General features: G+C 34.9%; 1 protein-coding gene across 1 annotated transcript; it reads left to right on the top strand.

Moving 5' to 3' along the window:
* The first annotated feature begins 28,622 nt into the window (after positions 1 to 28,622).
* On the top strand, positions 28,623 to 51,783 carry LOC129224468 (mitochondrial inner membrane protein OXA1L-like). Its single transcript, XM_054858920.1, has 9 exons — positions 28,623 to 28,828; positions 30,531 to 30,686; positions 31,966 to 32,236; positions 35,086 to 35,229; positions 39,258 to 39,343; positions 40,781 to 40,945; positions 42,697 to 42,801; positions 46,841 to 47,003; positions 51,562 to 51,783. The coding sequence occupies exons 1-9, from the start codon at positions 28,724 to 28,726 to the stop codon at positions 51,744 to 51,746; spliced, it is 1,380 nt and encodes a 459-aa protein (XP_054714895.1). The 5' UTR covers positions 28,623 to 28,723; the 3' UTR covers positions 51,747 to 51,783.
* Positions 51,784 to 72,089: the final 20,306 nt, after the last annotated feature.

The raw sequence follows: 72,089 nt of genomic DNA, 5'->3' as shown, positions 1-72,089 counted from the left end.
TCATACTCCAAGGGTGGCCGCTTCCCCTCCCCCGAAAAAAAATGAGGAAAATACCCTTCAAAAACACCCAAAAAAATTTCAATGGCGCAGTCTGCAGCATGACCCCCCCCCCCCTACGTGGGCTCTAAGGTGGGTCATAAAACACTTTTTTTTCCTAATCAATTTTTAATAGCGCAGAAAACTTGCACACTGCCATCCTAATAATGGAAAAAATAATTTAAAAAATTATAATTTTTGAAATCGCTCATAAGCCCTCAAGTTGAGAAAAAATAGAAAAGTTGGCAGTTTTTAAAGACAAAAATTGTTTTCAAAACATAATTTATTTCATTTCTAATAGTATGAAAAATACACTTTGTAGTTACCGAAATGTGTAGAAAAACTTGGGGTACATTGGCGATCATTTGAACTCGCGCAGAAAGTCTTTAAACACCATTTTTAAAGTAAAAGTCATTATTTCAAAAATTCGTAAGCTGGCACAAAGCAATACAAATATACTATTAAATATTTGTTTTATTCTTTTATATACATTTCTCTTATGCTGTGATGACTCAGGACTCGCTACATGCAAGTCTGTCACTTCAAATTTTCTAGGGGTGGGGGTCAAAGGCTGCAAATGAAAGTTTCGACGGAAAACAGCAAAACTCATGTCATCCCAAATGTAAATACATTTATTTTTCGAAGTCCTGAGGGAGGGAGGGGGGGGGGGGGCACTGAACCACCTCTGACCCCCTAATTGACAAGCCTAATCATGTGACTGTTGCAGCAAGTTAAGTTCCACTCATTACCCTTCTCAATCAACCAACCAATTAGAATGTCATTTATTATGCTGAAGTTTTTTTAAATTCTGAATTTGTATCAAATGTTCATGAAAACTTTCTCGGTTTTTTTTTACGCTTGCAACATTTTCCTTCAGTCTCTGTCACAAATTTTGTTCATGTCTCTACCGATTGAGTGGGTATCAAATATTTAAGTTATGGCAGGGCTTTGGCTTTCAATAAAAATCCCTTTTAATGCTTTATTTTTCACTATGCTAAAATGTCTCTGGACTCACCACGGGGAGGTAGCAGCAAGTCAAGTTTTCTCTCCCCCTCCCCTCATTCCCCAAACACACGCTACCCAACCAATTTGTGTGATTTTTCTGTTTAAGTTCTTTAAATTCTGACTTAGTATCAAATTCTTCAAAGAATTTCACTTGAATGTTGTCTGCTTAATAAAGCTATCTGGGTTTTCACGCCCGCAAACTTTTTCACCAGTCTTTGTCACAAGCTTTATACATCTCTCTACTTATTTAGTATCGCACGGAAATTTCATCTTTTCGTGAAATTTCCATACCCCAAGGACATTTCAACAAGTCATCCAAAATTAGCTGTTAAGAATCCCAGACTCCAGTTATTCCCAACGGTTAACTGTGCTAACTGGGTGTTAGGACAATATTTCCCAAATTAGTTCGACAAGTGTAATGCTGATACTGGTAAAATTATAGCAAAGACCTACGATCCTGTTTGGTTTGATATTAAGATGCATTACAAAGTGACATACGTTCCGAAGCATATACTAAAGGTCATTCAAACAACAAGGCATTTACCGAATAACATTAAAATAAATCCTTGATCCCGTCATTCATTAAAACTCGTTCTTTTGTTGTTCAGAAAACATGATGTGGCGATGATATTGGACTACACGCAGCACATTCAAGAATTAGGCTACAGAAGAATACTGAAAGTCTGAAATGGGCTGCCAGGATTCTTCAAGCTTTCATTAATTTTCAAGCCGCAGATTATCCTGAACTTATTGATCAGCTCAAGTGTAAGCTGATACCACTACCAGTGTTGTCAACAGAAGATTTTGAATTTCCTTGAAAGTCAAAGCCCTGCCACAGCTTGAATATTTGATACCACACTAAATCAGTAGAGAAATGTGCAAAACTTGTGACAGAGGCTGCAAGAAACTGTTGCAAGCATGAAAACTCAGAAGGTTTTCATAGTAAATAACAATCAGATCAAGAACTTTTGATATGAAGTCAGAATTTAAAAAACTTCAGCATAATGAATCACACCCAAATTGGTTGGTTGATTGGGTAGGGTGGTGAGCTGGACTCACTTGACGCCATCGCTATCTGATTAGGCCAGTCATTTAGTGGGTCAGGGGATGGTTTATTGCCCCCCTCCCCTACCACCACGGCTTTGAGAAATAAATGTATTATCATTTGGGTGGGTATGATTTTTGCTGTTTCCCGTTGAATCTCCATTGAAACTGCACCCTTTACCCCCCCCCCCCACCCCCTCCCCTGTAAAAATTCGAAATGATGAGCCTGCACCATGGTGAGTCCAGAGTCATTTCAGCATAATACAAATGTATATAAAACATTAAAACAGATGCTTAATAGTATATTTTTATAGCTTTATGTCAGCTTAAGAATTTTTGTATCATAAAATGACTTCTACTTTAAAAATGGCATTTTAAGGCTTTCTGCACGAATCCAAATGATCGGCAATGTGCCCCCAAGTTTTTTCTATACATTTCGGTAACTACAAAGTGTATTTTTATACTATTAGGAATGATGTAAATTATTTTTTGAAAAAAAAAAAAAATTAACTTCTTTAAAAACTGTCGATTTTTCGATTTTTTCTCAACTTAAGGGCTCTTGCGAGATTTCAAAAATTAATTATAACTTTTTAAATTATTTTTCCCGTTATTAAGATGCCAATGCGCAAGTTTTCCGCGCTATTAGAAATTGATTAGAAAAAAAATGTTTTTCGAGCCACCCTGCAAACTGCAAAAATTCAAATGAACTTATATGCGAAATCGTTGATATTCTGAATGGCAGAGCTTGAGGTGGACATCGTTTTCGGTGGTTGCAAGCTGACAACTTCAGTTTTGAATATTATTCCTCAATTTTAAATTTTCATGATAAAGTAATTTATCAGTTATTGAATTGACTGGAGATAGCAGAAAGTCACTAGAACAAGTTGTAATTTATAATGATATTTTAAGCAATTTGAGTTTGTATCTCCATGCAAGGTGAATGCATGGAATTCTTAATTTATGATGTAACATGTTACCATGATTATTTAACTTTAAAATACTTTTCAGTAAAGAAATTAATTATACATTTATGCAGAATTGCTGATAAAAAAGAACCAAATTAATCATTCATTATATTAGCTATACATAGTGTTATGCATAGAGATGGGAATAGTTGGATAAAACAGGGATGCCCCCCCCCCTAAATATCGCAAAGCCCCCTCCCCAAAAAAAAGGGGGAAATACCCCTTAAAACAACTCTCCTAAAAATTTCAATAGCGCAGCTTGCACCATAGCCTCCTAGTTGGGCACCCCTAGATAAAAAAATGGAAACTGGAGGGGGTGGGGAGGGTTCATTTCCACTCTGGGAAAAATTGAAAATTTTGAAGTTTCTAGCCCAATATGTGTTCAGAAATTTATTATTCTTATATTCCAATGCTTTTTTTTATTTAATGTATATAAATTTGTATTCAGTATCCCATATTAATTTTGACAATGCAAGCTGCGAGTTGTAAGATTAATTTCCAAGCATACCGTAGTATTTGATACTCCTCTTACTAATGCTGTAAATACATGCACAAAACAGAATCAGTATATCAATAACAACTCTAGTGGAAATGTTTAAGTAAAACCTTTTTCAAAATTTCATTTGGTGAGTAGAAATGGGCATGGCCAGAAAAAAAAACTGGAAAATTTAGGGAAAAGGTCATTTTTCTTGCAGAGGGGTGAATTTCTACTCAAAAAAATTAAAAATTGTATTCAGAACTTTATAATATTTAGTACATTTGGATTTTTTTTCCTTGTTTAGTATTCCACATGAAAACACAATAACTTTAATAATGAAAGCTGTAAGATAATTTAAGTTCCTAATGCACCTAAGTATTTTTGCTACTTTTCTCTCTTAAAACTATGTTTTATACACATATCATTAACATTTAATTAGTGAAAATGTTTTGATTTAGCTATTCATAAAAATCACTCTTCTCAAAATCAACTGCTAGTGATGATTAGATTAATTTTGATAGTCAAGCCCGGATCCTAAATTTTGGGCCCCTTGCAACAAAATCAGTAGGGCCCCTCCACAGAGGCCAGCGGTGTGTATTTGCAACATTATAAGTCTTAATACTAGATTTTTCTTTCCCCTCCCCCCTCCCCAACTTCTTGGGCTGTTGGGCCCCTTAAGACAGCACTCCTGCATGGGCCCCTACAACACTGCGGGTACGCTGATCCAGGCCTGTTGATAATTTTGGGTGTTTTGAACTTAGAAATAAATCTAAGACTGGCAGTAAGAAAAAAAAAAGGCTTTTTAAATAATAATGAAAGTTTTTAGCAGATTTCTCAGCAGGAAATAAAATGGACAGCGTGCATTTTTAAATTTTAAGCCATTTGTAAGTTTTGTAAGAGAATTACATCGCATTTTAATTGGTAAAAAAATTCAATTTTTTCCTGAAAAAAACCTTGGTTTTTTCCAGGGCTTCAAAATTTCGGGAAATTTTACACCTTTAGTTACTTAATAAGTAATTCACCATTTTATATTTGTATATAACTTTACCAATCATATCAGTTAAAATATTGCAACAAAATATCTTTCGTACAGTGCAGAACCTTTTATCCGGGAACCAAAAAACCGGGAAACCAGAAAACCGGCAACCTTTTGCCAATTTTCCCTCCATTATTAAAAAATACGCATTTTTGGCAATTTTTGAAAAACTATGCAATTTTTTTGAAATATCTAAAAGAATATGAGCGGCTTCTTAATAAATACCATATTACTCATCTATAACTCGGGAAAATGTTTATAAAAATGAAATTCAAGGGATTATCCTTAACGCGGGGCAAAATTTTCAAAATATTTTTTTGAATTAGAAAGTACAATTGTAACTCTGAAACTTTCTTGGTTTATTCCAACTGAATACTAAAGAAATGAATATTTTCACATTCTAATGCAATATTTTATACTGAATAGTATCTAATTAAAGCCGTTTGGAGCGTAAGTGACGTCAGAAAAGCACGAAAAACACCAAAAACCAGATGTGCAAATTTTTTTGGACAGTTGATGGTGGAATCTAGAAATCGTTAAACGCAACACTGATAAATCAAATTTCTATTGGTATGGACTTATTGCAAAAGCAACAGTTATCAATAACTACCGTAATCGCAAACACTAAACCTCTTACAAAAAAATCTAAAAAGAAAAAGCTTTCCTGAAAACAAATCCTTTCATACATTATAGTGGAAAAATCGCACATTTACGTTCAAAAACTTGTTTCTTGCCCTTCCCTTCATTTTCTTCCGTTTTAAAACATGGAAAAAAGTGGTGTGTTTTTTTCCCCCCTTTTCAAAATGAATGTGCGGGTCTCATGTCTTATGGATAACTTTCAATAATAAGCATTTCTGAACAATTTTCTTCTTATTTTAATATGTATTACTATTTATTATAGTAATTTAAGTTTCAAACACAAACGGCCAATAGCGCTGTTTAGCAATCCAGAAAATCGGGAAATTCAGATATCCGGGACAGCGATGGTCCCGTACTTCCTGGATAATTGGTTCTCTACTGTACACACAAATGCTCTAGTCTTCTACAAATTGTTTTTAAATAGATAATTTCATTTATATATTTGACGGTGATTGAGACTCACTCCTTAATCCAGAGAAAAAATAGGTAGACCCTATGTCCTGGCCCACATTAACTAAAATGAAAGTTTCATGTTTAAATTTTGGAAAGACAGCAAACTGAGGTAGGAGATCCCCAAAAGTTACCCTGGGGCCCCACCAGGCCGTAATTATTCATTCCCCCCCCCCCCACCCCCAGTGTAAAATATTTACCAAAGTAAAACAACAGACAGAACACATTCATTGTAAGTAATGTTTTGAGGTTGAACATAGAAAATCATTGGAAGTGAGTTAAACAAAACTTTTTACTACATAATAGAGTTTATAATTCATAAATAATACAGCTTCAAAAGCTGTTCTAATAAGAGGGTTCTAATTAAGAGCAGCTTTAATAAGGGGATAAAACTTACTAATAACCAAGTTCATCTCACTAAATGCTGATTCAAATCATAACTTAAACATGATTGCTGGTTTAACTTCCTTGGTTCACAACTTAAGTTTTCATTGCATTAAATACGCTAATTGAGTTAAGTTCAACTCTACTTTACCGAAAGATATTCAAACTATTTAACCAACTTCAAAAAGGAGGCGGTTATCAGTTCATACCGTATGTATGTTTTTTTTTGTTTGTTTGTCCACTCATAGCGTCTCACCTAGTGCACCGATTTTGATGATTCTTTTTTTAATGGATAGGGGATGGCTCAACTTAGGTCCCATTACTTTGTTTGACCATATTTGTGTTTTAGAAAAAAAGTTATGGGCAAAAAAACAGTAAATTTTATGCAATTAAAATGATATTGTAGCGAAGTTCGCACTTTTCATTCGTGGATAACGGTGGCTCAGTGGTAGAATTCTCGCCTCCCGCACGAGCGACCTGGGTTCAAATCCCGACTAGGATAAAGTGAATTTTACTAAAATTTTGTTTCTACTGTTTCCCGTATTTTCTCAAATGTTCTATTAATTTCTGTATCTTTCCAAGTCTGGAAAGTTCCAGCACTTTCTCAAGTTGTATATAAGGAGATGTAATGTTCATTCGTGGTTCTGAATAAAGATCTCGAGTTGAGACTAACGAGTATTCGCTTCATTTGGCTTTCACATTGTCTTCGCTATCTTCATCTACGCGACAATATGAAACTCATTGTTATAAAAGTTTGGTGGCATATAACAGTAACATTAATAGTTATTGTAATGATAATTTTGAATAAAGGCTTTTCTAAAGCAATACAGTGATATAGAGCCGAACTTCTTACTAGGTAACTTCTTACTTTTACTGAAATATCTACATTTACACTAAAAAGAATGAAATAAAAAATTTTTGAAAAAAAAAAAATAGAACCGACTTCAAAATTGCTCTAAAAAGTGAAAAATAATTTTATTCTTTAAACACCATCGATAATACTTTTAAACATAATTTTTGAAGTTGGCGCAAAAACAAAAAGTAAAATCCATTGTAACCATGCTTCGTTCATATTTTTATCAAAAAATCATCCAAAGTTAGGAACGAAACAGTTATATCGTTACTCAAATATGCTGTCATCAATGCGTAATGCATGTGGTAGTGAAGAAACTAGACCTGGTAAAATTTATACTTGTAGTTGAGTTATGGCTGTGAATGATTTTATCGATCCTTTTTGCGCCAACTTCAAAAATTATGTTTAAAAGTATTATCGATGGTGTTTAAAGAATAAAATTATTTTTCACTTTTTAGAGCAATTTTGAAGTCGGTTCTATTTTTTTTTTTTTTTTTCAAAAGTTTTTTTTTTCATATCCAATATTTAGAATTTTTTGTCAGTTTCAAGCATTTGATTTATTAAAAATTTAATGACAACGTAGTACGTGAAGGATACAAAAATGTGCAATCAAACATATTTTGTGAATTTAGGGTATCAGTAAAAAAACTAGGAAATTATGAAAAGGAAATAAATTACCATGAGGCCGCACAGATGATTCTTTTGGAGTCGATGCTACCACAACCGGTGTCGTTGTACCCTGAAAACAATCGACAATGACGCAAGTTTAATTAAATTGTTATAAAAATAGATAAATCGTATACATTGTAAAACATTTTTTAAACAGAGAAAAAAAAAATGTTAATCATTACATAATAAGATACGAGCGTTAGAAAATTTCGTGTCCCTAGCGTATCAAGTTGTTCGATCGTCTCGAACTTCCAACTTCGAGCACACAAAGACCAGCTTCAAGCCTTGGTACGTGGGACTTAGAAATTTTTCGACGCCATTTGCCGGATGGCATACGATCAAGGAAAGGTTTCAAAGGCGAAAAGATAATTAAATATTGAAATTTCCTTGCCGGAAAAACTACTAACCTGATTAGGGGTGTGATTTTCGCTGACGAGTTCATTCATTTTTCCCAATACGGTATATGAAGATAGTAACAACCTCAAAAATTTGAGAAGTGTAGCTGTTGGATAAAATGACGACGATATAGACTAAGTCCAAAGAATGATGGCTGCGCATGCGCTGGTGACGTCAAATCCCCGGACGTAGACTGGATTGAGCGAGAAATTCACCCTCAGTAGAAAAAACAGCTGATAGGAAATCACAATGAAAGCAGTTCGGTATATAGTAAATAACGTGCTCCATTGAAAGAAATGCATACGTGTAATAACGAGAATTCGAACAAATTTCGAAAGGCGAACACAATTTGTTCTTTCCTTATTTCATTTCGCTTTTACTTTTTAGTTACAGCTTTGGTCGAGGCAGACTTATTTAAAAGTTACTTTTAAATAGTTTTTGTTGACATGGGAAAACGCAAAAAGGAATGAAAATTACTAAACGAAGAATTACAAGCATAGCATATACTGACACTCTGGCTGCGAAATGCCTTTTTCTACTTTCCCCCCCCCCCCTTTTTTTTTGAGATGTCATAAAAACTCTTGAACCTGCGAAGTATTATGGTGCAAACCGCAAATTCATACGACAATTTGTTAGTTTTCTATGAATTTTTTAAATGTGTCAAGGACTTTTCGGAAACCCTGTATAATTGCTAAAGCAAGAATATGCTCATGGGATGGGGGGGGGGGGGAGCCATGAGGCAGACTATATAACTGAAAGAATCAGCGATGTTATTTTATAAGATTTAGTCTCTTTAATAGAGGATCAATTTTTTGTGTGTGGGGGGGGGGGAGGCTGGGGAAATTGAGAGGGGGAAACGCACTTGGTGAGAATTGGTACAACTAGCTATATGATCTGCAGAAGAGAAAAGTCATCGGAAATCTTGATCTATAAATATTTCAGTAATTTATTCTATTATCATAACTGAAGTAGGGGTGCCCGTGCGTGGTAAGGGGGGGGGGGGGTTGTCATGAGACAGACTTAACCACTGAAATTTTTGAGGAGGTTATTTTAAACGGATTATAGTCTCTTTACTTTAGGCAAATAACTTTTGGAGGGGGCCCGGAAATTGAATAGCGCCCCCCCCCCCCCTGGATAGTTTCATACCAAAGTTTTTATGACTTGATTTTTAAATGTGTCTTTTAGGATCACTTAAGACCAATTAATCTACTTTTACATACATAAATATTATGCACTAATATGCTTTGCATGTAGACGTAAAATATCTGATTTCAAGCGAATTAAATACTAAACCCAATATAATATCACTGAGTGAGATGCTATAAATGATCGGTTTTAATTAGGAACAATGTCATAATTATTATAACATGATGGCAAGGTTATTAAATAAACTCATAATACCTCATTTGAGTTATTATAAAATAATTTATATAGTACTTATAAAATAGTATGCAATTAAGAAAATCATAGCTTCATAACACATAAGTTTCATCGAAGATTTCAGAAACTATGTTTTTGCGAATTTCAAAGCAGTTACTGATTTGTTCTTAAAGCCATGATACAGTTGAGGTGACATTTTGATAGAACGTGCCCCCCCCCCCTAAGATAAAGGGCGCACCACCCCTCCTAAATATCGCGAAGACACCCCCCCCCCCCCAAAGCAAGAGCCCCCCCCCCTAAAAATAAGAAAATTACTTCTCAAAATAACCCCCTTAAATTCAGTAAGTTACCGCCCAGTAGCCAGGGCTAAGGCAGAAATACATGAAATACACGGCCAGCTCAGTCATTTCCAGCCGAGGACTGCAGTTTCGTGCTTATTAGCACTCATCAGCCCGGCATTGGAAAGTGACTGAGCTGCCAATTGGCACTCTTAGCTTCCTTAAGAGATTTTCCATCTCCAGCTCAGTCACTTTCCTATGCCGGACTGATGAGTGCTAATAAGCACGAAACTGCAGTCCTCGGCTGGAAATGACTGAGCTGGCGGTGTATTTCACGAACCCCCCTTAAAATTTCAATGGCGCAGTCTGCGCCATGACCCCACCCCCTTCCCTTAGGTGGGCAATCCTGATTAATATCATGGTTTTGCAAAGAAACTACCATGTGATTTCTTTCATTTTGTATTTTTTATAAGCCTAAAAAGAAATCTATTATTTCGGAAATAGCTTCTTGTATTGAAATGACTCTTTTAGCACGTCTACACAGTTTTTTTTTGAACTGTTAACTATTGATACCATCAAAGAAGAATTAATGAACGAATCGCGATATTATACGTTCCCTTGAATTGAGAAAGGATTTAAAAGTTGAAGAAATGCAACATTAAAATTTTTAATCCTTCGGACAGTGAATATTTCATTCAAGAAGCAACTCGGCTAGTTGAAAATGTAAATGGATGTAGTCATAATTTGTTTTAAATTTCATGTAGACATACATAAAATTGATTTAGATGATGAAAAACATCTTTTAAACAAAAGAGATAACTTTAATTTTCATTATATCAGTTAATTTTATAGGATTTTTGAGCAATCACGATTGCTTATTGCTTTCATTTGACTGTTTTTGAGGTCCTTTGATTTTTCCCACCGCCACCCTCTGCACCATCACCGTGGACAGGCGGGCTCCTCACAATGCTGCTCCTATAGCGAAAGCCGTCTCCAGGTTGCATCCATGTCCTGCACACACGCGCATACGCACACAACTACACACACACACACAAACACATACGTACAGACACTTACACACAAAAACCTACACACACACACACAAAACTACCCACCACTTTCATGCCTGCACACAGACACAAACACACATGCCTACACACACATACCCCATACACACAAACACACATATCCCCCCCCCACACACACACTCGTGATTGCGAAAAACATAATTTGAATTCAAGATGTCAAAATTCAAATTAATTTTTTTTTTTTTTTTTTTTTTTTTTTTTTTTGCATGAACTAATTAATTGATTTTGAGCTTCAAGCTAGAGGTCCGCACCTGAACACCATTTTCTTTCTTAAGCCACTCATAAAATGAAATAAAAGATTTTTCTTTTAATTACACCGAATAACCTTAAAACTTAGAATATTTAATAATCGACTTTTATCATGTTAATATATCAACATTCAATCAGTAAAAAAGGAAAATAAAGAAATGGTAAAATATCCCAAACGGTTCTGGTATTTATAATCAAATATTAATAAATATCTCAAACTAGAGAGTCGCCCGTCAAGGCATGACGGGTGAAAATTGCTTCTACATTTGAACGAAGCAATTGCCTGTTTGGTGATATTTTGATTTTTTTTAATTTAAGCGTAACTCCAGTGGATTAACCCTAAACTCCAGTGGATAGCGTTAATTGTCAACCACTTTTTTTCTTATTCTTCATTCCCCTGAAATAACACAGTCTTACCAGTAAAGCAGTTAAGTTACCGGATCCAGTTCAGCCTTGTCACAATAAAGCCTTTCCCTGCATGTGAAACATCACCAAAATATATCATCAAATTATCATGCCGTGGTCTGCCAGATGGTCAAATCCAGATTTCCCCAATTCCCTTCCAATTTTTCCCCAAAAAGCGATGTTTTGTATCAAAATTCCCCAAATTCAAAAATTATTTTTCTGCTAATCTTCCCTAATAATAAAGCTGAAAGTCTCTCTGTCCGGAGGATGTCTGGATGTCTGTAGGATGTCTGTGACGCGTACAGCGCCTAGACCGTTCGGCCGACTTTCAAGAAATTTGGCACAAAGTTAGTATGTAGCATGGGGTGTGCACCTCGAAGCGATTTTTCGAAAATTCGATTTTGTTCTTTTTCTATTCCAATTTTAAGCCCATTTTTCACAGAAATTTAATAAAATGGGAAAGAATTTGTTCTGAAAATTACCTTTCTTTTCTTTACTTCTTTATCTTTCTTCTTTTCTTTCCTTCTTCTTTACTAATAATAAAGCTGAAAGTCTCTCTGTCAGGAGGATGTCTGAATGTTTGTAGAATGTCTGTAGGATGTCTGTGACGCTCATAGCGCCTAGACCGTTCGGCCGATTTTCATGAAATTTAGCACGAAGTTAGTTTGTAGCATGAAGGTGTGCACCTCGAAGCGATTTTTCGAAAATTCGATTTTGTTCTTTTTCTATTCCAATTTTAAGCCCATTTTTCACAGAAATTTAATAAAATGGGAAAGAATCTTTATCTTTATCTTCTTCTTTACTAATAATAAAGCTGAAAGTTTCTCTGTCCGGAGGATGTCTGGATGTCTGTAGGATATCTCTAGGATGTCTGTAGAATGTCTGTGACGCGCATAGCGCCTAGACCGTTCGGCCGATTTTCATGAAATTTGGCACAGAGTTAGTATGTAGCATGGGAGTGTGCACCTCGAAGCGATTTTTCGAAAATTCGATTTTGTTCGTTTTCTATTCTAATTTTAAGAAAAAAAATATCATAAGATGGATGGGTAAATTACGAAATTATCATAACGTGGAACCGTAACATGGGCACAAGCCAATTGGCGAGAAAATTCACTACACATCATTTGTAAATATACAGGCGAACCAAAAGACCTTTTAATTTGCTATTACGGGCGAAGCCGTGCGGGTACCACTAGTATTTTCATAAAATGAATCGACTTCCTCTGATATTTTTCGTCTCTTGAAAAAAAGAATTTCCCCCAAATAGCCAAATTTTCTTATAAAATTCCCCAACTTTTTTTCCTTCCCATTTTCGCTTTTTTTTTTTTTTATCTTTATCTTTTTCTATCTTTGCTAATAATAAAGCTGAAAGTCTCTCTCTCTCTCTGTCAGGATCTCTGTGACGCGCATGGCGCCTAGACCGTTCGAATGATTTTCATGAAATGTAGCAAAGAAACAGTTTGTAGCATGGGGGTGTGCACCTTTAGAAGATTTTTCGAAAATTCGATTTTGTTATTTTTCTATTCCAATTTTAAGAACATTTTCCCGAGCAAAATTATCATAAGATGGATAACTAAATTACCAAGTTATCATAATGTGGAAACGTAAGGTGGGCAAGCCAATCGGCGAGAAATTGATCATGCATTATTTGTAAATATACAGGGGAACCAAAATACTTTTTAATTTTCTACTACGGGCAAAGCCGTGCGGGTGCCACTAGTCATAAATACAAGCATCTGACCGAGAGATAAGAAATAGCCAAATATTTTTTTTTTACTCGCATTTACTACTCTGCTTCTGTATGTACGTTTAAGCTGTGATTTTTGCATATATTTATCCAAGAACATTCTTCATCACACTTATTTTCGCCTGTTTCACGTATCAACTAGTAACTCACGAAGAACTATTAATGCGAAATCCATAGTATAATATTCCACATAATACGAAATGCGTATTCCATAAAGTTGAGCAAAGCTAAACCAACGCTGTTTGATACAAACAACGTAACTACCAGATGTCAAGACGCAAATTTAATTACAAAAAAAGCCTTATGTTGGAGAATTATCAGCAAAGGTTTTTTTTTCTTTTGTGCGGTATATGAAAAATTTGAATCTGATTGGGACTTAATTGACGAAATTATTTATAAAACGAGTGCGAGGTAATATCTTAAAGTTAAGACAAGGGCACCCCGATGGGAAGCTACTGTGCAGGGCCGATCCTAGCAGGTGTGCAGAGTGTGCGCCGCACAAGGGCGGCCAAAGCAAGGGGCGGCCGAAGGCCGCATCATATAGTTCTTATAATCAAGTAAAATTCCTCAAGATTTTCTCACAAGATAACTTATAATAAGTAGAATAAATATGCTGATTTTTAAATGTTCAATTGTCAAAGGTTATGGTGTCGATTTCCTGACAGCATAGCATAGTTTAAGAAAAATAGAATGTTAGGGAACATTATTTTTGTTCATTGTCCATTAATATCTACTTTTAACACACATGCTTCATTTGGTTGCAAAGTTTGTGACAAAACCGGTAATCAGGCATGGATACAGGGGAGGGGAAAGGCCCCCTTCTGAAGCATGAAATGGTGGCGTCTAAAAGGGAGCACCGAGAGCGGCCACTAATGTTTACCCCCCAAGCTTTTATAGACCTAAACAATGAAGAACATATTTTATTTATTTAAAAAAAAAGCTATACTGATTAGATACTCTCGCAATCATTTCAAACAACAAACTATGTAACAAACTCTGTGTTTAACAATCGTGGATGCGTGGAGAGAAAGTGTAAAACTGCGACTCCCTTAAGATAACATATATGAATGACGAACTAAAATGTTGTACTTTTCCCCCTTTACGACAATTTTTCTGATTAAAATCATGAATGCACTGCCCGGTTTCAGATCAGGTGGGAGGACAGGGCCCTTGCCCCGGATATTAAATTTAAATGTAACTCCAAAACGAAGATCAAAAGAATGCCATGACCTCCTTGACGAAACTAAAGAAGGCTTAAAATTGCGTTTCTAGGACTTTACTTTCGGAAAATTTCGCTGGTTGAACCATCGATCTTAAGGTTAATTAAGTCTCTGATTCACCTCTTCCACCTTAACTTAATCAAACATAGCCTAAAAATGTTGGCTCCAAAATCCAAAACGTGTTTTCAGACGACAGCCCTTCCTATCATCAAACGTCGTATAAAATTGCTTTGGCATTTTTCGAAATTTTTGCAGTGGAGGACCCCGAAATCCATTCGCAAACATTACTACCGAAGACAGTCTCAATTAGCGTCTTTAGAGAAGCCCTTAATTCCATCCCCTCTCACTTAACGTATTGAAAAACAAACTAAAATTGCGGTTTTCAAACATCAGTTTCAAGAACTTTTGGGGAAAGACCCCGGATCCCCTTTTCTCCAACGCAATCACTATACCTGAAAATTTCGTTTTTAGACGGTTTCGTGGAGCCACAGCTTCCTGCCTAAACTAGCCTGAAATTGACTTCAGTTTTAAAAACACAGTTCGTGAGGGTACACTGAACACCCGCCCGCTCTTAGCCCCATCGTTATCAAACAATGCGCCAAAATATGATTTTGGGACTTATATTTCTAAAGAATTCCGGAGGAGAATTGCAAGGCTTATGTAACTTTTCACGGCGTTAGGGCATATCCATCAATCGTCGAGATGAGGTGGACAAAAGTGTATAGTTATATTTTTCAGATATTAATGTTGAAAAATATCCGAAAGATCCGTAGAAGCTTCCCAGTTTTGTTAACGTCACCAAAGATAATATAAAATTGCGATTTTAGAAATATCCGCTTAAGGGCTCCGAAATCCTTCCTTCCCAAAAATAGCCTATAATGGATTTCAGTTCCGAAAAGTATTTTGATTCGGAATATTTTCACGTTTCCCCTATTGTTTTCAAATCTAGCCAAAAACGGGTTTTTGAAAAAATAGTGCCGAGAAATTACCGGAGGATAGCCGCCAGATCCCCTATCGTCACCAAAGACGGCCTAAACTTGCGTTTTCGAAATCTTTCGATGGGAGATGATTGAATCTCTCTCCCTCTCGCAACGTCAACAAAGTTAATCCAAAATTGCGGGTTTAAAATTTCAGTTTCAGAGATTTTTCGGGAAGAACGCCGATCCTTCCTAAGCTACGGTCTTAAAAAATAGCTTCAAATTGATTTCAATTTTGAAAGAATTTTAGGAAAGAACTGCAACATTACTTTCACCTAAAGTCTCGAAAAAAGTTCCTAAAATTGCGATATTTGACGTCAATTTCGAAAATTTCTCCATGCACCTTGAACATACTTGACTCTTTTGTCCTTGCAACCAAACACAACTAAAGATTAACTAAATATATTTTTCATACGCCAATTTCGATAATTTTCTTGGAGCAATCCTCCTCCCCTGAATCCCTGACACCTCCTCTCACGCTTCCCCTTCCTCCGTCCCTTTCTGTGATGACACCGAAGAAAGACTATAAAATGCGTTTTTACGACTAGTAAATTTTGGTATCTATTACTTTCTTCAAAGATATAAATTGTACCTAAGGAGTTTCTTATTATAAAAAATTTCTTCCTTTTTATAAGATCATTCTTCTGTTCCTCCCCCCCCCCATTTTTTTTAAAATTCGAACGTGGCAGAGAAATTTAAAGAAAGATTTAATAGACGTTAAAGATTAGTCAAAATATGCAAATTACTCTTGAGGGGCGGCACATTAGGTCTTTGCACACGGGCGGCCGACACCCTAGGATCGGCCCTGCTACTGTGAGTCATCGATGTATGTTTGCGGAAATCATATTTATATTACTTTGAAAATTTGAGATGCATTTGAATAAAAGTTTTGTTCAACAATGGTCTGATCAGCAATGAATTTCCAATTGAAGGCTCACCTAAATTTTGGCATGAAATTAGTTAAAAACAATTATATTTCATGTTCTAATTACCTTGGAACATTGGAACAAATTTTGTCTGATGCAGAAAAATTAAAGGTTTTTGTAGATATTTTTAAATAATTTTTGCGAGCATTTTTTAATGTATTTTTTAAAATTTTTCCTTTTTCACATTGTTGGATTTATCCCAAAATATTGATTAAAATTGGAGGAAACTAACAATTAAAAGAGTTGATTAATTAATTTGATTATAGAATACTGCATTGTCATCGGGTCTGAGGTCGCGTGCCAAATTTCGAAAGAATTAGATCGCAGGAAGTGAGCGAAATTTGAGCTGCAAGATTCCGTTACAAGATACATACATACATACATACATACATACATACAGGTGAAGCTAATAAAATAATAAAATATATATATATAAAAGCGTGTTAATAAAATAGAAAGTCTCTGACAACTAACGAAATGTAAAGATTTTTGATATGGCTGAACAACACAAAAGTGTGTCGAATACAATTACAAGATCTACTGTACAGTACTATTGTAGTGTTTCATTTTGTATTGCTACGTACTATACGTACCGTACTGTTTCATTTTATACCATTATCTCCCTCTGATTTTCTGCATCCAAACAGTATTTTTATTCAATAACACAGCTTTTTTTTTTAAATACAGCAAAATTGCAGCTCTCTTTGTTTAAATTCGGTAATAGGAAGTTAAGAAACGGGTTAAAACAGTTTGAGGGATGTTTTCAAACGTCTCAAAATGATTGGTATGCTCATAAAACAGGGGTGCCCACCCCCTAAGGACAAGGGCACACCCCCTCAACCATCGCGGAGATCCCCCCCCCCCAAATCAGAAAAATACCCTTCAATTTGTATCTGAGATGTTTACACTAGCATCTTTAAGACTTAAATTTTGAAAAATGCCTGGGGGAGGAATTAACAATAACCCTTAACAATTTCAATGACGCAGTCTGCGCCATGATCCCCCCCCCCAGGTGGGCACCCCTTCATAAAAAATCGTATAGATACCCTTTTCCACAACGCGAAATTTCAACCTACGCGAATAGTTTAGTTTTAGAACGCATCCCTCGCGTAAGTTGTGATTCGATTGCATATGCAGATGACATTGATATCAGGGTTTCCAGATTTAAGAACAGTAAATACGGGACAGGCTTCTAAGAGTGAAAAGGGGGGGGGAATATTTTTGTGGTTGAGGGGAACTACTGGTTATGGTGTATTTTTAAGGGTAGATAAACAATCATGTTTCAATAGTTTTTGAAAGATTCCTCTCAGTATGTTTATTTGTGAGTACACTTTTGGAGAAACTCTCACTCAAAGAATAAATCAAGCAATGGAACGAAGTTCAGTATACAGATCGACGTTGATAGGAACAGGTGCTAATTAGTTCATCTCAAATTTTTCGTTTTACTTTATTTTTTTACCTTAAAATACTGTCTCGTATTATAAAATATTGTTATTAGCGTATAGTATATTGTTTATGGAAGTTCCCCGGGACGCGGGACAATTTTTCAAAATACGGGACTGTCCCTTGAAATCCGGGACGTCTGGCAACCCTGGTTGATATCGAATGCTTTTTGCTCGACGAGCATATTTGTAAGAAGCGGAAAATTTTCCGTGATCATACGTTTCTATAACATTGTAATATTTGTTGTTAGCCGGCCAAAAAAAAAAAAAAAAATTAATTTGAATTTTGACATTTTGAATTCAAATTATGTTTTTCGCAATCACGAGTTTGTGTGTATGTAGGCGTGTGTGTTTGTGTGTGGGGGTATATGTTTGTGTGTGGGGGTTATGTGTATGTTTTTTTTTTTTTTGTGTTTGTGTGCTGGCATAAGTGTGTGGGTAGTTGTGTGTATGAATGTGCATGGGGGGGGGGAGGGTATGTGTGTGCAGGCATGAATGTGTGGGTAGTTGTGTGTATGTTTTTGTGTGTGTATGTGTGGGTGTATGTATGTATGCGTGTGTGGATGTGTATGTATGTGTTTGTGTATGTAGGTGTATGTGTGTGTAGTTGTGTATGTATGCGCGTGTGTGTAGGACATGGATGCAACCTGGAGACGGCTTTCGCTATAGAAGCAGCATCATGAGGAGTCCGTCGACGGTGATGGTGCGGAGGGTGGTGGTGGGAAAATAAAATGATAGGACGCCAAAAACAGTCAAATGAAAACAATAAGCAATCGTGATTGCTCAAAAAAAAAGGCAGTTCAATATCATCCTCTTCCACAACATTTACAGTAGCTTCCATATTAGATGGATATTGCACAATAACATCATAGACATTAAAATGTTCATCCACGGGACATTTTCAGCTGCCAGAAAACACAAACGCGGGATGGGCGCCCATATGCAAAGTTTTAAGGGGAGGGGGGGGGCTCAGATATTTTCCCCATGGTTTAGCAGGAAATTTTCACATGGAAACCGATTTCAGTACAGATTATAATTATTAAATTTGATTTTTAATAACTTATTCATTAAAATGGGTGAAGAAGAAATTTTTAAACATTTTTGTGAAGAAAAAAGTACAAAAGCAAGGAAGTTCTAATTTCTAAAGGGGAGACGGGGGGCTTGAGCTCCCACTTGTCCCCCATATGGCACCTATGAAACGCGGTACTACATTGGCAGTTTTCGCTCATTCTTTTCTTTCTAAGCCATGTTCTATTCAAGGTGAATATTGGGAAAATGAACATTTCGATGCCAAACAAATTAAGGCGTCAAACAGATAGAACGTATGGCTTCGACCTGAGGTCAGCTCGTATTTTTCAGAGTCTTCCGAATTTGATTGGTGCAAGTTTTACTCGCGTAAGACTTGCACCAGTCTGCAGGGCCGACGCCAAGGGGGGGGGGGGGTGCTACACCCTCCCAGTTTTTCAGAAGTGGGGCTGCCAATTTCATTTTAGCGATGCAAAAGACAATGAAAAAGAGAAACCCTTCGTTGCTTAAAGAAATATAATAATAATTATAATTGAACAATTAAAATAATAGTGACAAAAAGCATTTTTTCTGAAAATTTGAATAGAAAATGTCATCTTAAAATGCAATTCAGGAACATCATCCATGAAACTCTTTTATTAAGATTATCTAAGTAAGGGCCGCGGAAATGTACGCTTCGGACATTTTTTAACGCAAAAAAAAGTATTCAGTGCACTATTCACTAGGCCGCGGCCGCAGAGTGGGTATGTTTGGCTTATCGGAAACCAGTGGCGCCGACTCCATGGGGCTTGAGGGGGCCCGAGCCCCCTCAAAAATATTTTTGAGGGGGCAGAGCCGACCCAATAAATCAAAAAAATTATAAGTTACATTATGCTTTCTAAACTCATAAATTTATCTTTTATTTTCCTTGTTTGAAGATAGTTTACCTTGTAAAATATATTCAGTAATGAGATAAAACAAATAATTATTACGGTTGTGTAAGCAGGTTAACTGAAAACGAGTGGTGCGAATGATGATAGTGTTACAGTGCTGCGAGTACTGTAAAAATTTGTCCCAGTGCGCGAACTTACGGGTCAAGTCTGTTGCCGGTGGGCAGCGCTGCGGCGCGCTCACCTAAGTGTTGCTGATCTGGAAAAATATATATGAGAGTTTGATTTGTATATAAAATGGGAGGGGTGATAGTTTTGAATATTTTTGGGAATCGTGTTTAAAAGAAAACCTTCACAAAATGATGATCCTTCCCTTCCTCGGAATCGACGTGTACCAAAGAAGTATAAAAAAAATGAAGGCAGCTCACGGCACACTTTCAAAATCCCAAAGGAAAACATTTGACACGCGCTACTTATGCGAAATAGCTATAAACACGATTTTTTCTCCAGTATTCAGACCTAACGCGAATTCCTCACCGCATCACGAAAATTCTCGGAAGGGAATCGTGGTGTGTTCGTATCAGCTTTGTTATTGGCTACTAAAATTTTTTTTTTCATGAATGTATCTTTATCCTTTTACCATCGCTGAGTAGAAGTTCCCTTTTCATTTTAAATGCGAAAGTTAATGAAATATACTGACACCTAAGAGCGCTGTTTCATCTAAAGTTTGTGAAGATAAAAAGAGAAAGTTTCATGACAATTAAAGAAAAGCTAGACTTTCTTGAAAAGCTGATGGTCAACTAAAAAATGCGTTGAAGGTAGCACGAGAATTAGGTATGAGTGATTCTTCCGTACATATAATTACAAGTCAAGAAAAGGAAATCCGTAAAAATTCACCGAGTAGTGTCTTGCAAAAATTTATGAAAATGGAAACTGCTCATGTATTGTGTACGAATATAATTAATTGATCGACTGTACAGTACAACTAAAGATGCATTTGCTTTTCTTACTATATACTGTGTCTACCGTATACCGGTTTATTTTTTCTTTCTTTCCCATTAATCATTGATTTTGTACATCGTAGCAGCATTTTATGTTGAATAAAACGTTTTTTTTAAATACAAGTAAACATTCAGTTCTTTATGTAAGAGACAGTAATGTACAGTTAGTTAAGAGATGGTTTTTAACAGTTTGAGGGGGTGTTTACAAGTGTCTAAAATAATTGGGTACGTTTATAAAAAATTTTACACATACCCTTTTCCACAACGCGAAAATTCGACCTACGCGAGAGGTCTTGGAATGCATCCCTCGCGTAAGACGGGAGTTGACTGTACTACAAGGCAATATACATTGAGGTTTGTAAAATGGTGCAATTTTGCATTATTGGGCGATTTACATCAACTGGACGCACACAGGTCATTGCAGTTGAACAAGAGTGCTTGCTTTTATTAAACAGAGGTGAAAGAGAAGAGAACATTTTGAAAAATCAACTGAGTTTTTCAAAAATGACCTAGACATTGAGAGACTGCGTTTACACTTGAATATGTTAGCCGATGTCACTAATGTAAAAACAACTGGTCTTAAAAAGCATGCGTAAAATAAATTTCCTTTTTACAAAAATACTGTGTGTGTTTGTATTTATTTCTTCCGTTTTTCGAAGCCAAAAAATATGTGTCGGGCTTGTCGAGTTTTTGAGGTTCTAATGTTGATTATATGATTTTAAAAAAACTTTAAAACTCACTATTTTTCATCTCAAATTTAGAAAATTTCCTGCGGCATGCCCCCTTTCCCCCGATATTTTTTAAGTCGGCGTCTCTGGCAGTGCCCTTCAATGCAAGTCAAACGCCCTACCTTTTCCATGCCTAGCTACGGCACTGCATGACTCCCCATAAAATAGAACAAAAAAATGTCTCTTACTAAGACAAGTGACATGATCTAGTTGAACCAGAAAAATTTGTATACCAATTTTTGGATTGTTTTACTTTGAAAACGCCATGCCACATACTGTTTGTTTTTTAAATTATACACACCAGAAAATATGTAAATTGGCATTTTCAAGGCACAACAATCGACCTTTATTTGGGGGGGAGGGGAACCTCCATGGGATTACATAACCCCCTAAACCCCCGGTGATGACTGGGCCAGCCCCCCCCCCAATGATTTTTGCAAGTCGGCGCCCCTGTCGGAAACTATGGGCCCGACTCAAATTAAAGTATAGTGCATAGAGTAAAATTAGCATAATGAGAGGTTGGACTAACGTGGTTCACGCTTTGTCTCTCGGCGGCCCTGGTTATACGAAACCAAGGTTTTTCAATTTTCATTGAAAAAAAGATGAATAAATAGGATAGCTTCATTGGGACCGCCGAAACATTCCCATATGTAAATTTTTTGATGAAAAATATGTCCTGCAAATCGTTGTTAAGTAGAGAAAAATGCATGGGTCGCCGGAATATATTAAAAAAAAAAAAAAACAGTTAATGCAGAGAGAGATTAAAAGTATTGCAATGAATACTCACACTAGAAGTTCTAAATGCTTGAATGTAAAAATCGTAAGCAAATCAAAGCTTGATCAAGAGATGCAGGAGGCATATGTAAAATAAAATGAAGTGGAATAAAGACCTAAGTTATCGCAGAAAATTACCACATCCGTTCAAAATGTTAGAAGTTCTTTTTCTGGGGCAGCAGACTCATGTATTTTAAGGAAATAAAAATATTAGGTTGAAAGTTGAAAATTTTACTGTGGAAAATTCAAGCAAAAAATCGTTTTCGGCAAAGGAAAATTGAAAGAAAGTCTTGATACAATATTTTTATCAATAATTAAAATTCAAAATGAAGATAGGGAGCCAAACTGAGGGAAGAGCGGGGGAACTCCAAACGATTCTTTTTACGTCCCCAAAGCCAAAAGAAGTCCCAAAGCCCAAAGGATGTGAGTTTTTAAAAATTAGGTTTTTAAAAAATTCCGAGAAAACGTTCTCAAACACCACCCTGGCCTAACGTCATTAAACATGGCCTACTACACATGAGTATTTAGGACTGCATTATCGAAAAACCTTAAGAGTACTCCCAAAGTAACCCCCGATAAAAGTCCTCTCAATTACTCATTCATCACTATTCAAGATGGAATGAATTTCGTCTTTCGGACTTTAATTTAAAAAAGCTTCCTGAGGTCTGCCGAACCTGTGTCCTCCTCCTAATATTCCTCCAAAATTTCATTATTAAGGCTTTAATTCAGAAAATTTTTCGGGGGATATCTCTTAAACCCCCTACTCCTCTAACAGTATTGAAAATTGCCCATGATTGCGTTAACTGAATTTCAATTTTGAAAATTTGCCAGTGGAGGACTCCGAATCTCTCCACCCATTAACATTACCAAAAATCTTCTAAAACTGCGTTTTCTACAAATCGAAAATTTTTCGAGAGAATGCTCCTCTCTCTCTCTCTCTCTAGCCAACACCATCGATAAACGTCTTAAATCCGGCTTTTAGTGCTTCAATTACGAAACATTTTTGTGCGCGAGGCCCTTCAAAACTCCCCCCCCCCCCCCCTTTCAACGAAGGTTGGCTTAAATTACGTTTTCGAAGCTTTAATTTCAAGAAACTGGCGTGCACATTTTAACAAAAAAAAGCCTACAACCGCGTTTTTATGGCTTCAATTTTACAAAATTTCGGGGGATGGCCCCCGCATCTCTCTTTCCCTTAATATCACCATAGTTCGTCTAAAACTGCATTTTTCAAACTGTAATTTTCAATTTTTTTCCGGGGGAGAGCAACTGGACCCCCCCTTTACCTGTCACAATCAGAAGTAATTCACAGTTGCGTGTTTGGAGTTAGAAATTTTTGAAAAATATCGGAGGATAACCCCGAGTCTCTTCCTCCCTCAACATCACCAAAGATCGTCTAAAACTGCGTTTTTCAAATAACAATTTTGAAAAATTTTCGGGGGAGAACCCTCTCTCTCTCCTGAACATAATCAATCATAACGTACAGTTCTGTTTTGGAAACTTAAATTTGAAAAAAATATCAGGAGAGGCTTTCCTGGACCTCCTCTCTCCTTCCTCCACAACTTAAAATACAGTCTAAAACTGCGTTTTTATTTCTTCAATTTTGAAAAAATTCCAGGAGGTAACCCTCCGACACCCACTATTTTCTGATTGAATATTATCCTTTAATATGACTATCCCTGCTAAACCCGAGGATCCCCCCTATCCTCAGATTTTTGACCTAGCGACGGCCCCGCCAGTGAGATTCGTTTGAAACCACCTTTCTTTCTTCTTCTTCTTCTTCTTTTTTTTTTCGAAACTTTATTTAAAAGTAGATTTTGAAACTTTATTTAAAAGTAAATCGATACAAACTACTTTTTTTTTCTATCGAACTACTCGCTACACTACTTTTTTTGAAAAGTAGTGTAGCTGGGCCCTCCCTAAAATTCGTTACTGATCTCTTTCATGAGAGGTCGCGTTTATTTTCGGGAGGGGGAGAGTGTTCGTTAAAATTGAGGAGGTCATCTTTTTTTTTTTGGGGGGGGGGGGGCGCGACACTTGGACATATGTCTATGCGTATCAAGATCTGCAATTGATAAAATCCCTTGGCCCGTAATATTCCAGTATGTTTTTTTAAACAATATTTCCTGCAACGACCCCCGATCATAAGGTGGGGAGGGGTGTCGTAGCACAGACCAAATTGTTGAAATTTTATATGGGGTGCTTGAAAAATTTCAAGTCTTTATGAAACAGGCCTCATTTTTGAGGAATCGTATTTTTAGAGGAAGGGGGGGGGGGGGATTGCCATGTAAACTTTCGAGGGGAAGGTAACACCCATACTTAAATCATCTGCGTATTAAAATTTTCTTCCTTTACGTAATTTGCAAAAACCATGCAAGTCCCGAAATGCAAGTTTATTTTCGGTTTGCTACGAAAATCGATGTTTCCCAAAAAAAACTGGGTACCCTAGTATGTGCTACCCCAATACCACAACCTATGTTTAACAAGTCATATCAAAAATCATAGTTTAAATGTACATACAGAAGCAGAGTAGTAAATGCAAGTAGAAAAAAAAAATTTTTTTGGCTATTTCTTATCTTTCAGGCGCTTGTATTTATGACTAGTGTGGCACCCGCATGACTTTGCCTGTAGTAGAAAATTAAAAGGTCTTTTGGTTCCCCTGTATGTTTACAAATAGTGCATGATGAATTTCTGGCCAATTGGCTTGCCCACGTTACGGTTCCACGTTATGATAGCTTGGTAATTTACTCGTCCATCTTATGATAGCTTTGCTCGGAAAAATGTTCTTAAAATTGGAATAGAAAAAGAACAAAATCGATTTTTCGAAAAATCGCTTCTAGGTGTACACCCCCATGCTACAAACTAGCTTTGTGCCGAATTTCATGAAAATTGGCCGAACGGTCTAGGCGCTATGCGCACGACCGCGCCAAGCCTGATCGGCGCCGTCGTGCAAATGTCTTTTGAGCCCTTTGTGCAGCGGCGATCGGGAAAAATAGTTAACACCTGAAGTGAGATTTTGTAGTCCAATATGATGTGAAAAAAAAAAAAAGATTGGCACATAATTTATTAAAAAATATTCGGAAAATATTTATTTTTGGAATACAGTGTACGTTTGTACTTCATATAGTTTTTTCGAAATCAGTAGCTCCTCTGATTTGCCAATGCGTAGTTGGAAAAGAAAATACATTTCAAATATCAAAGCTAACGTCGCGTCGCTCCAAATATCTTGCCAATCTCTAATTGATGAATAATGAATCAAACTTTCATGCTGGTCAAAACATATTAACAGGTACCTGATTATATTCACGGTTCAATTAAGATATCGGGAGGCCCAAGGCCAAACACTTTTTCGTGGCCCCCCGTTGTCAAATCCTGCAATTTTAATCATTGGATGCAACAATTTCAGCTATTTTTGGGCTCCTAAACAGAACCCTAGGCCATGGCCTAGTTTGACCTATTCAGTAATCAGGCCCTGGTACTATTTCTAAATTGAAGTATAATAATGTAGAGTAGAGGATATTTATTTCAACTTAAAATCTGAAACTGAAATCCCCCCCCCCCCCTTTCGAGAAAAAGCAATAATTCTGAACGACTGAATGGTAAAAGGCATTGAATTTAATATGTAAAACAAATACTTTGTCCAAAGCTTTTTTCTTTAATGACGGGAGGGGAAAGAGAGAGAGAGAGAATTGAGTAATTATGGGTGAATCGTTACGTTTCGGAACTAAAAATTGTCTTTTGAAATACAAAAATATTACGCCAAAGTAAATAATAAGCAAATGTACTTACCGAATTAGTTTACATATGATACGTAAAGCAGTGGAATCACTACAAAAAATAGTCTTAAAATCCCAAAAATGCATTTTGCACAAATTATAGTGCAATTATATTCAACGCCGCAAGAGTCAAAATGGGCAATTGCCAATTCCTTACGCCTCGTATGGTCAACCATGTGTACTAGAGACGTACCAAAATAGTATTCACGGTTCCACATTTGAAAGAAAAATGCTAAAATGCATACATTAATTAGCATCACTTGTTTCATTGTGAAAGATTGTGTTTTTGACAGCATGTTTAAACACAATAAGGCAATGTTTTTTTTTTTGGATAGGCAACGAGACAGATTGCTTGTTTCATTTGAGCAGTATAATTTCGCTGCCATCATTGGATACAATGCGAAGCTCAATTGTTCAATTTTTGATTTTTTTGGTTGAAACATTTTCCCCCCATTTGGAGCATTATTGATTAACAGAGTTCGGCGCATTTTTGCCTCTGGCGCCGTCGTGCGTCGCACGACCCTGCACGGACGGCGCGGCCCTGGCTATGCGCGTCACAGAGTTCCAGACTGAGAGACATCCAGACAGAAAGACTTTTAGCTTTATTATTAGTAAAGATTTTATAATTTTTCATGAATCGTCTCTAGCATTTCTGGGGAGTTCTTGGCTTTTTGAAATTTGTTTTTGGATCTCTTTGAATGGCAATTTAGGTCAACATTTTCCAAAACTGTTCTGAACGTTAGACTTTGTGGTTTAGGTTTGACACTTGACATTGTTCCAAAATGAAGGAATGGACCTTATTCACGGTTTGGCAACGGTCCCATCAGCTGTCCGTCTGCGGGTATTTTGAGCAATTACGTAGTGTCAGTAGTGCTAAAAAAAACTCGTTTTATTTAAGGATTACTGGACTTTATGCTCATAATGAACAAAATGAAATAGGGCTTAATGAATGAATAAGGGCTTAAAAAGACTTACGAATGCATGGAAAATGTCGAGAAACAGGGAAAATAAAAAGAGAATTCGAGTTTTCACCATGTTTCTGATAAGGAACCAAAGAGGCTTAAACCCGTGAAAATACGATAATAAAGAGAGTATTTCGTATCAAATGAATCGTTCATCATTCTTTTACAACGTTTCTTAGTTAAAAACGTAAAAAACCTCCCATTTTTAAATAGAAAGAAGAGTTTATAAGCCACACAAAAGCAAGTGTTATTATACGCTGTAGTGTCGGATTTTCGTCTGCTACAATTCCCACAATGCACTTCAGTGAGGGTTTTTACCCGCAGTGACGTCAGGTGAATACTGTCCATTGGCTTCATTCGTTTTATTGCCAGTATGGGACGCTGAGACAGTTCTGTTTTTTTGACCAAGAACAGATATCGAGCAATCTCTGTTCCAGCACCCCCAGAGGCATCGTTTCACTTGGAGGACTTTGACCACGAACATATTTAACGTCCTCAGTCACCATTAGTGAAGATGGTGGATCTTCGACCGGCAGGGGTCGAACACTGGACCCTCCGGTCATACGTCCGATGCTTTACCGACCAGATCACCAAGGTCTCGAAGACAGAGTCAGAGGAATGACAGGCGTGGGGGATCAGAGGGGACCTACCGTGACCGTCGTCAAAGGTCACGCACCTAGTTTTTCAAAATAGAAAGAGTAAAACACATCCAATCAACTTGGAGGTTTTGTAAGGAAGAGGGGAGGCTATGTTCCTTCCCAGGAGACGATTTAAAAAATAACGTGGGGAAAAAAAAACTCAAATTTCTTCAGTTTGTTGTAGTAATAAGAAACGAGGGAGCAGTGCAAAGAGTTTTATAATAGGGTAGAGGAACGACTCGTATACTACTTCCATTGGCCGCCATGACCAAGCACGGAGATCGATTTGAGAGAGATTAGAGTGGTATTTATAATAAAGATTAGAGTGGTAAATGTTTCATTTGACTCGGAATCAATACAATTTTTTGTATTCTGCCACTGTTATTTTTCCTCATGCTGGAACATGGAAATGTTGCCAGATTCAGACTCTACCCTATTATAGAACTCTTTGGAGCTGTGTGGATTCCTCCTAAACTCGTTTCAAAATTAAAATAAAATTCCAGACTGTCTTTGGTGGCATTACGGGGGTCGGGGCTTCGGAAGGAATTTAAGTGAAATTCAAGTATTAAAATCGCAATTTAAACTATCTTTTAATATGGCATAAGGGAATGAGGAAGTAGGTTCTGTGTGGCTCTCTCCTGGAATTTTTTATCGTTCAATTCTAAAAAACGAAAATGTAGGCTATATTTGGGGATGTTAGGAGAGGGGAAAGAGGAAACTCTTCATTTTTAGGCAAGTTTCAAAATGGAAGTTTGTAAGACTCAAGCAGTTAGGATTATCTTTGGTAACGCTAAGGGATTCGAATTTTCGTGGGAAATTTTCAACATTGAAGACTTAAAAACAAAAAAGAAATGTATGTTATCTTTTATGGTAGGGAGAATTAGGGGGATGCCCTATCGTTACTAGAAGAAAGTTGCAGACGGTTTTTCTTTGAAAATGTTTCGAAATTGAGGTCCAGAAATCGCGACTTCAGGCTTTGTTTAGTAATAAGGGAGGGATGGATTTGGAGGCTCCTTCCAAAATCTTTTTCGAAACTAAAATTGTTTCAGGATTTCTTTGAAAAGATAGGGTTTGAGGGCAGCAGTTTCTAAAAAACGAAATTTTGAACTACAGGGAAGCCATACTTTCACATGATCATTACTTAAAATTTGGCAACAAAATATTTTTATAGCTTTAACTTTTCTTTTGGCAACAACTTGTAATAACAAGAAGTAAACATTAAAATTTTTGACCTTCGCAATGTGTTTTGTGATATAATGTAAACTTAAAATATTTAAAAATAATCATGACGTTGAGTAAGATATTCAATCCAACTAGCCGATGTGTGGCTCTAAAATTGCGACAAAGGAATCATCATGCTACATGCGCAAGTGTTGCGTACTTAACAGATGTAAATTTTACCTCTTCTTTTCGCCGGTTGCTAAGTTATTCCTTTATCATTTGTTATTAGTTATACTATCCTTTGGAAATAGACAAAAAATATAAATAATTATTTCATTACATTTTTTGTGCAGATTTTAAGTATGTTAAAGTAAGAAGTTTCAAATATATTCCGTATTTTAAACATTGCAAACCAAGTAAATAAAGAAACAAGCAACATAACAATGCACAAATCAGCAAGAATGCTGTGTTCACACGTTTCGGAGATACAAAAGAACCCCTTTCGTTGATTTAAATCGATTGGTTTTTAAACAAAATCATTGATTAAAATCATTTCGATTTAAATCAAGCATTTTTTTTAATGATTAGAATAATTTAAAAAGCGATCTTGCAGTTTCAGAAAGTGCTGTTCAAAATGTAAATCATGTCACATTTACAGCTTAAGCGTCAATTAGCTAAGCTTTCTAGGTCCCTCTTTGCCTTTCTATGTTCACACTCTGTGTGCGAATTTTTAATACTTTAGAACCAGGCTTACCATTTGGGTGATCATGAGGGGGGGGGGGGAGGTCAATTGATCTCTCCCTGGATTTTAAAAACATAATGTAACAAAACATTTTAAAGTGATGGGCCTGTTTAGAACTAAAGTTTTTTCAGGACCTTTAAATATTCCTGTTGTTTTTCAAAACCAAAATAATGAAAAAAGCAAAAATTGTAGTTCTCCACTAATTTGGCTATGAAGAATGACCACAGGTTATAACACATTTCTGAACCTTAACACTTGTGAAATATTTGGAAAAATTATCCCAATATCATTAGTAATATTCATTTGGTAATCAAGAAAATAATAGTCGAAAAAAATAAATAAACAAATAAAAATGATGTCACAAGACCTGTGATTTTACCATGAAAAAAAGAAAAAGAAAAAATTGCCATAAATGCTTTTATCTTAGCTTTATAAAAGTATGCAATATAGATCTTTCTATGATTTTTAATGAATAGGTTAAATTTATGCATTTCCTGTGACATCAAATGGGACAAGATTCATATGTAAATTAAAACAGTTAATAGAGGTTACAAGTGTTAAAAAGCGATTTGTCAAGGGACACAATTTTGAAAAATTTAGTCAACTATCAAACAAAATGCCTATGTTTAAAATAGATCCAAAACTCTGAAGAAATATTTTAACCTATTTTCATTGCATACTTTATTCAAATATTTTTTTGTTTCATCTGCAACATGAGAGCAATGGCTATTGGATGACTTTGTTGTAAAATACAGTTGCTTTTTGCACATGCTGATTGCCTGGTCACAGTACCTGAAGACACCAGTTTCTCCCTTCTGCAAAATTAATTTTATGCTACCTGTTTGAAGATAATCTTAGCTTTTTGTGACAGGACACCCGCCTCCAGCTCATTTTTTACCTGTTCTGGACTGATGAGTCTGTACCAAGGATTTAAACTTGCTAGCTCTAGATGTCGTAACTGGGCTGTTGGTAAATGCATGTAGTTCTGCCCTAGCCCTGACTTAAGGACGGTAACTTGCAGCTTATTAAAGTTGCTCTATGTTTGGTAACACTCTTAGTTTTGTGTTGTTTTATTTATTTATATTACTTATGGTTTACCCCTTGAAACTTCTCTAATTTCATCAATCCCTTCTTTTTGTTATTCAATTCAATCTGTTCATCATTTTGTTATTATTTATCTCTATTGCAGATACAAGGGCTTAGTTTTTCTACACATCGCAACAATGCCTTTTGCCGTCATTATACACATCAGTCAAAACTTTTTTTTGAAAAATTTAGTCGCTTCCCAAGTACTTCTGTCAATTTTGTTTCATGCATGTCAACAACTTCAAACGAAAAGTTTCAGGTAAGTGGGCTAAATCTTCTCAATAGTGAATAAATTGATGTCTTATACTGTACCTATTCGATGTATTGTCAAAATTAAGTTTTTTTAAAACTTTGTTATCATTTTGAGCTGAATTAGTAGAAAAAATGAGTTGAGCCAAACATTGCCTAAAAATTAGAGAAATTCCTTGTATTAAGACCCACTAACTATACTACATGCAGTGGCCTCAATAAGGGGGGGGGGGAGGTCCTCTCTGGGTGTGACCCATCTGGGTGGTGACACCCAAAGTGGAATGGAAAGTTTTTGAAAAATTTGAAGCTAAAATGTATTTTCAAGACTACAAATTATAAAAAATTCTGGGGGTATAAAATTCATTGCAGTAAAATTTGTACCTTAAACCTTACTAATGAGTTAAAATTCAATTCATATGCTCTTTATGAAGGAGGGTTTTTTTTTTCTTCAAATGGAAGACAAATTTCATTTGGAGAAGTTATTAAATTGCTTCAAAACTAGCTGGTGACTACCAGAGCCTGTACAAGGGATTTTAAATTGTCAGTCAGCAAATTAGTCAAATCTTACATTTTAGCTAAATTCCAAAAGTCTTAGCCACAGGCCAGGCTCATCATTTGGGGGAAGGGGGTCAGAGGGGTAAATACTCCCCGCAAAATGAATGTTTTCATATATAAGTAGGCCTGGTTTTGAGTTTGAAATGATGGGCTTGCCAAAGTCTGAATGACTAATTAATTTTGATAAATCTCAATTTTAGAATTTTTTTTCTCTAGAAAAAATCTGAAAACAAAGTATAACTATAAAAAAGCACACTTACTTTTTTTTTTTAACGTGCAGAATACTTAAGTTAAAACAAACATTTACAGACAATATGTAAGACATTTTATTTTCATTCTACAACAAGCATTTCTCAAGGAAGCCAGTGACTTCACGGGAATTTCTAATGTGTTGAGGTGTTTTCCTCTTACGAAATTTTTATTTTATGACATAATTTTGAGCATCAAGGAGAATGTTTTTTTTTTTTTGTGAAAATTTCGAGGAATAGTCCATTAGCCAAACCAGAGATTTTTGGCCAGATTTTTTGGCATGGTAGTGAATGCTTAATGTGAACCCTGTATTACTATACCAGGGCAATTAATGCGCAGGTAAGCATGATGGTAGAAGTTGACTTTTTAAAGAGGAGAAACTTTGTTAAATTTTATAATTGGTCTGTAGACATCAATGAAGTTAAATCTTAACTTGAAAAAAAATATATAAAATTTTGTCAGCACTAATGGCAGCTATTTTGTAGGTTATTTACACTGATCCCAAAAACGTGTCTACAACTTCTACTGAATCATCATCCTTTGTTCAGGATTCAACAGCACTAACTGATCTTACTCTTCCTACAACTGATGTTGTAGAATCTGTATCAGCTATATCAAGTACCCTTGAGAAAGTTGTGGAACCATCATTGGCTAGCTTGGACCTAGGCCACTGGACACCTGTTGGGTTGGTGCAAATGTTCTTAGAGTATTTGCATATTCAGTGTGACATGCCATGGTGGTTGGCAATAGTAGCATGTAAGATACTTTATTGTCACTATATTTATTGTTATTTTGGCATCTTTTTTTCGCACTATGCCATATGGAAATGTGAAATTTCCAGAATTTGACTGATACCAGAAGCATTTTTATTGATGTGGTTAATTATTAAAAAAAAAAAAACAAGGAGAATTATTGTGGTTTTTCTTCAGCTGTTTTTAGGGGCAATTAAAATTTAAATTGGCCAAACTTTTTTTTTAAGTCAGATTTAGAGGTCCTTTGCCCATCTAACTTTTCCTACTTTTTTTTTTACAAAAAATGTTCCTATTTTTTCTTCTTCTTCCTTTTTTCTGTCTAAATCTTCTTCGGAAGAATTTCAAAGTTGCTCTAAATTTCAAAAATATTGCTTTGATAAACTAAAATTATCGAAAAATATTATGGAGGAAAAAAATATTTGTATAATATATCTGTTGTATGCTTACACTTTTGACTAGCAATTTTATCACATTAATTATGCAGTTATGCTTTTCAAATCATTTTAAGAAACAAAAACATGTTTTGAGTATAATCATTAATAGATGGCTTTGTTGAATAAGATTACTTCTTTGCGCAAAATAACATAAAAGTAAAGAACAAAAATCTGCTCCTTTAATCTCTACATCTTAAAGGAAACTATCTACTGTTTTGAACTCCTGAATTTTAAGTGCATGCAAAATAAAGGCATTTCTAAAAAATGATTTCTTGTCCCACGATATGATAGTCGAGGTCAAAGTATACAAGAGTACCTGACTGCAGTGCGAGTTTTGCTTCACAATTCATCTTTGGAGGGCCCCTTTATCTATTTCAAAACTAAGTAAAACATTTATCATGAGCAGTTTTGTACCCCCTTTGGGTGCCCTATAGTTGTGGGGGAGGGGGCGGTTGTGCAGCCAGAAACGTTTTCAGGTAGGGAGTTTTCGAAATCAGAAATTGTGTTGCTTTCTTCCTCATTCATTAATAATGTGAAAATATTCAATACATTTAATCAAAGAGTTTCTATGGATTAGTAATGATTCATTTATGTCACTCGATTAAAAATAATTAGTAATAAGTATTGATATTAGAATGACTTTAAAACGGAGAAAGTGGGGAAAAGCGCAGTATATTTATCATTAGTTTTACTTTAACCTTATGCATTTTTTGTGGGTTTGTTTAGCAAGATCATTTAAAATGTATCGATGTCTTTATGAATGTCAATTGCCAACTAATAACGATTTCGATCAGAATCGGGAAGGAGCCTCAGAAAATCCGGTGTGGTTTGTTTCCGCTCTCAAAGAATTTTTGCAGACCTGGAAGTGCTGAGTCTCCATGATACAGTGTAGCTCTTTATTGAGACCATTTTAGCTCTCTATAAACAGAATTGGCAAAAACCCGGGTTTTTTTAAAAAAGCCCATGGACCCAGGGTTTTTTGGGTTTTTTTAAATAAAACCCAAAAAAACCCAACTAAAGCTGGGTTTTTTAAAAGAAATGTGGGTTTTTTTTGTCTTTTTTTAGGGGAAAGGTGGGGTACTCGTAGCATATTGTAGCATAAGTATATGGACAAAGCACAAAAATTGTCTTGATAAAAAAAGCTGGAAAATTCAGCGTTTTCTGAAGAAAGGTATAAAAGACGACAAAATTCAAGAATTGTGAAGTTTCAGATTTTTTTAGTTTCCATGATTACCAACAGTTAAGGCAAAGTTACTTCTTGAGTGATAAAATCTATTGTTTATTTGTTCGTTTTTAATTTCGACATTTTTTTTTTGTATTTTACTTTATTGTATTTCATTTTGTTATGCAAAACTACTGTAGAACCTCAAGTAGTTTAAATCCCTTTTTACTGAATTCCAGCTTAATCAAGACATTTCTTTGAATTTTATGTTGCCTGTTTTTCTATTTCTGTGTACAGAGTATGAAATATTAAACTTTTTCGTAAGATAATGAAAATACTGTACATCCTATTACGTTTTCTGTCCGACCATTTGTGAAACCTGTTAATTTCCAAAAAATATACCTTGTTTATTCGAGTTTTTTGACGTGTTGGTTTGCAGAAAATAATTCACATGAGAGCCTTTTAGCTGAAGTAGTATTCTTTGTACAATCTGCAAATATTGAGAAAATCTGACGTGACAGGACTTAGTCAAGATAATTTGAGTTCCTTATTGACCAGTTGAAGGAAAAAAGTTAAATATATTTATTCAAAATCTTTAAAGCATTTTTTAATGCCCTTAAGAGTTAAGAAATACTATTAAAGTTCAAAATTCATTTTTTATGTCCATTGCCTATTGTGAAGAAGAAATAAAAAAGAAGTTTAAATTGTAAAAGTATTTAAATTAATTATTTAAAAAAAAAAGTTCTCAGAAAAGTTTTAAAAACCCAAAAGTGGGCTAAATAATGGGTTTTTTTAAATGGGTTTTTTCAAAAAAACCCATTGGGTCCAGCCCAATTGGGTCCAATCCGGCCAGCCCTGTCTATAAACTGTAGGGGTATTCATCAAGAAATATTACTTGTATTTTATATAAGAACTGGAAAATAATTTGTGACTGCTTCCCGATAATGAAAAGCAATAAAATATTTTATTGCAACCTATCTGGCTTGGAAAAATTTAAGTACTGTTTTTTTCCCTTGATTTGTACAGGGGAAATGAATGTTTTAAAATTCTGGGAAGGGTTTTAATCCCGAAAACACAAAACACTCCCGTGGCTGCGCCTCTTGGAAATTTGGTGGTTGAGGAAGAAGGACTGTGAATTGTGACATGGTAAATTCGCCACTGCCAGAATGACAATTACATTATTTGACTGCAAATACTTTTTGTTTTTTAAATTCAAAGTTTTCAGATGGAAATATAAATTTGGTTTTCTATTTGTAGGTACAGTTACTGCTAGAATTTTGTTAGTGCCGTTATTAATTAAAACACAGAGGAATGCCATCAATATGAGCAATCATATGCCACAGCTCCAATTCTTGCAGATGAAATTTGGAGAAGCGAGACGGACTGGCAACAGTGTTGAAGGTGAACCCGGTTCCTCATTAGCCTCTTTCAAACTATTTTATTTACTCTACCATTAGAGATATGATAATTGGGGTCACATATCCACGTTCCCGTTATTTGTCTCAATGTTATCTGTTTATGCTAAATATCAAGGGTGCTCACAAGGGGGGATTACGGCACAAGTTGTGCCATCAAAATTTTTTTTTTTTTGGGAGGGGGAGATTTTTAAAATTGCTTTTTATTTATTTATTTATTTTTAATTTAAGTTAGTATTTATTTTATTTTATTTTATTCGGTTAATTTTTTATTTCACTTATTTAATTTGTGTTGTGTGTGTCATTGGTGTAGCACAGAAATTTTCTAATAAAATAATAATAGTAATTAAAAATAATTAAATACATAAATAAATAAAAAATATTAAAAAGAAAATAAATTAAAATTGATTGAAAAAATAAATAAATAAAATAAAAAAGAGCTGAAAACAGAAGGGGGGGAGTTGAGGAAAATGGGGGGGGGATTTGCGCCATTGAACTTGCATGGGGGGGGGGAGAGGATGGGCAGCCCTGCTAAATATGTAAAAGGTATCTTGTTAATTTTTTGCAGGAAAGGTTTAATCCAATTGTTTACAAAAAAGATATCAAAATTTGAATGATCTAACTTTGAAACTGATTTCTAAATTCTTTAGCATTGTAAATTTTAGTCTCAAAAACAAACTATCTCAATAAACTGTGCTCATTTAGATTATATTATTCAATCAATCTAAGGCAGGTTTATCTTGCAGACTATTTTGGAAATGTTTAATTTGCCCTACAGGTTTCTGAAAGAAATTCTGCTGCTGAGTTCAAGAGCTTGATTTGAATAAGGTTACAGGTTACATTCAGTATTACAGTGAGACCATTTTAAAAACTTATAAGCCTCAGTCTCCCCCCTATGTCACACTTACTTCAGCTGATCCTATCTCTAATTTTTTATCATAATTTAGTTATAACTTATTTAAAAAAACTCGGAAGTTTTTCAATTGTTCCAAAGAATTAGAATTATAAATTGAAAAGTAGTCTAGACCTCCTTGTCCATATAATAGTTTTTAAAACTAAATTCCTGCTGAAATTTAATTATGCATTATATTTAAACAATTTTGTTTGTGTCAAAAATTTTACAAAAAAATTATTTTTAAAATTAAAAATAAATAAATAAAAGGTATGATTAATCAAATTGGAATTAAAACAAATTACATTGAAATCCCTCTAATGTGGACAATTTTTTTTTTGTACGCAGTAGAGAGGTGTCCGCAGGACAGGGGTTTAATAATGTTATTTGCATTGGAACTGGGGAATTAAAAATTGTCCGCATAAGAGGGGTGTCCGTTAGGAGGGGTTTCACTGTATACCAATCAATTATAGCTCTAGTCCGCCAAACATAAATAATTTTTAAAAGCAGATAAAATAAATGTACAGGAGCACTGCAGACACGTGTTTCTGCCCCCCCCCCCCCCCCCCCCCCCCCCCCCGTTACAAGGAACGTCTTTTTCAGTGCATAACATGTGAGCTAAAGAATGTAAAGACATACAACAAAAAAATCCGACTTTTGTCGGATGCCTTTAAATCCACGAGCTCCCATTTTGTGCATTGAAAAAGAAAGTCCTTGTAACGCCAAAACACGTGTCTGCAGTGTTCCTGCACTGTGCTTTTAACGTTGTTTTATTTAATTTTATTTTTTAAGCAAAGGTATTTTTATATTTTTTATAACTAATTTTTGTTTGTAGCAAAAATCCATTTTTAATATAAAAATTCCATATTTTCTATACTTACCTTTTTTGCATAATTTTTAATAAAAAAGTTTTATTAACTTTGGGGACATAATAAAGATTTATTCCATTGAAGCATTACAAACTTCATTTTTCTCAAAATTTAAATTTGACTTATAAATTTTAATTGTAAATGATTGCAGAATATAATGCTTGCTCTTTTTTTATAAATTTTAGTATGTGTCTTGGACAATATTCAATTTTTTGCAACTATTCGGTATTGGCCGAGTATCTGATCAGAATTTGGCCGAGTACCGAGTACTCGGCAAATTGGCCGAGTACCGAGTAGTTACCGAGTACTCAGTACGTCTCTAGTGCAAATGTTTTATATATTGTGAACTATTGTTTATGATTAGAGAGGGCACTACAACTAGTTTACAATTCAGCTGTTTTGAGAAAAACTTTAATATTATTTCAGTTATTTTTTTCAGTTATAACTATTTGTATCTTCTTTAAAACAAACATTTTCAACAGAGGTGGTATGAAATCTAGTTATATACTTGGAAAATCCCAGTTATATCACTTAGAATATTCTTGATAATTAGTTAGAGGTATTTGATACCAAATGTTTGAAACATATATATTTTTTAAGAATAATGCTTTTCATGTGATATTGTTGTATTATATTCAATTTAGGAAGCCTGACAATAATCAACTTATCTTGTTTTTAAAATTCCATGTGGTACCTGGGAATCATCTATGACAATTACCTAGTTGCAGTGGCACACACAGGAATTTTTCAAGGGGGGGTGGGGTCCAGTATCAAAAGTCCACCATTCTCATATCATGCTCCGATTTGCATCCAAACACATTCTTTTGATTTTATCGATTGTCGGGAACAAAACACATTAAAAAAATATATTGAATAATTACTTAGCATTAGTTAGTAAAATAAATTTATTAATAACAAATACTGAATTTAAATTCCAGAAAGCACAAGATGAATGTATTTACGTTTCTCATAGTTAAAAATAAAAACATCAAAGAAAAATCATCATTATAGAACAATTTATGTTCACAGTTCGATTTTGCAAAGGAAGAAAGAGAGAAAATAAGTTTAATATTTTTATTTGTTAAATCTGAAATTATTGTTACCCTTACTTGGAATTACAGTAGGCGCCGCTTAATGTGATCACTGTTAATGTTATCATTCGCTTAATGTTATCAGAATCACAAAGTCCCGGAACACTTGTATGTTAACACACGTAAAAAAAGTAGGATATTTTAATCAGCGTCTTCGTTTATTGTTATCACTTTTTCATTAACTTTTAATTTTTTCCCCCATTTTTGTTCCTCAATTAACCGAAATACATAGGCAAACCCTGACGAGACTAACTTTCTGTGTAGCATTTTGTGGTTTTCAATAGCAGTTCAAAATATTTCTAGGAATGAAACTACAGAAAGTTCTCCCCCCAGTGACCACAGACTCCCCCTAAGAAAACTTTCTTTTGCACCTAAAAAGAATCAGCTGCTGGACATGTTGCAGGCATTGATGCAGGACCTCCATTGTTGCCATTACTCTGTAAACTGTTAAAGAATTGTGTCGAGATTGAAAACAAAGCAAAGTTAAATTAAAATTTAAACAACAAGCAAAACCATGCTGGAAAAGACAGAAAAGCTGAATGTGTTTTGAAACTGGTTTATGAATGCCAGGGAAAACAGTCATATTTTACTTCACCTATTACTATGTGATTGAAAATTGCATAATTTAGCTTTAACTTTTTATAATTTAGATATTTCCATTCTGTTAATTTAATAATTTATAATTTAAAATGCGTTCATTTGAGTCATTGTGATTTTAATTTGAGGTTGCCAAAATAAATGCACCTTAATTGAAAAAAATCATTATTTTGTGTCTCCTGGATTATTTTCGGTTATTGTTATCAAATTGTATTTGTCCCCATTAAGCGGCGCCTACTGTATTTTATGTACTACATACATGGGATAATGGTCATTCAGAAAAACTTTAAGGTGATGGGAGGGGTCAGACACCCTGGACCCTCCCCTTGTGTGCGCCACTTCCATATTATCTTGTAAACTTAACCTAGTGAAACTTTTCTTTGCTATTGCCCGTATTTTGTCAAATTTGTAATTACCTAGTTGTAATACTCACCCCAAGATATATTTTTGTGTTCTTTAGTGTTTATAGCTGTGAAAAATATGAATCAGTTCATTTAAGCTTTCAATTATGTATGAATCTTACAGTTAAAAATATAGAGGTTCTGAATGAATTTTCTATTTTCAGCTTCTAGGTATGCAACTGAAATTATGTATTTCATGAAAGAGCACAAAATTAGTCCTTTGAAAAATGCAATGTTGCCAATGTTGCAGGTAGTATTTTTTTAGTACTTTGTGATTGTTTTTTAGTACTTGAAGTTAAAATTATATAATCAACATACTTTTTATGAAATTGTCTTTCAGGCCTGAATGTATAAATTGTAGTCCTTCCCTCAAAAAAAAAAAAAAAAAAAAAAATCAGTAGGGCCCAAAATACCCCCCCCCCCCCCCCCTGGAATTGGAGAGGTAGTTTTCAAAGTACTTTTCTGTAATAGGTGGCTCTAAGTACAATTTCAATCTTGGTGATTATTTTTCGGGGAGGTGTTTATTACCAACCACTGTGTTCAGTCAGAATTAGAGAAACCTACTTGTAAATACCATAAATTCTAAGAAAAAACTTTTAAACTAAACGAGCCATTTATCATGACTAAAAGTTACATGAAAACAAAAAATAATTTGCTAAATAATTAAATGAAGCCAATTACTTGCAAAATAATCTCCCAAATGGAAAAAAAAAACATTTATTGATCTTGAAGTTCAAGTAAAATGCTCCACCAACTAAAAACAAAGCAAAATTCAGTTAAAACATAAAATGATAAATACATGGGCAGAAAAAGCTTAGCTCACTCCCGGATATATTTCGAAATTGAGGTCCTAAAGTTGCAAATTAAATTATTTTTGGTTACATTTTAAAAGAGCATGAGAGTCGGAGATTCTCTTCTAGGGAGGGGCCGTTACCCCCCTCTGGCTATGCCCATTTTAAGAATCATAAACTACCACAGAACACCATCTTTGTCATAACACAGCTGAGTTCTGCACCATGTTCTATCAGGTGTTTTGAGACGAAATATCTCTCAATCATCGAAACTCCGCAAAACATCTATCAGAGTATGCCCACCCTCTCCTGTGCACTCGTGTTTGGCCTAACGTGTCAAGCACAAAGTGCCTTTCAATTATATTTTGATCTCCCCCCTCCCCCCGCTTTTACTTCCATTAAGAATTATCGTTTCTTGAGCGGGTTCCTTTGCAATTTGATGTGAGCTACCATTGAAACCAAACAACCAATAAACTAAGTTGAACTATACAAAGTGGACTGTAATTCTTTATTTTAAACCCAGTTACATACAAGCGAGAGCAACATGCTTTCAGTCGCTCTGAACTATAGACTCCTTAATCTGTTTACAGCCAGGGTTTTTAACCCAGAATAGGTGGCGCTTCACAGGGCCTGATTACTGAGTAAGCCAACTAGGCCATGGCCTAGGGCCCCTACTTTTTAGGGGCCCCAAAATGGCTATTTATTTTTAACCAATAGCTAAAACTGTTTTTGCCAATGTCTAATATTGAAAGGGTTGACTACATAGGGCCCCCTGATATCTTAATCGGGCCCTGCGGCTTGAACACCCCCCCCCCTAAGAAAACGTAGGACCTAATTCAGCAAAAAATGACAAATTTTTTATGCATGATCTTTGACTATGTTTTCTGTAATTTCAGGCACCAGTTTTCCTGTCATTTTTTCTTGGACTGAGAGCAATGGCCAAAGCTCCCGTTGAAAGCATGAAAGAGGGTGGCATATGGTGGGCAACGGATTTAACTATTCCAGATCCTATTTATGTAATGCCAATCATCGCATGTGGCACTCTATATATCGTATTGAAGGTCAGTAATAGTTGAATTTGGAATAATATTTTTCAATTTTTTCCGGTAAGCATGCAGATTGCCGATTAAATTTCTTTTTGCACCAAACTAAACTAAAATGGCATTTTTCCCTTAGAAGATATGAGCTCCTCAACAGCAGGGGTTGATATGTAAAATTTCTGGAAATTTTAATGTAATAGAAAAGAAAAATTAGAAAAAAAAATGGAAAAAGAAAGTAGAGGTTCTTATTAGTTATATTTTCTTAAAAAATGCATGAAACGTTAAGCATTTAAAAGTTTTTGTTATCAATTTTGCCAATAAAAGATTGTGGACCAATCTTATGTCCAATAGTTAATAACAAAGAATTCCTGTTCAACTAGCCTGGATATTGAAACAGTTACTTTATTTGTAGGTGACTTTAAGTCGAGGTCTGAGTACTAGACATGTTTTCCTTTTCAATGCCCTTGAAGCAAAAAAAAAAGAGAATTTCAAATTCAGTTACATGCAGTATACCGAGAACACGGTTTTGATATCCAGAGACTGCAGTTTTGTCCTTGTTATAGGCTCATCAGTCTAGAATAGTTTATAACTAAATCGGTGGCAGATGTCGTCTCATCGAAGCTAAGATTACCGTCAAACTGGTAGCTAAAATTAACTTTGGCACAGCAGTGAGAGTCCGCAAGCAGCAGTGCAGTTTAACTCCTTAAATGAAGAAAATACCTAATAAGCAGTAGATTACTTCATTTTGCCAGGGCCAGGCCTGATTACCTCACAGACCAATTAGCCTTGGGCCTCATCTTCCTACGGTGTCTCAATTTTTGAAAAACCTATGCATAGCATTAAATAATCGTGTAATTTTTAAGAAAGTAGTAAAAATATCAATGATTTATTAATAGGAAAACAATTCTTCTGATACTTTGTTAGTAATTTTCTTATTTAAATGGTTCTGTATGAGTAAGAGAGCTTTATTTCTTGAATTTCATGCAAAATTAAGCATAGAAACTAGTTTTTTTTTTTTTTAATAGATTTTTTTAAATAAACTGTCAAATGAAGTACTCGGAAAAAAGAAATTTTTGGTAAATGATCAATTTTTTCTTTCGAATGTTTGTGTGGGGTGGTGGGGGTTAATATCCTCTTCACTATTTAATTGATCTTTTAAAGTTTTTTGTCTAAAAATGAATGTAAAAAAGCAGTAGTAGTGCTAGGCTCGGGAATACAGTGTGACTGCACAGGGCTTCAGGGCGCTATACCCAAGGGTCCCAAAGGGATTGTATTGACACTACGGAAAAGTTAAACATTATTTTCCGCCGAGTTAAAATGATAGAATATAGAGGGGGCTCCAAATTATTCTGGGCCTTAGGCCTCACGTTTAGTTAGTCAAGCCCTGGCCAAGGCAGAACTAAATGCATCATACCGACAGCCTGCTTATTGCATCCAGAGATAGTAGTTTTGTCTTCGCTACGGACTCCTCAGTTTGGAATAGTCAATAACCAAGTTGGAGGCAGATGTCTCAAAGGGCATCTGCCTCCTGTCTTGTTATTGACATTACCTTTTTTTTAAACAATCCCAAAGTTTTTCATTGGATAATGTGAGAGTAACAATTAAGTTGTGAATTTGCATTTAGGAAACTTTTGTTGCAATAATGTGTATAAAGAAGCAAAATTGTTGGATATTTCATTTTTATGTCTTAACAGTAACTTTTAATATTGTTGATGATACCACTCAATAATGCAATCTCTCATGATTGTTAATTGTTTTCTTTTCTTTTCAAGATTGGTGCTGAATCCGGAGTAAAACTGGAAAACCTGAAACTTGCTAAATATTTTGTACAAGCAATGCCTGTTATTGCTCTACCTTTTTGCATTAATTTCCCAGCTGTAAGTTGTTTTTTTACAGATCGAAATCTTATGCTTGAAATTGTTTCAAATAGCTTTTTTAATTTTTTAAAAATACATTACTAAAGTTTTCGACTGACACAAATCTTATTTCTTTGTTAATACTACTTACATGTGACTTTTTATTTAAGCTTCTGCAGCTCATTACAACTTGTTTTAAATATCAGTGGTATACTCTTTGTTTTCTTAAGCATTCCCTTTAAAATATATTGACTATTTCCTTTCTCAGGGATGTGTCAAATTAACTGTTTAAGGACCATAAGCTTTGCAGTGTAGTAGCAACGGTTTTTATGCATAAAACTATTTAATGGCAACGTAGATAACGTGTATTAAGTTTTGTGAAAATTGACTCAGCAGATTTTGTGTAAATGGATTGAACATATATCTACAGTGACTCCCAAAAGTGTTCCTACACTTTAAAATTTTTTAGTAAAACCAAAATAATGCGAAACCGAATTCGAATATAAAGTCTAATGTTTTTTCACATCATTCCGATGTCATTCTAAATAAAACTCTGTAGTTTTTTCAAAATATTGACGGATCTTCTTTTTGAAATGGGTCAAAAAACGAAGAGACAGAGAAATAATACGCCACAAAAGTCATCGTACACTCAAATATTTTCGAATAAAAATATGATTGAAATTATCATATGTCGTTTTTTTATTATTTTTGCATTGTGTTGACCCTTAAGAGTCATTAGGCTTTAAGGTTTTGTATATTTATTCCTTAATATTGTTCTTATTACTTTAAAATGGCTGGTATTTGTAAAAAAAAATCCAAACACCATTCGAAATTTGAATTTTTCCTCACAGTAGCGGTAAATTGGTTTGAAATGTCTCTAATTTAGTTAATTTATTCCATTCCATAGTAAAGTGCTTGATAAAATTTTTAAAGAAAAGAATCGGATCAAAAACAAGGCAAGATTAGGTCAACCGGCAAAGTTGAAAAAGCATTTTCGGAGATTTACAGTTAAAAAATTTATGAAAAATACACATTTGAGTGCTGTAACAGTTTCTGTGGAATTTTATGAATAAACTTACATTTAATTTTCACCTAAAATTACTCGCCAAGTTCTCTGATTAACTGGATTAAATGGAAACTCTTCCCGCAGAAATTTCTTGTTCTTGCGAAAAACAGAAAGCTTACGCTTTTTGTCGCAAAATAAATGATAAATAAGCTCCAAGCGTTTTGGAATAACGTCTTACTTACAGATGAAATTAAATTCAACATTTTTGGTTAAATTGTTGTATAATTGTCAATAGAAGAAAAAATGGGGAACTTGATCTTAAGAACTTAGTTGGATCAGTTAATCAGGACGGTGAAGGGGTTCTTGTGGAAGGGTGCATATCAGCATCAGGACTTGGTAGTTTGGAATTTTTTGATGAAATAATAAATCATTCTGTTCATTTAAATATTTTAAAAACCAATTTTAAACTCTTAGCTAAAAGTTTGGTTATTGGAAACAACTTTGTTTTTTATCAAGATGACGATAAAAAGCACACAGCTTTCAACGTTTGCGTCTAGTGCCTCAAAACATTGATGTTGTTTTGAAACATTGATGTTCTAGAAAATAGAACTTTTTAATGCATATTTCTGCATAATAAACTGTAAAAAATATTTTATTGCTAGAATTTAAAGACGATTTTTGAACTGTCAAAGAAAAGCTAGTAATAATAATAACAATTAATTATTAACATTCCAAATTATTTAATGCAAAAGAGATAAATAACTTAGGCATTTGGAATACTATAAACTTCATCCTCAATACAAATTAATTGGAATAATTTCATAACATCTTTTGACTTTCCATCTGAATGAAATAAAAACTGAAAATAAGTTATTCAATAATTAATGCAAATCAATTATGGAGAAATTTGTAAAAGTTTTGAAAGCTGATAACATATACATACAAAAAGGTTGGAAAGAAAAATAAAGGTGAAGAAGTGAAAAGAAAATATAACACATAATAAATGATTGTTCTAGTATTATAAAGGGTGTTTTTTTAGAGGTATAGAACTTTAGGTTCAAATAAAACACCGTTAAACGATATAAATCGCCATGAATTTGGCTTTATTCAAAAGATGATTCCTTGCCATTTTTATTTAAATGTGATTTCTGGTATATGGCCACTTCGGATGGCTTGGAGAACGTCTAATCGGGAAGTCCAATTTTCTATCACTTTTTGCAGCAATGGGGGCCGTATGTGAGTGATATGTGGCGAATGTTCTTGTCCAAGGCGTCATCGTCTGTGGCTTATCGGTGTAGACCTGAGACTTCACACAGCCCCACAACAAATAGTCCAGAGTCACATGATCTCGCAGGCCATTCACGGGTCCATCAAGCGAAATTATTCGTTCACCGAAAGTTTCTTTCGATAAATCAATTGTGACACGCGCTGTGCGGCTTGTTGCATTCTCCTGTTGTCTATTCATGATGAAATGGCAAACCGAACTAAACACAAAACAAGTGACAAGTATCAAAATGGCCCACAGATCAAACAGTGTTCCCGACTTAAAGTTCTATACCTCTAAAAAAACCACCCTTTACTTATTTCCAGTGGAGTTACATCATAAAAAAATTGTACAAATTATATTTTAAACTGAAATCACGTTTTAAGATTATAAATATCGTTGCTCAACATAAGACATCTAATCTCAGAAACAACAGCAAGATATCCTAGTGTTTCTCTGAGGCGATGATATAGTGACTTGAAATGCATACTAAGTAGATTTCAAGTAAAATTATGTTTTTTTTTTTTAAATGACTTATTGAGGGCATAGGACAGTAATACAGGTTCACATTTATATCTTAGAAGAAAACTATAATAAAAACTCGTTTATATTTGGGGAAAACTTTATAAACACTCAATATTCTTAACAGTGCCCTGGAAAAAATAATTGTTAACTTTATTGCAGTTTAAGTCTACTTCTATAGACAATTAATGATTGAGAATTCTTTTGAATGAGATTGATCTCGCAATAACTAATTTATAATTAAGCTTTCGTCATAACTGTAAACATATTCACATTTTTTAAGGACATTTTTGGTTTGAATATAAAACATTAACATCAAAATAACATTGATGGTAAAAACTTTGATGTTTCGAAAACATCAACATTGATGTCACACCACTAGCAGAAATGAAATGTTTCCAATTTGTATATTTTATTTATGATGTTTTTCAAGATAAAACTACTGCATAATTTTGAACAGTAATAGCTTTTTTACTATTACAGTAAACTCCCGATTATCCGCGGAATAGGGTGGCATGGTAACCGCGGATAAGCGAAAACCGCGGATAATCAGAATAATAATTAAAAAACGATACTACTGTATACAATAGCTAAAAAATATGAATAACACTTACACATACATTTACATTTTTGTTAAAAACATAGCTACATTCCATTTGCTAACATTGAAAGTAAAAAATATACATATGTAAAATCTAAAAACGAACAATAACACGATCAAAAGTTTTAAAAGCATTTAATGACTGTTTAAAAAAAATAGTGAAAAGACCCGCGGATAATCCGAGCAGCGGATAACCCGACCGCCGATAATCGGGAGTTTACTGTATTAAGGTTTTGAAGTCTCAGTAACATGGGGAAAATATAATTTGCAAATTATTTGTATCATGTTATTCATAAAGAAAATTTTAAACTTTGGGGAGACATGTGTCTCCCTTGTTCCTTTAAGGATTTAAATGCACCTTTGTGTTTCTGTATATACATGTTTTTACTATTTCCAATAAATGTTCAAAAGAAAATAAATAAAGTTTTAAAAAAGTGCAGAAATAGCTTAAAAAGCAAATTTAAATAGAACTTAATAAAGTTTGAAGAAAGTATAGAGATGGATTGAAACGTACATTTAAATTTGAACTTGATTATGACTTGTATCGTTGGTAAAACATATAAGATCCATATGATTGATTAAATTGTAAGTAGTCTAATAATTTATTTACGTTGTTTCGTTAATTGTGCCTTTACGTTTTGTTTTAATTTTGAATTCTTTATTCTAGGCTGTTCTTTATTATTGGTGTGCAAATAATTTCTGCACTTTGGGAATAGTTTCAATTCTGAAGCTTGAGCCAGTTCGTAAATATTTGAACTTGCCAAAACAGGTTCCAGTAGATCCGCAGTTCATGCTTCCGAAAAAAGGATTTGTGAAAGGAGTAAAGGATGGTGAGTAGAGTACTTGTTCACTGATATTTTTTTAAGGGAAAAATTAAAATAAGCTGCATTAGAAATTCAATATACAGTCCACTCCCGCTAAAACGCAATCCAACTTATGCGAAATGGCTATAATGCGAGTTTTTTCACCAGTAAAGAATTTTAGACATAACGCAAATTCCTCGCCAGCCACTCGAAAATTTTCGGAAGGGAATCACGGTGGCCGTATCGGCTTTGTTATTGGCTACTAAAAATGTTTTTTCGTTAATGGACTTTCATCTCTTTAGCATCACTGAGAGCGGAAGTTCCCACATTGTACAAGTCTAATACATCGCCTATGGGGCATTCCAAGGTATTTTTGACATTTATGTAGAGTCCGTAACGTGACCTTTTTTGCCATAACTTTTTAATTTACTGTTTGATTAGCATGTTATTTTATTTTGATCTTTTCCTACCAACACACTAGCTCAAATTAAAATAATTTGCAAATCAAACGGTAAATTAAAAAGTTATGGCAAAAAAGGTCACGTTACGGACTCTACATAATGTCCAAAATACCGTGGAATGCCCCCTATACAAATAATTACTCCTCATTTTTCTTTTTTTTTTCATTCTAAATGTGAAAGTTGTTGAAATATAATGACACCTAAGAGCGCTGTTTCAACTTGTGAATATAGAGAGAGAGAAAGCGGAAGTAGTGTTTCTGACAGTTAAAGAAAAACTTTAGATCATGTGCTTGAACAAATGCGCCGAAGGTAGCACGACAATTAGGTATGAGTGAATCCTCCATATGGTGGGCAGTTAAAAGTCAAGAAAAAGGAAGTTCGTAAAAGTTCATCAAGTAGTATCTAAGCAAAATTTAAAAATTATGAAAATGGAAGCTGTTCTTGTATTGTGAATTTAAGAAACCGGGAAGAGGGGTGTTTCGTTGCCATAGATGGAAAGGTTATAAAAGAACTAAAGAAGCAACTGTATTGTGTATTTAAAAATATTTAGGATCATGCAGCATAAATCATCATATTCACTTTTTTAAGTTACAAACATCATTACTGGATCCACTGTACAGTAAAACTATAGTGCATTTGTTTTTCTTACTACATACTGTACGCACCGTACTCGTTTATTGTATATCTTTCTTGTCCATTGATTATTGATTTTGTGCATCGTAGCAACATTTTATGCTGAATAAAACGTTCTTTTTAAATTTAAAATACAAATAAAAATTCAGTTTTTTTATGTAAGAAACAGTACTGTATAGTTAAGAAATGGTTTTTAACAATTTGAGATGGTGTTTACAAGTGTCTAAAATAATTGGATATGTTTATAAAAGTTTTTACGCATACCCTTTTCCACAACGCGAAATTTCGATATACGCGAGGGGTCTTGGAACACATCTGTCACGTAAGTCGGGATTCGACTGTACTCTTATATTAATGCAACCAAGTTCCCAGTTTCTAGCTCTCTCTTCCCCTGAAATATTTTCTACTTATATGTACCACTTCTTGTACCATTTCCTCATTTGTTTTAACTTTAAAAACATATTCTAATGGTGTAACTCAGTGGTGCCCAACGCTCATCCACCCAAGGGCTGCACTTCATGTTAAATTAAAATAATTCTTGCTAGCCAGAACACACACAACATTTCAAAATATTTCTTTCTTTTCTAAATTTAAAGGAGAAAATATGAAAAAGGAATTAAAATTATTGACCAATAATTCTTGTTATCATTACTTTGATGCCAAATTTATTCAGTGCATTTTTCGGAAACCAATTACTGAATATTTGGCTCCAAATTTGTGACATTAACACTAATCGTGCTTTTCACTTCGCAACATTGGCTAAAGCACCGGGCCACACATATCAGTTGAGTGTTCCAGATGTGGACCGCTGGCTTTAGGTTGGGTACCACTAGCGTAATCAGGGCCAGATTAAGACATGGGCACATGGGGCACAGACCCAGGGTGCCAACATTTGAGGGGCACCAAATCTGTAGGTAAAGTTTTAATTAGACTCATTTCATATTGCACTGTAGCAAGCTGTAAATATTAAATCAAGAAAAAACATTCTCCTTAAAAATTTAATTTCTTTTGAAAACTCCAAAATTGCTCCAAGAGTAGTCTATGTTTAAACTATTCAATTTATCACATGATTTTGATATTTATGGCTTACTGCAACCTGCAAAGTTTGACGACATCTTCTATTATAATGTTTAACAATTATCATATATGTACTATATCATCTCTTTATTGTAATATTAATTTACGCTAGATTTGAAATTGTTTTAACACCTTCAATGCGCAGGTATCAAAATATTTTACTATATAGAGTAAGCTGAATTGGTTAAAATAAATTGAGTCCAGTATCTTCAAAAACCATAGTCTGGCCTTGAGTGTAACTGATAAAAAGTGAAACTTAACAGCTAGCTTGTAGTAAATTAACTAGCTGTTACCTGCACGGCTGTAATCGTGCTATATGTTAAAAAAAAATAAATAAATAAAGCTTTTTAAGCTTATATAAATTTCAATTCCCACTCCAAAATAGAAAAAACAAGTTTGTTTTGTCAATTGAAATGTGCACACATGATTTTACATAAGCTCCAAGTGTATTGCATAAAGTAATTAAAAAAAAGAAAATCCTGCTTGGATGATATCAACAGTCCTCCAAAGCTGCCTCTTTCAAAGAAAAAGCATCTTTTTTAAATAACGCTTAACGTCATCCAAAACCACCATAGCCAAGCATTTAAAGTTAAGTAATAAGATAATTTGCAACTATCCAACCCAAAAGAAATTCCCAATAAAAAGGCAAGTCTTTTTTAAAAATCACTAAATGTAGCTTTAATATCTAAAAATATTCATAAATTTAAAAAAAAAATCGATAAAAATAAAAACTATATTTATGCATTCAAAAAAAGCAGATGATAATACTTTAATCGAATGAATGCATTTTATTGGTCAGGCAGTGAAGAATCAGAATCAAGTGAAATTCCTCCTGCCCAAAGAATAAAGAATTTATCTGAAATACTTAGTACAGTTGGAACAAAACAGGGTGTCTATCTACCTGGAAAACCTGGAAATGTTAGGGAAATTTTTCGTACTGGAAATGTCAGGAAAAAGTCAAGGCAATTTACTTTTGTGTGCAGAAAAACCTGGAATTTTTTAAAAATTATAACCAGTTTCAAAAGATTTGTTTTCCTTTTTTACAGTTTAGTAAAACAAATTTAGTCAGAAATTCATACAACTTGAAATTACTTGAAAGAATGTTTCTTTCCTTAAACCAATTCTTCAACCCCTCCTTTTGTTCTTTAGTTTTTCAGATTCCATTTTCCATTCCCCCCCCCCCCTCCCCACCAAAAGAAAAAAGAAATATTTTCATTAAAATGAATACATTTTCCAGTTAAATATTGATCAGCTGAAAACCACACACATATTCCTACCAAAAAAGAATAGATCTCACACCCTAAGATAGCATTTTTTAAATTTCATAGTCGAAAAATTCCCAGAAGAAAGCTGCCGGCATCTTTAACAACAGTAGAAACGAACTTCATTTTTGAAAAAAAATCGGGAGGGAACCAAATCCACCTTTTCCTCTAAAACTAGCCCCCCCCCCCCCCCCAAAACAAAAGCGAGAAATTGCGATTTTTACTTTAGTTTAGAAAACACTTCTGGGACACCCCAAATTTCTTTTCCTTGCCACCAAAAATCTACAACTGCAGTTAAACTTACATTTCAAAAAATTTTCGCTGTAAATCTCCCCCACCTTCAGCCATTCACTGACACAACTGAAAATTGAGTTTTAAAGAATGTTTAACTTATGACATCTTTTTCTTCTAAGCAATAAATTTTACTTAAAGAATTTTTCGATATTAACCTTTTCTTAAATTTTATAAACTCACCATATTTCTATTGTTATTTTTAAATTCAAACTTCGTGTAAAAACTTGAAGATGGGTGAGGTGGTGGTATTTTGAAAAAATCAATGATCTGGCAGCAGGGCCGGATTTGGAAGTGTGGAGGCCCCTAATCAGGGTTCGAAAAGATCATCATATTTTCGAAAATATCCGATACTTTGATACATATCTGAATATTTTGATATATATGTATATATCCGATATTTTCGATCAGCACTTTAATAGAAAATATACATCATGAAATTACTGCTATTTATTTTTTTATATTATTATTATAATTATTTATAGGGGAGAAAAAAGGTAAAATTTGCTGACCTATGAAAGTTAGGATAGTTTGTAAAAATTTCATTGTGGAGGGCCCCCCTTTGTTGTGGAGGCCCCGAGGCAGCAGCCCCACTTGCCCTCCCCTAAATCCGGCCCTGTCTGGCAGTTGAGAGATCACCAGTGGACAAACATCCCAAGCAAGTTCATTTAAAAATTTCAAATGGCCCCGCCCAAAATGATCGGCTAGATCTGCCACTGCAGAATATGTTGTTGAAATTTTTAGGGAGAGGGGGATCATTCTTTGGGAGAATGGACCTCCGTTCCAAAAATATTGTACTGGTACTGTATACTATAAAATGTTAGTGCATGCCTGTACAATAACATATATTTTCCATTACAGCTATTGAAGATCAGAGAGTTTTAGCTGCTGTCGAAGACAGGAGGAAGACTGATGAAATAAGATTCCAAAAATCTGGTACTGGACCAGTGCCTAGGACTTATGCTTATGATCCAACAAAACCTAGACCAGCTAATGCTGCTGCCGCAGCGAGTCGAAATATATCTAGTAGAAGTCACAAAACATAAAATATGTCACATTGTAAATAAAATAGTTTTAATTCTGTTTTGTGTGGTTGCATAGGTTATTTTGTTTACTAAAATCAGAATTGCCTCATTTGTTTACTTCAATTTGTTTCCATTTTCGTGTACTTGAAGTAAATCCTGGTGTTTCTTAGCTTTTTATCCAGGTGCGTGTTTCATTACTTTAAAAGAGGGACCCCATGCAGGTAGTCCATAGGCAGTGGGCATTCCTTAATAAAATTCATATGAGCCTGAATCCCTGAGGAAGAGGTTCTAGACTATAACTTGCACCATTGAATTTTTTATTGGGATGTTTAAAGGATTCTTTTGATCCTTTTTTGGAAGAACAGGGAGGAGTGGGGGGGGGGGGGGTTCTGCAGTACCTGAGAAGGGTGCCATTGCTCTAGAACCACTGTCAGGGTTCCCACAGGCCCTCAAAAGTCTCTATAAAGGCCCTATTTTCAAGTATTGTTTGTAGGGTCCCCTCTAAAAGCCATATTTTGTAGTCAAAAGCACTAAAAATTAATGAAAGGCCCTATTTTTTAGGATTTGTGTCATTCTGTGTCAAATCAACGAAACAAAAAAAAAAATCCTAACTTGATTTCTTAGATTTTCGTGACACTTTCAGAAATTTTACTATTTGATGTCTTAAATTTATTTATACTTTTTAAAAATCTATCATTCATAAGTGATGTATAATTAATTTTTTCAATTTGTTTATCAGCTTTTTTTTTACTTGCCAGCAGTGTTTTGAAGTGTTTAATTCAAGTTCTATGAGAGCAACAGAGTTGTATACTAACTCATATCGGATAACCGAATTTGTGGATAATCCACAAAGTAAGTAGAAGACAATATTCGTCTATGCAATAGCTTTAGATAGATCAATAACATAATTACATCCTAACTAAAATGATAACATTTTATAAAAAACATGTAAAAGCTAAAAAAGTATCGCTCCTCATAGCAAATGGATTTTACACATTTGAGCAAATGGTGCAAACAGCTTAATTTGAATTATATCAAGCTAGATTACACCAAGAATGCATAGGGGAAAGGAGGGAAATTTTTTTTGAACAAGATCAATTATGCGTGTAAGTCATATACAGTGCTGGCCAAATTATTAGACTAAAGAGTTTTTTTTTGTTTTTGGACACTATTTGTACTAAAATACTATTTATTTTACTGTTAAAGTACTGTACATAATGTACACTGATTATTACGTTATTTTAGCATAATTTATTGTTTGTAGGTGGCAGCACTGTCTGCTTTGTTTATGTTCTTTGTTTATCTACTTACCAGGAACATAACCTCAATCAGCTTAAACAGTTCACTCGTTCTTTTTATTAGTGTGGTCTGTTATATTTAAAGTTAGCTTTAGGTAATTAGTGAGTATGTGTATGTGAGTATATATAATAGTGAGTACGAACTATTTTTTACCTCCTTTTTTAAAAAGTTAAGAAATGGTGTAAACCTTGTGAAAAGTATGCCAAAAAGACTTAAAATGTTCATCAAGAACAAGGGAATGCATACTAAATATTAGATACAGTGAAACCTGTGTAAGTTGACCACTTGCGGTGCAGTACTTTGGTGGTCAACTTAGACAGGTGGTCAACTTATAAAGGGGGTAATGATTTTTTTTTTTTTTTTTTGTCATTTCTTGCACCATGTATTCATTTTTTGACTAATTGACACTTATTCTTTCTGTTCAACTCACTTTCATTGTTTAGCATTACTTTGAAACAATAATTTAAAATGTTATTTAAATATTTTTAGAGATTATTTTCCCAGAATGACATATAATGTGTCATGCAAATTTAAAATTTCAGTGAATTGATCTAAAAAAAAGTCTTATTGTTTATGAAAAGTTACTCATTTGATATTAATAGTTCCTAAAAATTCATAGCTAATTAAAAATTACAAATTTTTTGCTTTATTTTTTTCTCATATACATTTATAACCCCATGATGATCTACTCAAACTCAAAAGGAGGTTTAGTTATGCTGCTGTTTCATTTAGTTGGTAAAATGCTGGTCTGACATCAAAAATATTCTTGGAAAGCTATAAAAAAAATAAAATAATAAAAAAATAATTTGCTAAATAAAATTTTAAAAAATAAACCAAGTGGTCAACTTACAAAGGGTTTTTTACAATACTCCAAACTAAATTTGTTGTTCATTAGTGGTCAAGATAGACAGGTGGTCAAGATAGAGAGGTGGTCAAGTTACAAAGGTTTTCCTTCATTATATAAGATAGGACTAATTCCGTTCCAGACAAAAGCGGTCAACATAGACAGGTGGTCAACTTTACAGGTTTTACTGTACTTATTTCACTGTTCGTTAATGTGTCTATAGTTATGTAATCAATAAAGAATTTGCTTTTAAAATAGTCTTAGTCTTATAATTTGGCCAGCACTGTAGATCTAAAAGTCAATAAATAGTGCAGATTTTAAGCAGTAACCATTAAGTAGTGTAAATCTATAAATCAATTTTCAAGCAGTTTTTTTTTTTCAGGGACCTTGAAAGGTTTGATGCCATTGGAAGGGGAAGAAAAAAAATAGGGATGACTAGACACAGGTTTTTTACTAAATTGAAATGTGTACATTTATCTATATATTCAGTTAACCATTGGCAAAAAAAACGTTTTGTTGAATGCGTGAAAGCTGGTGGGTAATCCACCCTGTGGATAATCGGGAGTTGAGTGCAGGGCCCGACTAAGACTTTTGAGAATACAGGGCACGAACTTCATTTGCCCTCCCCCCCTCTTCCCTAGCTTTTACTATAGTTGTAAAATATTTTGATTCTTAAGTAGTGATGTGTCAGATTGTTAAAAAAGCAGATCCGCGGATACGGATCACTAGTATCAAGATCCACGGATATGGATCTCAAAAATTTGTTGCCCAATTCAACTATCCAAGTTTAAAATTTATTACGGAAGGTATTTCCGTCATAATAATAACACTGTTTCTTCAAAAAATGTCATCTATGGCAAAAATATAATAAAGAATATGATTTACTCTTTAAAGAAATCTTCGTTAAAATTGAGGGAGAGTTGGAAGGAACGGGATATTAATGTTTAAACAGAATGTGTAAGATTATTTCTAGCTTGCTCGGTAGATGTAGGATACAGGAGCAAGAAGGTAAAGCTGCTACTGGATAGGCTTGCAATAATTTTTCGCATTTTATTTTAGCATAAATGCAGCGCTGACCCATTCCACCCAGATAACTCCGACCGACGGAATAACAGAGCCGGGAACACTTTTACGAACAGTACATAGAGAATTTTGTCTCACTTTTTTGAAGGATTCGGAGAAAAACCGAAATGAAGAAATAACAGAAGCCTCAAATCAATAACAAAAACTAATATTGAACTAAAAATTAAAAAAGAAAAAAAAACATGTCTCAGAGGGCCATTGGCGTCTGAAATGATTCCTTATAATTTAAATAGGGAATAAAACCTAATTTAAATGGAATTTAAGAGTCTTTTATTCAAATATTTAAGAATTTTTAGAATAGAAAAGATCCGTTGAAGATTCGTCAAAAAAGTAACGGATACAGATCTTTATTTTTCCTTGAATTATCCGCGGGTACGGATATCCAGAACATCACTATTCTTAAGTATTTACTGCATCCATGCTGAATGTGATAATGTCTAACATAGCATTGAATTGCAAAAATATTATAATATGTGATGTTGGCAAACTTTTGATTGGCAGCAATAGGACATAAATTTCAAAGATATCTCGTGTATAGCATTTAAAATCAGGGTTCGTACTCAATTTCAGAAATAAAATGAAGGAGTTTTGGAGGAGTTTTCCAGGCGTAAAAGGAGATTCTGAAGGAGTACTTTTGGGCTATCCTTGAATGGAACAGTCCAATCGAATAACACTTTTTTTAAACACATTCGACCCCCTTCCTCCTTCGTCACACTTTACTTTTCCCCTCCTCTTGTCACATGTCATATTTTTCATGAACATATTGTTATAACTGTGATGTCACTTTTTGTCACCCTCTCTCTCCCCCTTGTCATAATTTCATGAGTCCGTCTCCTCCTTAAGACATGACATCACATGTGGGTGACCCTTTTTACTACATCATAACTATGATTTACTAAACTAAACAATTTTTTTTAACACAACCACTTAATATGGTAGATCGATCTGCTTATGTATTTTTTAAATATTTAAATAATAATTAGACAACCTGACGTTTGCTACTATGGTGGAGGGAATAACAATCATCATAAAACTTTAAAAAGTCCAAGCATCATTTAAGCATGGTTAACTTCACATATGAAATGTCTTAGTCATCTAGTAATATTTTCACCTTCAACTTTTATGACTCAACTATAATCAATTTGTTAATCATATCTTTATGAAAAAATAAATACTACATTAAAATCACCCTTGCGATGAAGTTAGTTGTCGATCGAAGTATTTTAAGTTACTCTCATAGAGGAAGATTATGTAGTCTTGAACTAAAAGAGAAGGAGTTTTGAAGGAGATAAAACCAAAAAGAAGGAGTTTGAAGGGCCCTTCAAAAAAATTTCCTAAATGAAGGAGTTTTGAAGGAGCGTGCAAACCCTGTAAAATGCAGTAAAATGTAATATTAAGCTTGGAATGACTTTGAAATTTCTGAACGAGCTTGTAATTTTAAGTAGATTTCATTTGTTCCCTAGACTTAATATTTGCTTTTGCTGTGGTGCGAATTGAATTTGTTCCATTAAAAAAAAAAACTTTAGCTACAAATTTGGTGCCCCCAAATGTTAATGCCCTGCTCCTGTGCCCCATGTTCCCATTCCTTAATTTGGCCCTGGTTTAGTGAATAGTTTATTTTCAAAAAAAAAAAAAAAAAAACTTTTTCATAAAATTATAAATTTAAAATGTCCCTTAAATTTTTTGAAAAAAATCTTAAATGTATTTTAATGAATACATGCAACATGTTTCAGAGTGGGACGATGATTGCCTCAGCAGTAATGGCAAATAATGTGGGAATTTTTTTGCAATTTTTGCAAAATTTTACATTCAAATTTTATTGCTCATGTTTTATGAAAACAACAGAGTTTTATAATTGCTTCTTTTAAAGAGAATTATATTAACTTTAGTTTGTAACTTGAATAATTTTTGAGAAAAAATGTTTTCTACAAAATGTAAAAATTCAAAAATTTTTATGATGGTGTCCTTTAATTTTTTTAAAAAACACTGTTTGATTTTTAATGCATATTTATAAAAATGTCCAAAATTTTCAGCAGAGCCATGAAAGGGTTCAGCAATTACTAAAACGTTTTAGCGAAAATCGGAGTAATGTGTCCTACATTATTTGCTGTCCTTTCATGGTCGTCCCACTCTGAAATTCTCTGTATTCATTAAAATATAATAAAAATCATGTGTTTTTTTCCAACAATTTTAAAAGACTGTCTTTAAAATTTTTGAATTTCACATTTTATGAAAAAAATAAATAAATTCTCAACAATTATTCAACGTACATAAACATATTAAATTAATGCGCATGTAGTTTTCTTTAAAAAGAGCTTTCGTACAACTCTAGTGCTCCCCTAGAACTTTAGCTATAACATTTTGCAGTAGAGTAAAAAAAAAAAAGTGCTTTAAAATGAATTTCAAAATTATTCATCAATTATGAATGATATATGTATTAAGGGTGTCCCAAAATTAACGCAAGATTTGATTTTGTTGCCATTTGTGCAAAATGGTGTTGGCATCTCTGAAAAAAAAAAAACAATTGATAGCTGAGAGGTTAGGGTAATCAAAAATGGAGCGTTATATACGACACAATAACGCGCTTTCATTATTGAACAATTGTTTCAAAAATAATGAAAGTTGAGGCTGGTCAAGCAGTTACTGTTATTGGCGCTCGGTATCGCAACACGGTAATGCACGGGTGGTTGTGGGCTTGTCGACATAGACCTTTGAATTCAAATAACCCCATGAGAAGAAATTTAATAATGTTAAATCACACGATCTAGGGTGCCAATTCTGATGACCGAAATGAGAGTACGCGACCAGGAAATGCCTTATGCAGTCATTGAAATGTTTCACTCTCTCTAGCTGTATGGTACAATAACACCCCATTTTTACTAACCCTAAACTCTCAACTGTCACTATTCACGAGTCACAACTGACTTCAACTGCATTTATGTCGAGGACTGCATACTAAGTGCCTTGCCTCCATTGTTTTTTATATACCGATAGATGGCAGCACCATCACCGGATCGAGCAGTTAATGAGAATTTAGAACTAGTGCAAGAGCTAATAGCTACCTGTTACTAGCACCCCCAGAGGTATCGTTTCACTTGGAGGACATTGAGACCACGAGCATATTTAACGTCGCCCAGTCCCCTTTAATGACGACGGTGGGTCTTCGACCAGCAAGGATCGAACCCGAGGCCCTCCGGCCCCGAGTCCAATGCCTTACCGATCAGGCTACCACGGCCTCATTCTCTCAACTGTCAAATTGTTCTTTTTTCATGGCTGCCAACAATTTATGGAAAAAATGGTGGCAAATTCAAATCTTGCGTTAATTTTGGGACACCCTTTATATAAATTTAAGACGTCAAAGAAAATTGGTGTGCCACATTAGCTTGCATTTGCCTTATTTATTTTAAAATTGTGCCATAAAAGGGCCATATAAAGGCACTATTTTTTAATTTGCTGGAAGAGTGAAAACCCCGACTGTGTATTATTTTTCTGACTTCTCTGTTTGCAGTGGTTTAACAAACTGAAACTCAGAAATTAAAACTAATTAAAAACCAAAGTAAATACAAAACTCACCCACATGGAGTTTAAAGAATAATGAAAAGTAAGTCTTGAGTGGTAATATGAAAGAGTAAATATATACACTCTTAAAGTAAATTAGTTCTTCAAAAAAAAAAATTGGCAATTGAATTTTTACGTCATTTTTTTGAATTGACCTTCTTCCAAAAAAATCAAGAAACGGACTCAAAATGCGGGACCAAATGACCACAGAAGATTCTCTCCTACAAAATCAAAGTTCCATTTCAATTTTTACGAAATAATAACATGAAAAACGCATAAAACAAGCACTTATTAAGTCAGTTCTTTCTTTAAGCACGTGAGTAGATCATCATTATCATTTTTCATTCGACCTTTAGATTGAACTTAGAAAAGTGGAAGGGCAAAGTCGCTTTACTTTTGAAAGTGAGAGGGCAATTGCCCTTATTGCCCCCTCGTACGAGCTGCCTATGCCTATTTGTGATACTCAGTATTTTTAAAAGGGATAAATAACCTCAGAATGTATCAGGGGCGGATTTACAGTCTATTCAAGGGGGTGGCGGTTGAAAACCGTAAAAGCCATTCCTCTCCCTAAACCCGTCATGTACTGGGGCAGGGAATCAATTGCCTCTCCCCTTATCCTGACTTTTAAATACTAATCGCCCCCATTGCTCCTCACAAACTTATCACCCCCTTGAAGTGTCTAACCCCCCCCCCACACTTTGGGGAAACCACTGTCCTAAATCATAGCTATGTATTATCATGTACCAGTATAGTGTAGTCCGTGGAAAAAAAAAAGGTTGGAAGACACATATAGAGATATAAAAATTATTATTTAAGTTCAGAAAAGGAGACTAGCTTAGGTTCAAATCAAAAAGTGGGTAACGCTGTCTATCCTCTACAACACTAACTGTCTAAACTTAATTTAAAGCAAATTTGTTGAATGTACTTGATTTTAATTAGTAGTGATTGCTAGTAATTCCTTTATTTTCATATTATTAGTTTTAGAAAATGACGGTCACGGAGGGGGCGGTCGCCCCCACCGCCCCCTAGTAAATCCGCCACTGGAATGTATGCATGAGTTATATGATTGAAATATTTTCGTAGTTAGGAAAAGAAATACTGATGCATTTTTTACCTACAATAGTGTTAATGATTCACTAAAATTTACAAAGTTTTTTAAACTTAAAATTGTGCTTTCAACTGTCCCGCCATAGATACTGGGAGAGCGGCTATAGTATTAATACATGAATTACCATCTTAAATATACCATTTCTCTACCATGTTTTTCTGTCGCTGCACGAGATTCAATTTATTCCTTTATCAAACTAAATGATTTACCCCATCATTTTGAAGCTTATATCTGCTAATGACGAGAAAAAAAAAAAAAAAAAAAAAAAAAAACGGTCTAAAAATTGCATTTTATTTTCGTCGAAAAACCGTTTTTTTTCCTTCTTTTTTTTTTAATCACTCCTACACCTACAATATATTAATTATTCCTTTATCAAACTAAATGATTTACCCCATCATTTTGAAGCTTATCATATCTGCTAATGACGAGGAAAAAAAAAAAAAAAGTCTAAAAATTGCATTTTTATTTTCGTCGAAAAACCGTTTTTCCCCCCCTTTCTGTTTTTTTTTTTAATCACTCCTACACCTACAATAGTGTTAATGATTCACTAAAATTTACAAAGAAAAGTTTTTTAAACTTAAAATTGTGCTTTCAACTGTACCGCCATAGATACTGGGAGAGTGGCTATAGTATTAATACATGAATTACCATTTTAAATATACCACTTCTCTACCATGTTTTTCTGTCGCTACACGAGATTTAATTTATTCCTTTATCAAACTAAATGATTTACCCCATCATTTTGAAGCTTATCATATCTGCTAATGACGAGAAAAAAAAAAGGTCTAAAAATTGCTTTTTTATTTTCGTCGAAAAACCGTTCCCCCCCCCCCCCCTTCTGTTTTTTTTTTTTTTTTTTAAATCACTCATTACTTTAATGAATAGCAAACGAGAGCGAAGACACATTGACTCGGTTGGATAAAGCAGCGTGCTAATGAGAGAAAGAGTATTCAAATCTGAGCTGGAAAATATTGTTTTAATGGGTTTTTTTTCTTCAGCAGTATTTTCCATTAATATTCAAAATTATATTCATAGCAGAATTTTAAGCTGTATATCAGTTGCTGTTAAAATCAGGAAACAAAACGTTGATTTTAACAGGATAAATCGCAGTTTAACTTTGTAGAAGCGTAAATTTCAATTTATTTTGCAGCTCTATACGCATTGCTTTAGTCTATAGCATTTCCAGGGTGCATTGGAATCAGAAAATCCTCCCTTTGAGCGCTAATGCTTTGCACGGGTCAACTAGTCATCTAAAATTGGGTTTCTGGAATCTCAATATCGGAAAATTGCTGAAGACGGGTCCCGAACCTCTCTTCCCAATAACATTACCAAAGATCGTCTAAAACTGCGTTTTAACAATTAACTTCAAAAATTTTATGAATGGACGTCCCTCTTCCCTCCCCCTCCTCCCTCGCAAATATAATTTAAAATAGTCTTAAATTTCATTTAAGGCCTTAAATTTCGAATGAGGTAAAGTTCCCGAAAACTCACCCTTGCCCTAAGCATCATTAAAAGTCGAACAAATTTGTTTTCGGAGCTCCAATTTTGAAAACTTTTCGGTCCTCATAACAATATCAAAGATGGCCCACAATTTCATTTTTTAGATTGTTCATTTTCGAACAAATTCCGGGTGGGTAGCATCTCCGTATATCGTCTAAAATTGCGTTTTTAGTACAACAATTTTGAAAAAATTTTGAGGAAGAACCCCAAAACCCCAACTTCTTTAACGTAATTAGAGAAAAGTATAAAATTGTGTTCTTCAAGTTTCAATTTCGAAAAAGGGCTCGGAAAAACGCCCCCAGGCCGCTTTTCCAACCTAGCATTAGCAAATATCGTCTATAATGCATTTTTAGAACCATATAAATTAGAAAAAAATGGACACTCTTTTTGATTTTTGTGCGAATTTCTTTATAATTCTGGGACAAAGGGTTAAGTGTCCAGCAAGTTGGAATGAGGGGGAGGGGCATGTGCCCCCCCCCCCTTGACGCTACGCCTATGCAGGACAAACTTTGCAGCCATTTTAACTCGGGTAAAGTTTATGATGGGCATCACTCCCTCACTGATATAAAAAAAATGGGCCAAAAATAAATATGATTGATCATGGCCAATAATTTTCCTGATACGGATGAGCTCAGATTCACTCATAAAAACGTAAACAATGTGTTTTTAACGAAGTTGATAAAAAAAAATTGTCTTAATTCTTATTTAGCCTAATGCGAGAAAATCACCCATATAAAAAAAATTTCTTGGTGCTGCCATCTAGTGTGGATCATATAAAAAATCTACCGAGGGGAAGGGATTTATTTTAGTGGCAGTTTTTTCTTCTTCTTCTTTTTACACTCAAAATCAGGGGCGTAGCTAAGGGGGGGGTTTTGGGGACAAATATATATATATATATATATATATATATATATATATATATATATATATATATATATATATATATATATTTATATATATATATATATATATATATATATATATATATATATATATATATATATATATATATATATATATATATATATATATATATATATATATATAAAAGAAGTAACCCCCCCCGAAAGTCGGGTCTAGCTACGCCACTGCTCAAAATTATCAGTGGCATGAGAAATAGTGTAACCTCACTCCATGATTTTAACAGGAGTGAGAAGAAAAGGGTTAAAGCAAAGTTGTCAAAAATATTGCGAATACACACAGGCCCGGTTCTACAAATTTTGCCTCCCCCCCCCCATGCAAAAAAAAAAAAACAGTGCCCCTTACCACCCACTGGATTGGCTTCGAATACTGTGAGCCCCCACACTGCACGTAGATCCGGGCATGTACACACATGTTTTGTTTGGTCTTTAAAGGGGCCCTCTTAACAGACGAAGTGACGACGCTGAGCAGTGATAGTAAAGCGTCATATTGAACACCACTTGATGAATGTCATTGAATTGTGTTAAGAATTTATTTATTTATTTTCTTTCTTTTTTTTCTTTTACTCACCAATTGGAAGGAAATCCTAACTATTATACGACCAAGGCTTAAAAGGAGTAAAAAAAAGCTTAAAAATTAGAAAATATATAGATATAACCTGTACTAAGAGCTCACAATTAGTATTCATAGCCGTTTCAAGTTATTTTTACTTCAATTACCTACAAACTAAATATACTTGTACATACCAATGCCATGCAATTGATGCATGAAATATGCAATACCGTAAAAGTAAATTGTATATTGAAGTTTATCATGTTTGGTGCTGCCATCTACTGTAGAATTTGTTTAATGTGGTATCTTCTCAGAAAGAAGAAACAGTTATATATTGCAACCAGGGCCGGATTTAAGCATGGGCCACATGGGCCCGGGCCCAGGGCGGCAAATTCTGGAGGGCGGCAAATTCTAGAGAGTGGCAATGTGTTTAAATTAAAAATTTTATCAAAAAAAAAAAAAAAAAAGAGAACCGTTTGCAATTCCCATCTTTGAAAAGTATATACGATATTTTTCATGGAAATAAAAGGCGGCGCTTGCTAGGAGACTAGAAATAGAAAAGAACCAACCAAACAATGCAAAAGCACTATTTTCAGCTATTTTCCTCTTTTTTCCTTATCAGGACCCACCGGGCGACAAGAAAAACATCCCCCCGCGGCTAAAGGGGTTGACCGTCTCCCTCATTCCATGCTCAGGTCCTGGGAATATGAATACACCATTGTAACATCAGTCACATGGTTCTAATTAGCTTAAAGGTGTCTGTCTGGGAGGTATTTTTTAGCGGGAACTTGAGGGCGTTTGATAAGGAGAGGAAATGGACGAACGGCGGCTGCGCTTTTGCTGATTGTTTTTTACTGGTCGTAACGGTGGTAACCGTAACTCGCCAAACGCCGGACCGAGAAGGTTCGCTTCAAGAAGGTTCCTCAAAATGCGGGCCTAAATATTCGCCGTTTTTCTGGGGGGTGAGGAATTTGTATATCCATACATTTCGCACAGGAAACTGAGAGGTCTGGTGTCCAGATGTCGGTCCGTTTCCGAAGGCAAATTTATACCTGAGGCTAAACGATGGAATGTGACGTATGGGCTTCAGGTAGTGCTATGGTACTACTACAGTGCACAAGTTTCGTTTATTCCGTAAGCTAGTATTATTTTGCTCTCCCTCACAACAGTATTGTTTTAAATTGCAGTGAATGTTTATGCTGAAAATTATTACTTTTGTTTTCGTGTGATACCGAAAGCTGTGACACTTGGATACTTAAATCAGTGCAAATATTTCAATAAAAATACCTTGGTGCATTTAGTGGCCGAATTCAGATACTATATCGGCTATTTGTGCTTAAATCTGAAAAGATGGACGGACGCAAAAGGCTCAGTGGCGCAGGATATAAGAAAAAAGCAGACGAAAAGAGGAAAAAGCTAAGTGAAGTTGTAAATAAAACCATAAAAATAGATAATTTTTTTAAAACTAATCCACGTTCAGAGGAACCTTCTTCCGAATTGAACTCAAATTCAATTATAGAACACGGAGAAAACGTAGAGGTAGAAGAAGAAAGACATAAAGTAATTACTGAAGAGAAAGAAGCTGCATATGATGTTGCGGGGAAGGATAATGATCGTTTTCAACCTGATCCCACGAAGTCTAGTACCTCCAGTGGAACGGACAAGCCCAGTAATAATCCAATATTCTGGACCGTCAGTGATGATACCAGAGACTTCTTCGTGAAAAATGGGTTTGATCAAAATAAGGATGAAAATTTTGAACAATCAAAAAGATCGTACCCTGAAAAAAATAGGTTTTTGAAAAAATCACTCTTTAATCGAGAACTTGCGAATGGAGAAATAGTAAATAGAGATTACTTGATCTATTCGCCCAGCCAAGGATCTATATTTTGTGGCCCATGTAAACTATTTTGCACCACTTCAACTCAATTTACTGACGGTGGTTTTAATGACTGGAAGCATTTTTTTCAAAGGCTTAAAGAGCATGAGAACTCTCAGACACATCTTGACAGTGTCCTAACCTTTAAGCAAAGAACTGCTGAAATAGGTTCCATTGACAGGCAGTTAAAAACGCAAATTGAAGAGGAAGTGAAGTATTGGAGGGAAGTACTTCATAGAGTTGTCGTCGTTATTAAAAAACTGGCATCGCGAGGACTAGCTTTCAGAGCTTTCATTTAATAAACTTAAATGGTTGATTTTTAAACGAGGCGGGGCTTAAAACAATACCTAAAGCTCCATTAAAATGAAAAATGATCCATCAAAAAGTTAAACTATTTAACCCTTAAATGGTGCTTAATAGAGCACATGCATTATTTTTCTACGTTGACCTAAGTAGGAATTGCCTTAAAAAAGCTTTTTTATATATTACTTGTTTTTACTATAGTGTTATGCTCATTTCTCTAAGAAAATGGGTTTCCATACTCACAACATCTGTTTCCTGGGTCAAAGAAAGTAATTCCTTTTCTAACAATTTACAAAAGTTTAACTATTCAAAAAAAATGTGACAAGAAGTCAAATGTTCTGTCAACTACTAGCGGAGTTCAATAACTACATATTAACGACTGCAACTTTGACCTTTGATAAAGTGAACATTTAGTATTATAAAATAGGGGTCTCCATGGTTGTTTATATTGTTATATTCACTATGCAACGAACAGAAGAGAAAGTTATAAAAATCGAAACATTTTACCCTTGAATAAAATTACCGTTTTTTTTTTAATGAAGTAACAAGTGGGGGGGGGGGCGGCAAAAATGTTCGGGCCCATGGGAGTAAGATCTGTAAATCCGGCCCTGATTGCAACAATACTACAAAAACTACTACTATATGATTCCTAAATGTTTTTGCTCAGAGACAGAGGTTGCTGATTTTTTTTTTGAGAGGGGGGAGGAGAGGGTATTTTCTTTTCTCATTAAAAGTGCTATTTATCCGGCCTGTCATTTAGGGGGTCAAATGCCCTCTCCCTCCTCCCCGGCTTTGAAAATTTAATATTTTTCACTTGAATGGACTCAATTTTTTTTTTTTTTTGTTTTCCGATAAAATTTGCATTGACTGAGCACCCTTCTTTGCCCCCTTCCCCTTGCCAAATTCAAAATGACGGGGCTGCTATCTATGCAATTAATCAAGTTACGCGAGAAAATTCATCAATTCAAAAATATTACTATTTCTTTGCATCTCTATACAGGGTGTTCCGTTTTAATCTGCAAGACCTCTATTTTCGCAACTGTTAGTCTTAGATGTATACTTCCAGTTGCAAAAATTTTCAAAATCAGATGCGGAGTTAAGATATTTAAAGTTTAAAGTGAAAACAAAAATGAGTCAAAAAATATAAAATTTAATTTTTTATACGGACTTCAGGTCCCCTAACTTATGTTTAGGGAAATAATCTCCATTGAAAAATAATTGCAACACAAAAGTTTGACATTAGTACGACCAATATTCACCGAGATATGAATCGCAGCGTTTTGTGACTTACACCACTTTTCACTCGCCGTCAATAACACCTTTTGAGGGGAAATATAGCTGTTAACGAGTGTTTAAAATTATACGTGTGCATAGAGTGTGGTTTTTCAAATTGTTCGAGGTTTTGTAGTGTGTTTCTGTTTTTGCGTATCACAGCATAACATTTGCATTTATTTTTGAATAGCAATGAAAAATATGAATACCTTGTTTTTCTTAGACTACCTGTCATTCTTTGAAAGGGCGATAAGTTCCAATCTCATCTTCTGTATAGTCTTTTAAAACTTTGATCTATAATATCTCCTTGAGTTTTGGTCGCACAAATGTCAAGTTCTTTGTGTCAGTAATAGTTTTCAATAGAGATTATTTCTCTAAATATTAGTTAGGGGACCTGGGGTCCGTATAAAAAGTTAAATTCTGTATTTTTTGACTCATTTTTATTTTTGCTTCAAACTTTCAATGTCTTAACTCTGCATCTAATTTTAAACATTTTCGCCATTGGAAGTATACATCTAGAACTAACGGTTGCGAAAATAAAGGTCTTGCTGGTTAAAACGGAACACCTTGTATATTAAAAAAAAAAAGTAACATCAAAGAAATTGGGAAAATATATTTGTGGTGGGACTGCGTCTAGAAGATCTCATAGCACCTACTGCCTTGAAATTTCATACAAAATCACTTCAAGGCCCGGAGTGTTGCTCCTGAGGTTTTTATTTTAAATTTCGAATTATTTTTTTCGTAATTATTTTTTTAAGCTCAAATTTCATGTAAATTGCCTGTTAAAATTATGAAAGATTTCCCGCACCCCTTTACATTCTATAACGTTCGAAAGATATTTTTTTTCTGCATCAAATAAAGCTTGTTCCAATTTTCTCAATTAATGAGAAAAGCAGATATAAGGGTTTCTATTTTAACAAAAAGTCTTAGGCTCAACTCAGTTGAAGCTCAGAGTTAAAGAGCAATTTATTACAAGAGATCACGAATTTGAAAACGACTTTTCAAGCGCACAAAATTGTCGTTTTTCAGTGCTCAGGAGCACTTTAGCACCTATAGCTGTGCAGTTAGGTATTGTCCGTTTCCTCCGAGAAGGCACTTGACCAAGGGCGCCCATATGAGGGGCAAGTGGGGGCTCAAGCCCCCCTTAGAGTTTAGAACTTCCTTGCTTTTAGTACTTTTTTCTTTGCAAAAATATAAAAACATTTCGTCTTCAGCCGTTAATGAATAAGTTAGAAAAGTGGTGGCCTGATCGGTAAGGCCGGAGGGTCTCGGGTTCGGTCCTCGCTGGTCGAAGATCCACCGTCGTCATTAATGGTGACTGGGCGACGTTAAATATGCTCGTGGTCACAATGGCCTCCAAGTGAAACGATACCTCTGGGGGTGCCAGACCAGAAAGTTATTCGGCCTGGTTCTAAATTCTCGAACTGTCCATAGATGGCACCACCATCTATTGCGTTGGCTTCTGAAGGCAAGGCGCCTGGCACGCAGTCCTTCATAGTTTGAGGGCCAGAGGTCCCTTTGATAGTTATAAAAAATGTCAAATTTTAATAACTCTAATCTGCACTGAAATCAGTTTCCATGGTGAAAATATCCTGCTGAACCATGGGGAATATATCTGAGCCCCCCCCCCTTTACGATTTTGCATATAGGGGCCCTTGCACTTGACTCCTCCCTCGTCACGTGGTATCCGATGATTCTATTTCGCTGTTTTCGGCAGAAGGTATATTCGATCATAGCATTTTGTTGTAAAAGTAGAAGTTTTTAAAATGTTAGAATAACTAAAATGGCAACAGACAAGTGAAGCAAGTAATGTAAAGGATACTAAGACTTTTTTGGACATTAAAATGCACGCCGAAGTTAAGGCTATCTGGTTTTGTCTCCTTTAGAAGCGTGTGGATTGCTTACCGATCACCCCCGCGTAGAAGAGAACTCTGCGTTCGAGGAGGCGTGGTGAAGTGCCTTCTCGTGAAAAACGGACAATACAAGTTAGTTTGGTTAGTTAGTTCTATTTTCTACGGGACGGAGAGGAGGATTTTCATTTTGCTTGAAACTGAGCTAATAAAGCGTTTTAATCTGATTTTCTAATAGACGATTTGAATCTTCGCGAATCAAATGAGATTGCGAAACATTCGGGGGTTCGCGAGCGTCAACGAGCAGGGGGCGGAGCCCCCTAGTTCATTATATAAAAAAAAAGTTTATCAGGACCATCGTTGAGGAAATTCACCTAACTTCCTTTCCTTTCCCTCAAGCAGAAAATGCTGTTTAGAAATGCTTCGGGAAGAATATACCTAATTAAGTTAGAACTAATTTAGGAATAAGTTTTTACCAATTCAAATTTCAAATAAATTAAGATTCAGAAGATAGGATGACAGGAATTTTAGTGGAGGGGAGATTTTCAGGCGAATAATGAAAGAAAAATGTAAAAACTGAAGTACTGATGTTTAAATGTAGTTTTCACTTTGCGTCATTAGAACACCGACTTTCTGACTATGTAATGTAGAAACTGAATTTTCCATGTAAAATTTAGAATGATATGCCACTTAAATAGGCTCATCATTCAGAGGGGCAGGAAAGGACCCCCCCCCCAGGGGCGGATTTGCGAGGGGGTGGGGGCGACCGGCCCCTCCATAACCTTCATTTTCTGAAACCAATAATGAAACTCTAAATATGCGTTTATGAACAAATGAGGGCTATTTCGAAACGCAGTACTGATACTGTAAGCTTACTGATTTTAAAACGAGGTGCATGCTAATTCTTCTATTTATTACTAGTGGTACCCGCACGGCTTTGCCCGTAATAGAAAAATTAAAAGGTCTTTTGGTTCGCCTGTATATTTACAAATAATGTATGGTGAATTTTCTCGCTAGTTGGCTTGTACCCATGTTACAGTTCCACGTTATGATAATTTCGTATCTCGCCAATAGGCTTGTGCCTATGTTACGGTTCCACTTATGATAATTTCGTAATTTACTCGTCCATCTTATGATAATTTTGTTCTCAAAATTGGAATAGAAAAAGAATCACATCAAATTTTCGAAAAATCGCTTCGAGGTGCACACCCCATGCTACAAACTAACTTTGTACCAAATTTCATGAAAATCGGCCGAACGGTCTAGGCGTATGCGCGTCACAGAGATCCAGACATCCTCCGGACATCCAGACAGAGAGACTTTCAGCTTTATTATTAGTAATTGGATAAGGAAAAGGGTAATGTGATACATGATTTCATTCCTTAAAAACATTCTGTGAAAGATACACTTGTGAATCATAATTTTAAAACTAAAATCGTTTAGTATAATCAAGTCATATGTTCTTGTGACTTCTGGATAATTTGTAACGTTTTACCCGTTGATTTTCATTTTTTCAAAGTTTTGTAAAAAATTATTTAGTGTACGAGTATTTATTTAACCTTTACTGTAATAGTTTTACCACGGAAAACGCTGTAGTGGGAATACTGTTTGTTTTTAATTTCCTATAGACATTTGAACTAACTGGTCGACTTAGTGGCTGATGGGAAACATCGTGATAGCGAAGTTCGGGAAAGACATAGGGCCAGTCATTTTAAATTCTTCCAGTGGGGCCCATTGCAAATTTTACCGGAAAACAACAATAAACTCGCTCACTTACATGTAAAAACATAATTTTTCAAACTCGGTGTGGGGAGGGGTTGTGTCAATTACTTCTCTGACCCCCTTCTCCACATGACGGACCTCTTTTACAATTTTCAACCACCACTCCCTTTAATAGACTATTAATCCACCCCTGCCCCCCCCCATGAGCTATGCTATGTTTTTGATATGTGTTGTTATTGAGCAATCACGACTGCCTATTGCTTTCATTTGACTGTTTTTGGCGTTCCTATGATTTTATTTTCCCACCAGAACCACCGTCGATCGGCCGCTTCACGATGCTGCTCCTCTAGCGAAAACCGTCTCCAAGTTGCGTCAATATCCTACACTTACACACATGCATACATACACGTACACACACACAAACATATACACACTACACACATACATCCACCTACACACACATACACACACACAAACGCATACACACACTCAAACACATACACACACGCATACATACAGACACGTACACAAACATACAGATACATATACCTACACACACATACACACATAAACACAAACACACACTCAAACACATACACACACGCATACATACAGACACGTACACATACATACAGATAACTACACATACACACACAACACAACTACCAACACACTCATACCTGCACACAGACACAAACACACATGCCTACACACACATACAATACCCCCTACACACAAACACACATGCCCCCCCCCACACACACAAACACACGCCTACATACACAGACACACACTCGTGATTGCGAAAAACATAATTTGAATTCAAGAGGTCAAAATTCAAATTATTATTATTTCTTTTTTTGTAGTTTTTAAGGTAATAACTGAGTACCTTCATTTTAACAATTTCATTGTATTCCCAAATTTTCCGGTGTTGATACAATTAATGAAATTGAACTCCTATTTATCTCGGCAACCCTAAAGAAAACCTGCTTGGCATTGTAGGAACCGAATTCTGCTCGCCAAGTCATTTAACGCTTAGGTGTCAACCAATTGGCCTAGCCGAAGGACTGTCCGCCTCTCTGAAAACTCCCCATCGCGCATTAAACGTACCGGTGATTTAGGGTCTTCCGCGGATAATGCCTACCTGGGGGGGGGGGAACCAGTGGAGTGTGGGTGGTAGAAGAGTTCGGGGGTCGCTGGACGGAAGTTTAAGCTGTTTCAGAAATCAATGTTTGGTGCAATTCCACCCCCCCCCTCTTCCCTCGTAGACGAGGCATTCTAAAAATTAACAAGGCAAAATGGAACCTATTGAGTTCACCTGGTGGAATCTGTGTCTCATGGATGTTTTCGCACAGTCAGGTGGTTCTCCCGAAAAAACTTTCGGAGCGTTTCATGGTTCAGGGCCGGCTCTAGTAGTTTTGCCGCCTAGGCGATATTGTCATGTGCCGCCTCCCCTCCATCATTCAATAATGATAATAATTATATAAACCAATAATATATTAATAAAATAAAAATAAAAGTAAAGTGCTTAAAATTAAAGTGAGTGAAATTTACAGTTGTAATTGATTACTGTCTGACCACGGATTGTATGGAAAGACAAACATCCATTTTACAGCCGGAAATGGACGAATCTATTAATTTTTACCGATGTCAGCTTTTGCAGAAGCAGAGTCTCATTCAAATTTGCCGAATACGCGCATCAAATTTTTACTATTCATCCTCATTCAGATAGATGCGTCCTATCTGGACGTTTGAAAATTCTGGACGCTGGAAATACAATTCGTGGTTGGACAGTAAATGACCTCTAAAAAATTTGGGACGCGACCTCAAAAATCAGGATGGATGGTCACAGTAGACTCCTTTCTTCCAATTTAAAGTTCCATTTTACTTTTTACGAAATAATAACTTGAGAAAAATATAAACCCACACACATTAAGTCAGTTCTTCTCTTTAAGTCAGCGGTTCCCAACCTTTTTTCCCTGGCGAACCCCTTCCAAAATCCAGAAGAGGTTGGCGAACCCCTTGTGTAGTAAGTAATAGGTAAAAAAAGAAAATACACACTATAAAATTCGGCATTTTTTTTTCAGATTGATGTTGCTCATCACTTCATAATAATAACAAACACATGACGGCAAAATATAGAGGTACAAACATAACTGTAGGAGCCTAGACTACCTTGAGATGGCTGGAAGAGCCGGCGCCACCGCGTATCCACGACATAACATATCCCACGAGTCTGCGGGACGAGCGGGAAAAAGAGCCAAGGAAACGAGAATGGACGGACGCGCTAAAAGGCCGCCCGAATAATTCGCTGTGAAAATGCCGTAGTTGTAGATGTAGAATTCATATTTGATTTCATAAATGTAAATAGCTGTTGTACATAGGTTCTAGTATTAATTAAAATTTCATTGTGAGTGTTAATGCGAATCGTTCGTTGAGTGACAGTGTCAAGATCAGAACCCATCGAATCCCA

Source organism: Uloborus diversus, chromosome 6, assembly GCF_026930045.1.
Source record: "Uloborus diversus isolate 005 chromosome 6, Udiv.v.3.1, whole genome shotgun sequence".
Classification (NCBI taxonomy): domain Eukaryota; kingdom Metazoa; phylum Arthropoda; class Arachnida; order Araneae; family Uloboridae; genus Uloborus; species Uloborus diversus.
Note: the sequence above shows the minus strand (reverse complement) of the source record. Positions and strands in the feature narration are given on the sequence as shown.

What these genes read in the sequence shown, in the direction of transcription:
- LOC129224468 (XM_054858920.1), top strand. Translation starts at nt 28,724, where the DNA reads ATGACGTTGAGTAAGATATTCAATCCAACTAGCCGATGTGTGGCTCTA. An exon ending in GTGGTTGGCAATAGTAGCAT is followed by an intron (nt 32,237 to 35,085) that starts GTAAGATACTTT and finishes TTCTATTTGTAG; the next exon opens with GTACAGTTACTGCTAGAATT. An exon ending in TGTGAAAGGAGTAAAGGATG is followed by an intron (nt 47,004 to 51,561) that starts GTGAGTAGAGTA and finishes TTTCCATTACAG; the next exon opens with CTATTGAAGATCAGAGAGTT.